Source organism: Haliotis asinina, chromosome 4 (genome assembly GCF_037392515.1).
Source record: "Haliotis asinina isolate JCU_RB_2024 chromosome 4, JCU_Hal_asi_v2, whole genome shotgun sequence".
Taxonomy (NCBI): domain Eukaryota; kingdom Metazoa; phylum Mollusca; class Gastropoda; order Lepetellida; family Haliotidae; genus Haliotis; species Haliotis asinina.
Window position 1 is genome coordinate 77,070,252 of NC_090283.1, and position 72,089 is coordinate 77,142,340.

A 72,089-nucleotide genomic window follows, 5' to 3' on the forward strand; every position below is an offset into this window, starting at 1 on the left:
CATCGCCCATGTTGACACTCGACGGCGGGTGGGGAGCAGGGCTGTCAAATAATATTCTAATACTATGGCTCAAAATGTGCAGTCTGGTTCATCAAAGACGTATAAGCGGAGACGTCTTTCATCGTCATCCGAGGAGGAGGTATCCCCTTTAGTGAATGATTCTTGGCCAAGTTTTTTGGTTATTGCAATTGATTATGGGAGTCCACTGAATATAAACCCTTTTGCAAGGGCATCCATGGTGTCTGCGGAGAGGTAATGAATGCCACTTCCTTCTTAGTAGAATGTATACGAAGACAACAACCTGTCAGTCTGCTGGACTTGCAGCATTTTGTTAGCAGGTTGTTGTCTCCGTTCACAAGACACTGAATACTTGTAGAGGCGTTGTTAGAGACAGGTCTCATTGTTTGTCAGACAAGACGGAAGAAGAAATTGTGGCCGAGTTGAAAGACTAAGGTGTTACTTCTGTGAAGCGTTTCATCAGGAAATAGGATTAATATGTGATCAAAACTAACACCTACCCCTTGATCTTTTGTATGACAGTACTCCCTAAATGTTTTGGTTAAGAATTTACCGTGACAAACAATGTATGAAGCCCCCCGTGAGGCAGCAAAACAGAACCAAGACAAGTCTGAAACATTCAAGTATTGTATTATTATGCAACGAGAGCAAGGTATACAAAGTCACAAGTCAATTTCACAATACAACTTTCAAATACAATACAAATGCGGCAAAATCTAAGGCAATGGGGCACAAAATATATACATTATATATGTATTATAGCAAACTCACCAAACTCTTAGTGTTGATGGATAAAGCGTTGGCAATGTAAATCCAGTGATTGAATGTGAATCTGTGTCCCTCACAACACGGCAACTAGCTTTTATATACATACTGTTAGTAGTTTCCCGAAAGTACGAGCGCTCACTTCCATCGCCAACACTGTAGAATGCCCTCCCGTAAGTAAACAAACAGGAAGCCAAGGGCAGATAATTCCACGACAAACCTGCAGCCAAAATTCTAAAAATTCGGAACATCTATTATACGAAATGTGACCCATTATAAGTATTATTCAAAACACTAAACATTGTGACCCAGTAATAATTATTACTGAATTAATAACAAAATATACAGAAAATACAAACTCGTAACACTATTAAAGCAGGATTCTGTAATATCGGAATGGCGGTTTATGTACTGAATCGACTCCGGTGTTATAAATGCCAAAAGTTTGACCATGGTGCAAGATCTTGCACAGGCCAGTCTGTATGCTCACGCTGTAGTGGACTTCATGAAAGTACTGATTGCACTGATAACATCAAGTGCACCAACTGCAGTGGTGAACATCTGGCTTCGTCTAAATCTTGCCCAAAGTTTGAATATGAAAGCTATGTTCTAAAAATCAAATACACAAATAACATGTCTTTATTTTGAGGCAAAGAAATTAGTCAATAATCCATCTAAATCTTCTACTGGTCAAACATATTCATCTACAGTTTTTTCGCCTGCTCCAACATCTGGTAAGAAATCAGTTTCAACATCCTGTCAAACTGTAATAACTTGGGTAAAAGCAACTCAGATAACCTTGGGTGACAATCCTCCAGTATCACAAGAGTGTCAACGCTCCTCATCGTCCCAGACAGAATCTCAGCCAGAAGCCATGAATTCAACACGGGCAACAAAAGGCGTTGATCATCTTTCTAGCAAAGAAAAGAAAATAAATGAGGAAAAAGACCAGAGCTCTTCAACATTTAGAGGCGTCTTCACCTTTGACACCATCAGTGACGGTTCAAAATCAGTTTGAATCGCCTGACATGGAGATCGGTCCTTCGCAAACAGCGTGCAGGAGCGGCGCTACCAAGCACGCGCGGCCTCCAGTTGAACCTCCTTAGTATGGCATTAAAACAATGAAATTGCAGAGGCCTTAGGAACAATTTTAACGACCTACTATTCTTATCACGAGATTATACACCATCGGCGTTTAGTTTATAAGAGACTTAACTAAAAAGTACTGATAAGTTTGAATTGCGCCTGTATAATTCAGTGATAAAGCTTCTATTCTTGTGAAGCACGGTGTAATAGATAGCTCAGTTCCCCTTAAAAGTAACCTTCAGGCTGTCGCGGTTCGGTTTACTTTGCAGATAACCTTTACGCTTTGTTCTTTGTACATCTCTCCTTCTTCGGCTCTTCAGCAGTCCGATTTTCAGGATCTGTTCGACCAGCTTCCTGAGCCACGCATGATCATGGGTGATCTTAACGGTCATAACTCTTGGTTTGAAAGTGCCGATACCAACAATAAAGGAAAAAGACTTCATTGAAAATAATAATTTGTGCATATTTAATGATGGATCTGTCACATATTTACACCCTGGTTTTGGAACCTATCCTGCACTCCATCTGTCGCTCACAGATCCAAACGTATACAGCGAATTCGAATTGTCAGTCCACGACGATCTTTGTGGAAGTGACCACTTTCCCACAATACTTGCAGCTATAAATCCGAATGATGACACCCCCCCACCACCACCACCCCTGCAACAAGGTGGAATTTTGATAAAGCTAAGTGACCATTATTCCAGACACTGTGTGTTGACAAGTTACAATCTGACTCTTTTCTAAATACTCCAGATCCGATTCAGCTGTTCTCCGAAAAACTGAAGAATATCGCCGATGAAACTAGGCTTCTGCTAAACCACATGTTTGTGAATCATGGTTTACTGACGACTGTAAACAAGCTAGGAAGTGTAGGAAGAAGGCATCCCACTGTTCACAATTTAAATAATTTCAAAATAAATAATGCTAAGGCTCCACGTACTTTCAAACAAAGTAAACGTCAATCTTGGAAGACCTTTGCATCAAAGATTAATTCACGTACCCCAATGACAAAGGTGTGGAACATGATACAGAGAATCAAGGATACAGGTAGAAATATTAGTGTTCATCATCTTAATGATGGACCAAATGTATTAACTGATAAAATTGAAATTGCAAACAAGCTGATTAAAACTTTAGTTGCACATTCGTCTTCATCCAATTATAATCCAACGTTTCAGAAATATAAAAATCACGAAGAAAAGCAAACAACTGAACTTTCATTCTGATAATGGCGAAGGCTATAATGAACTATTTTCACTACAAGACCTGAATACTGCGCAGGCTCATGATACCGCAACAGGCGCTGGTAATATCCACTACCAGCTCCTGAAACATTTACCCACTGTCTGTCTTGACACACTTTTGAACATTTTTGATCATATGTGGACAACAGAGCACTTTCCTCCTTCGTGGCATCATGCCATTGTTGTACCAGTACCTAAGCCTGGTCGCGATCATACAGATCCATCGAACTATTGACCTATTTCACTAGCTGCGTTTGCAAGACCATGGAATGCATGGCCAATAACAGATAAGTATGGTTTATTGAATCTAATAACCTTATTACTTACATCCAATGTGGTTTTCGCAAACATAGAAGCACTATTGATCATGTGGTACGACTAGAATCCCAGTTTTTAACAGACAGACAATTTCAAGTTTGTGTTGGATCGACCTTGTCTGACTTAAAATCAGGATCAGGGGGTTCCTCAAGGCAGTATTTTGTCTGTTACTTTATTCAGTACAAAAATAAATAGTCTCTCAAAAGTTTTAAATGACTCAATAGATGAGTCATTGTTTGTGGATGATTTTAATGTTTCATGTCGTGGTAAAAATATGCATACGATTGAGAGACAATTACAGATGTGTTTAAATAAAATTCATAAATGGTCACTTGAGAATGGCTTTAAATTTTCGCAGATAACTACCAACTGTATACATTTCTGTAGGAAATATAAGCCTCATACAGATCCCGAACTGTTCTTGGATGGCTTTCCAGTTAACGTTATAAAGTAAGCCAAGTTTCTGGGACTAATTTTTCACAAACACTTGACCTTTTTATCACAAGTGTCTGAAGACTAAATGCCTGAAGGCATTAGATCTATTAAAAGTTCAAAGTGGGGAGACTACCCTCCTTCATTCATACAGATCACTCATCCGGTCGAAACTTGATTATGGCTCCATCGTATATGGTGGAGCCTGTAAAAGCAACCTAAAGCTATTAGATTCTGTCCACCACCAAGGCCTGAGATTTTGTCTTAGGTCTTTCAGAACATATTACACTGACAGTTTCTATGTTGAGGCCGATGAGCCATCTTTAAAACTTCGCCGTATCAAATTGTCTTTACAATATATCCCAAAGTTATATTCAAATGAATCCAATCCTGCTCATAACTGCAACATGAAGGATCTTCTTAGCAACATAAATTCTCGTTTAATTCTTTTTTAACAGAATTAGATTTGATATCAGACTTGTAAATAGATAAATATTTTATGATTGGAGGTTTAATTTGAAAACTAAGATTGTTAGTGGCTGTATCCTCGAGGGGGGTTAAAGTACTGTAAAAAGTATTGTCCTCTTGAGAGGGTATGTAAGTCCACACACATTCAAAGTAAATACAAACTCTCCGCTGTTTTAGTCGTAGTATATGTGTCCTTTTAAATGTATGGCTAGATGTGCCTAAATTGCTAACGACTGAGGGGATGGTGTAAATTCAGCTAGGGTCCATGCTGGTAGCAAAAGTAATGTAAGTCCCCATGGTCCCTAGTATTGTGATCTACCTTCAGTTGTTGGCGATCTATAGCCCATTTTTATATTGTTTTGTCCTCTATAGTTAAACTGTTTTAGATGCAATTACTAGTCTTAAAAGGATATCTGTGATATTTACTAGTGGTTTTACGGTTCTTCGTCAACAGGGTTTCAGTTTCTTATATTCATTCATTTTACAGTGTCGTTATTACTTGTTCTCGTCACGATTTGGCTGCAATATTGCCGATGTGACGATAAATATTAACTCACTCACTCTAAATGACATTGTGTAAACATATTTTTTTGTAATAATCACTAGTTTCAAAACAATAACATTACATCTGTATGCGACCCGTGAAGGTCCCGGGGTAGAATAGGCCTTCAGCAACCCATGCTTGCCATAAAAGGCGACTCAGCTTGTCGTAAGAGGCGACTAACGGGATCGGGTGGTCAGGCTCGCTGACTTGGTTGACGCGTGTCATCGGTTCCCAATTGCGCAGATCGATGCTCATGTTGTTGATCACTGGATTGTCTGGTCCAGACTCGATTATTTACAGACCGCCGCCATATAGCTGGAATATTGCTGAGTGCGGCGTAAAACTAAACTCACTCACTCACTCACTACATCTGTATGCAACGTATCATTCTTAATCTTTAACACTGGGCATATATATATCTTTTAATCATTCATATATTCTTCAACGAATTTATTCACAATTCCACTAAGGGTGTCACAGCAAGGTTACACGAATGTTCATTATATTTTAAATTCATTGTTGAGTTTCTGCTTTGAGATTTATTGCAGCACGTTATTTTTCCAAAGTTTATTAAAATATTCCATAAAACATATCTCAGATATATGGAAATATACGGTGAACAGCTGGTAATAATTACGTTAGAATATGCCTTTTATTAATAAGTGTTATCTCCTTCTTTTAGTTCTATAAAGAAAGCTTAATTCTTTAAAACAAATAAACAAAAACAGCAATAAAATGTATGTGTACTTCGGTGATATTAAATTCCATTGGAATCGAATATAGTTATTGTTCCTGTTGTAAGTAGTTCTGATGTTCCTACGCCAATATGAAATCCTTCCATCTGGCCATATTTGGAAAGAAATGCAAGTGTATGCACAGAACATTATGAAAGGTGTCTTTAAGAAAATAAACATACCATGACACATTTCTGAATAAATGAGTCTTCAAAACAAAATTCATTTTTTACTCATGAATGATCTCCCTACAGAAGAAACGCATTGTTGACCTAAAGCAGAAAATAACTAGAGATGAAACACCAAGAGCTTAATTTGACATATCAGTTGACAGAGCCCCTGTCCCCAGTCTAGGACATCAACATCAAACCCGGGTCTTGGCATAACAAGCGTGCGTTTTAACGACTAGGTTGCACTCCACCGGCCCTTAGAGAGTGAAGTGTTCCAGCATGACAAGGCCACTTCATATCCAGCACGCGTCACGGTCCGCAACCTTGCCGTCTAACGTCATGGCCTTCCCGATCACCAGATCTAAACCAGCCACAACAACTATGGAATGAACTCTATCGACGTAAACGTCAACGTCATGACATGCCTCAGACACTTTCAAAACCTTTCCCTTCCATTGTAATGAAGTAAAAATTCCGCAAGAGCAACTTCTTCCACTTCTCCAACCTGTACCGACCAGTAATTGCTGCCAGTGGTGACTATAAAAGTATCGACATTTGTAACAAAGTAAGAGACAACACCGGATAGTAGTTCTATTTTCACAGCTGAAGCAAACGTCATATTAACGGCTCTTAAATATATTCAAAGATACCCTAAACGTAAACAATATATAATGCATTCAGACTCTCGTTCTTGTCTTTCGGTGATTAAACATCTTTCTTGCAAACATCCACTTTTAATTGAAATTATTGAAATGCATAATGATCTTGCTACTGGCCAATACATCGTTCTCTGTTGGTTACCTAGCCACTTTGGCATTTGTGGGAACACAATGGCCGATCTTGCTGCCAAGGCAGCACTCATCAAATCTGTGACACCACGTCTTATTCCATACACTGATTATAAAGCTACCATCAGATCTTATATCCGTGATCTGATGCAAAAGAAGTGGGACACCCAAGTGGGAATCAATAAATTACATGCAATAAAACCTTATATTGGTTATACTTACTTGGATTGTCAGTCCAGGTTTGAAGAGGTCATGCGACGTATTGGTCACATACGATATACACATGCAAACCTGTTAAAAGGTTAGGATCCTCCGTTTTGTATCCCTTGTGATGAGAAAGTCAAGGTCTGGCATATTCTGCTTGATTTGGTCAAACTGTCCAGCAAGCGCTGAGGGGATGTTGTATATCCAACTAGGGTCCATGCAGCTAACAAAGGTACTGCGTAATCTACCTTCAGTTGTTGGCTGTCTATAGCCCGTTTTTATGTTGCATCGTCCTCTATAGTTAAACTGTTTTAGATTTAATTGCTAGTTTTAAAAATGTCATCTGTGATTATCTAGTTGTTTTTACTGTCCTTCGTTTACAGATTTTTATCATTCACTATTATGTATAATATCAATGGTTCCCGTCACGATGTGGTTGAAATATTGCCGATGTGACGTTAAATATTAGTAAGTATTTGGTCTCTTAAACCGACCAAGTTCAACCTCTAAAGGGAGTGTGCCATGTCTAAATTTGGCTAAGTAACGTCTCTGAGCAGTGCCATTTATTGCAGTCACAAAATAAGAAATATTACAAGACATTTAGAAAATGCGGTAATTCCTTAACTTGTTATCATTCACATTCCCCCGGTCATCCAACAGTTGTTCATAAAAATTCATTTCATTAATATCTATAAGTTTACTTTTCAAGAAAACATAATCAGAAGTTAGAGTTGTAAACCTTCCAACATATTTCTTACTACACAACCTCAGGACATACGTACAGTTAAAGACCAGCAGCGGATAGAATATATACGCCTATGTTCGTTTGTAGAAGAAATTCATTTCCAAAAGCGAGCAATTTCGATTCGTTGTTTTATTAATTAGAAATCCAACCCATTCCAAATTTGGAGTTTTATAACTTATTTCTCATTCATCAGAAAAATCTACAGACTTAATTTTTGATATCAGTGGTGCAACTGTGCTCTTTTGTGTCCCGTATTGCAGACCCATACTATAAATTGGATGAACTAAATTATCATAATTGATGAACGAAAAGCAAGTTCTATGGATAGTCAGCTTCTTTATTGCAATGAGCGCGACGTTTCGGCGACGGAACAGCGTAGAACATCCATAGAAGTTGGTTTTCCTTCATCTTTACAAATGCCTGCCAAAGAACTTCATAATTCTTGCTTCCACCGACTTAAATTCGCTGATTATAACACCTAGTACCCTAAAGGTTAACTTAGCAATGACTTCGGCTGTACACCTTCACTCTAAATGTTCCTATGACCATCACCACAGTTAAAATTAAAAGATGACAGCACAGAGGAGATATTACGATAATGGACAATCTTTGTTCTACTGTTAATTCGCAGGCGCTATTTTTTAAAATCACTGACACAAACAAGCACATGTTGAAGAGATCACGAAACGGTAGTTGATGTTAAAATAGTCTATACGTTTCCCACTGTTGTTAATTTGACCTTTTATTGATATAAGGACCACCTTTGATTGTTCACTGACAATGTAGAAACCATACGTGTAATTGTGAGGTTTGTTCATGCTTTTACTACTGCACCACACAATAAAACCTGCATTGGCCTGAACAACAGGTTGCGCGAAAATGGGCTTGAAAAAAATATGACTTCCGAAATAACATTCATGCTCCGCAAAGTATTTCCAATTACAGATTCACATGAAATGATAAAGTACATCTAATAATATTTGCTTCCATACATTACAAATATGGCAAAATTACACTTCTCACGTCAGACCAGTTTGAATTACATATATACATTTATGCATTAAATGAAATTCCATAATTAATGAGAGACAGACTGACAAGCAAATTAATTCTGTAACGAGGCCCAGCTAATAATACATAACAAATTACAAACATATTATCCTCCATGCATTAAATTACACTTTTAGAGGATGATTTTATTGTGAATGTTTAGATAGATAGAGTCCAAGGTTATATAATACATCTGTGTCAGTAGATTCCATAAAGGGTATGGGGTTGGTAGTTGTTGGGTAGTCTGTAAAGCAAGCCGGTAGATACTTTATTCTCATATGAATGTTTCACACTTCAAACGTACATGGTATTCAGTTTCCACAGTCTTTATTTTTCTAAACTAAACAGTAATCACAGATTCTTTCTTTATGTGGTATTTGTTGTGTCTTCCAGCTTCAGCTCTTAGTCAAAAGGTTTTACGTATGATATAATTTGATACATTATATTGTAACTACTGTGGAATGTCATTTCTTATATATGATTCAACCTTCAGCAGAGACTTATATTGATGATAGAATTCACATTTAGAGGAAGATTCCAGTCTTGGAGGAGTGCCATTCTTGATAGAGGGTGCCTGACAGTCTTATTTTAAATTCTCAAAGAAATATATCTACATTACCAATATTTGCTTATCCACATTGTATCAAATCCTAAGCGAAAAGGGATGTTCTTAATTAAGGTGTTACGGTTAAAAAGTGCCGTGCAAAATGTGTAAAAAATCCCATCAGAACAAGCAAAATACAACACCGAGAAGTCTGAAATTTTCAATGATACTTTATATTGCGCAAAAAATATACACATTCACAAGAGAGGTTTCATATCCAATGCAACTGAGTCAATTCTAAAGTAATGGGTCATAAAAATATAATGTCAACTCACCGAAGTCTTGATGTGAGAGTGAGAAACAGTTATGCAGAATGTAACACAGCGAGCGGTCAGACAGCGGTTATGTGGGTCAAGTGTTGACGGAGAGTTATGTACTCCAGTTAATCTGTGCGTGTCCGTGTCGACAACACGGCAACTAACCTTTATATACACAGTCAATATTTCCTGCAACTTCGGGCACATACGATCATCGCCATCAACGTAGAACACTCTAGAAAGGTAGTAGTCTCCCGGGACTAAACAAATAATCAAGGGAGGCAACTCTAGAGCACTTCCTTAAAGCTGCTGCCAAAATGCGAAAAGTACTGAACATTTATGATACGGAAAGTGACCCATAATAATTATCATTCAAAACACTAAACGTTGTGACCCAATAATAATTATTACTTGATAAATAATACAATTTACAGAAAATACGAAGGTAGCCCATGAATATCTTTCAACATAATCAAGACTTTTGAACATTTTATACGCCTGATGACGTAGTCTGTTCTTTCCAAGGTGAATTAGTCTTGTCTAGTATTTTATTTCCCTTGTCATGTAGATATACTGAAGGGCAGTCTGCCACATTCACCCACATCCTTGTTATTTGGAGTGTTTTAGTGTGAGAAATCTTTTACAGAATGATGCTTGGCCACCTTCAATCAGCTTGTTACATGACGTTCCTCAGATCTCGGCTTCTTAACATAATATAGGAACAGTCATACTTTCGCACAATTTAAAATTTTCTTTATAGCTAAGTTTTTAAGTTTTTGTTGTTGTTTTTGTAATAGTAGTGATATTTAACATGGTTTTCTGGTCACCAGAATCCTATTAATTTCACGTTTAGTTTTTTTGTAGGTCCATTTCTCATAATTTCTAACCGTCACCCTCCCGTGAAAACCATACGGTTTGTTTTCTTTAGATTGACTACCGTGCCAGTAGAGCTACAGAATTTTTCTATCACAGCTATTTTCTTCTAAAGCTGTGCAACACAGTTAGCTATGGAAGACACGTTATCTGCATATAATAATGCAGAACTATTGGGAAAATCTGTTGTTATTAGAATTCCTTCCCATCCTCTCTGTTCAAGTTGATATAGGAGTTCATTAAGTAAATCATTCCTGTGAGAACACTTAATATTGATAACGAATGTATCAGTGATTAATTATCTACAGCTGTTTACAGCTTTCACCATTTTCAGATATTTTTATACGTTAAATTATATTAATGTATATTATTAGTCTTTTTCCTCATAATGATAACAAATGAATAGGCTAAAATGTATCTTTGTATTAGTAGAGCGAATGAATTAACATTTAACCTCACCTCGGCAGTATTTCAGCCATGTCGTGGTGATAACGATCTATAAATTAAACCCCCATATTGTGACTATAACGATCAATAAATTAAGACCAAGTAAATCTATACCATATAAACCTATATTAGTAGAATGTAAATGAGCTTTAATTATTATCTTTCAGCTCAATTTCATTTGAACCATTTGAATTTTAAGAAATGCATTTTGCCATGACTTATAGTTTTGCCCTCAACTGCTCGGAGTCGCTTGATTCTGAGTACATTAACAGTATATAGTTCTGGGTAACACTGTACTTTAGTAAGATACTTTATGAGACAAGGAAGCATGCCTTATGCAGTATGTCTCGTTGTCTAGTACCAACGATTTAGTATGCAATACCTTACTCAACGTTCCCGGATTTCTGCTGTTTGCTGAGGTGTCTGACAGTGATATGCTCCAATTACCTATACTACACACAATTGACTCTGCCATGATCGAACAAGAATGTAAAAAACAGTCTTCTTTGAAATTATAACTGTAATGTCTTGAGTAGGTACGGACAAACTATAAGGATGAATAACTTCTTTATTCGGATGATGCGACGTTTTGATACTGACTGCCGTCTTGTTGTCAAGCAGGTATGAGTCAGATAAAAAGCATAGTGATAATTATATTATATATATTACAATGACCTCTCGGGAGCAAGAAACAGGGAAAAATAACTTTCTTGGTCTTTCATTAGCTTTCAACACTATCAGCCATGGTATTCTGTTTCAAAGACTGAAGAATTTGGGTCGAGCATGGCGTCCCACAGGGATGTAATCTTGGCCCACTGCTATTCGGCATATACGAAGGGTTTGAATAACAACAGAATAACAAGTACATTTTTAGCATTTCTTCAAAAATGGAATTTTGTTTTCAACATTTTTAAATTATTATTTTTTGTTACCATTTTCTTATACATATTATTGGAATAACCCTAAAAGAACATTTTGGCATTATTGTGCAAAAATACAACCTTTTATTCAATAATATCAAGGAAAATACTCACTTTTAACAGTTTGTTATATGTAACAACAGGGTCAACTTCAATGGTAATTAACCTTATTTTTGTTCCAAGAGGCGCATCTCCACACATAGGTGAACAAATTTAGGAGATGTCTGTAAAACAGCAACTTCAAAAGCAGAAGGTTGTTAATTGTCACATTATCATCTAAACATATTATAAGGCAAATGTATAAATCGATGCGATAACCTTCTTTTGATGATATGGATGGATTTTGTACGCCATCGGGTTGAGTTTATTAGTCATAGAATCAGAAACACAAGCCGAGATACCCTCCACAAACAGGTTCAAACCTCTAACATGTCTCAGAAATCCTCTTTGACCATAACTTCTACAAAAATGGGTTGATAGATCTGGCCTTTGTGATTACGTCTTTATAATCATCTGGAATCACTGGGACTTCTCCACGTGGCCTTTTTCAATTAAAGCAAAGTCGCGATCATTGGACACAAAGGTGTGGCCCCTGACAAGAAAGAAATGATCGGTTGACTCATGATGTCCAGCTTCAATGAAAGAGCTCAGAAAAAACGATTACTGCTTTATTCTCACTTTGCCCCCCACAATAATCACTGAACAGCTGTTGTTTCTCTTTTTAAGATGGTCTTCCATAAACAGGAACATACCTCTGATGATCGTTTTCCTGTGGTCTCGTCCCACATGTGCAAGATTCCATCGCCATTTGTGAAGTCATGAATACCAAAGTTAAAAACCAAAAGCATTCTCGAGTAAAACATATCACTGCTTGTTATGCATAGGAGAGCAAGGTTCTGCTGAAGGTCTAAAGAAAAAGCATCAATATCTTCAAGAGAATGGGAGCATATTCTTAGTTTTTGACGTGCAGTTTCTGCTTTCCTGGGGTGCATTTCTTGTTCTTTCTTTGAACTACGTGCTCTTGATTCTTGTCCAGAGGCAATCGCGTCCTCAATACGGGACCCGAAGAGAATCACAGGTTGAACACGCGTCAGTACGTAAGGCTCCAAAACTCAGGTTGAACGCAGTAAAAAATATCTCCCGGAACAACCATAGTGTTACCTTTACGTTGAAGGGTTCCTTTCTCTTCATTCGCATGAATTCTTCTGGCTCATGTCGATGAAGGTATAACATCCACTCTCTTCTGATGTTTAAATTCTTATGAAGATATGACCTGTTAGGACTGACTAGTCTAATGCGAATGCCGTTCCGGAAATGTTATGTGATCTCTCACTAGTTGCGTAAGTTAAATATCGACTTTTAAAAATTTGGATTTAACCTCCTTTTTTATTCTAACCCCTTCATATATGGGCATGCCCTTAACATAAGCACGTCGTCATATTCATGCCATATGAAGAACTTGGACTCTGTCAGATGCCTTATGGTTTGTTTCTTGGCTAGACCCTTATCTGGTAAAGAACAAAAGCTGTCATAATATACTACACTATATAGTTCTATAATATAGCTTGTATAGTTCTATAATATAGCTTGTATAAATAATAGCAACCCAAAATGGATAAAAATCTGCGAAACCCATTTTTAACGGAACTGGCCAAGTCAGCAAGCTGTTTTTCCCAATGGAATTAAAACTTTTACCTCCTTATGGTTACATGATATAGCAACCCAAACATGACGAGCAGATTTCTAATTCTATGGGTACTATGTCTCGCGGATTCAAATATGATTTTGTCTTTGAAAAAATATCTCACAGACTCACTCATATTCCTTTCTCCATGACTATTTTTAATTTGTCTTGGTTAAACTATTGGTTGTTTACCTATAGAGGTATGTAGGTGGCATAGATTCATCCCAATGAAGAATGTGTAAACTCTGCGACACGTGTGATGTTGGCGATATTTACATTTTTCTCTGAACCTTCTTCAAACGTCATCGGAAAGTTTTAATAACAAAATATTATGTTAAATAAACCTGTTTTAAGATTTACCGAACAATTTAAATGTATACGAATTAGTAGGGTTTTATCTTGTTTTGGGCAAACTGTGTATATTTTTGTAGTAATATGATGTAAACTGTACAATCTTCCTTGTAAACTATCCCGCCATCTCAAATATCAAGAACTGTATATTTGTACCTCATATGAACGGTGTCCCTCTGGTATTTTGTTTATGAAACCCATTTTGGGCACTGCGAGTGGGAACTGATTGGTGTTGGGCAGCAAAAAGTAAACCCTCAGTTTCACATTGAAAACCTGCCAACTTCGTTCAGGCGAAGGAGTTAATTGGATTTCTATTCTGTTCCACATACTGCACGTACCCACGATGCAATGGCTTCTCTGACAGCTCGAACGATTGACTAATTAAACTCTGACCCCTACAACTGACTGGCATATTTAAACATTTACGAGATGAACGAAGGCGGTAGGCTATTATACGACAAGATCCCTCTGGTCAGGCGGCCAAGACTCTGGATACCTTGTTTTGTCCATTCAACTACTCTAAAGGCATAGGAAAGGACTGGCACAGGAAAAGTATTTATGGCTTTGACCTTGTTTTGAGCACCTAGCTCTGACCTCAAGACTTTCTCTAAGCCAGATCTGCAGTAGGTCCAATGTCTGTTTTGAATCTGGACACTCTGGAGCTTCCCTCGAACTTGCATTCCAAGATATGTGTACGCCTGACCATCCACAGGATGCTCAATAACTCCTCTCCCTTGTAATGGGTGACTAGGGTAATGGTTTATATCCTGCCAGGGCAGTTGGGAGCATAAGTTCTGTAAGTCTCTAATACAGATTCTAGTACTTTTTCGGTTTGTGTCCCATCCGGGATTTGAATCCACATTCAGAATAAGGCACCCACCACCAGCACAAAAAGTCAGTGATCTAACCCATTTAAACCAGGAACTGAACTCATCATCAAAGAATCCTGACATGCCCTTGGAACACAGCTCAAGGCAATGAATTATGGAGCCTGAGATGACTAAGTGTCCTTGAAATGAAATGTCATGTGTGGCTGCTAGTGTTTTCCCGAGGATACATAAAGGGCAGGGAGATAAAATTTCAAAAAAGTGGCAGCCCTATTCCAAAAGGGGCATACAATGACAGATTTCCAGGTATCAAGTAATCCACATATATGATTCTTAAAGGCTCTATAGCATTGTTATTTTCAACATAAACAAGCTTCAACATAAAAAAAACAACCAAGCGTTGATATCAGTTAGTGTATTCTTTCTACAAAATACATAAGAGAACACCTTGAAAGAACTCAGTCCCAAATACTCCTGTTCTTCCTGGACCGGAAGTTTGTTACAACTTTGTCAGAAGGGCAAGAAGCCTTAGAAAAAGGTCAAGGTGCAAAATAAGGGGTATCCTGGGGAAACACTACCCGCTGTGTAGATGTGTACACGTAGAATGTCTAAAATAGGCAGATGTGTATATGATCATGAAAACCATACCCAGAGGGTCACTGGATCTGAAAATTAAGGTGAAGTAAACATACACAACCATGTAAAATGACATGACTGAAGTCACAATGACTTTATTTGATTATCTCAGAATCTGTATTTGTAAATAAGTACACAACATGACCTTGTGACGATGTATCCTGATTATTGTCATCAAGAGGATTCAAATTGCACATTTCCCCAAACTTGGACACACACTGTACTACATTGTGAAGCAAATGAAATACCATTAACACTGGTCCATGTTATGACAGTGTGTGATCTTCATACACTGACTGAGATCACACCAAGACACTGAAAACGTCACCAATATGGTATCTACAATAACTTGTTCAACAATACAAATGTGAAATATTCTTGCTTCTGACTTAGTTCATCACACAAGCCCTCCAAAGACATCACATGGAGCAAAGTTTGTTTCACATATTCAGTGGTTTCTACACATTATGTTGTATATGCTGGTTTCCATACACAATGTACCTTCTACACTTCAATAGGGTTGAATATGTCCGACCTCAGTGCAGTGAAATCAGGTTTTTTAACTATTGTTCTTAACAGTGTAAATGTTTTATACGGTGATGTTATAAACTTACAACATACTCAGGAGTCTCAACACAATGTTCCAGGGACTTCAGATAATTTCAGGATTTTATCTATACAAGTTCTGGCAACACTGTAATTGGAATGTCTCTTGTAGGGACTGAAGTGTAATTTGCATTGCATTTCAGTGGACAGTACTTGTAAGGTTATTGGCTTTGTCTCTGGGGTAGCCACTGACAAACGACAACAATTTCCACAATGAATTTCATATATCCCAGCCAGAGATATGGGAAGTCTGTTTGCAACTTACCATTGTTAAATGACATTGTGATGTCATTCCCTTGTCTGCTCTCGCCATTTCTTTTCAGGAATGGAGAGGTGTGTACCAGTTTCAAATTTAAGACTTTGTTTTGTCATTTTGACGTTCAATTTTGATAAAAGAAATAATCCAAAACTGTGAATATAATTTAAGTCAGGCAATATGCTTGTAACTTTCCATTCCTTAAATATAATTTGCCCCAGCCTCCGGAACTGAGAATTACTTGGACATTACCTCTACTTAATGTACAGAGTTCAGTCTTGTTATGTTCTGTGACACAAAATGTGAGGATACAGCCCATGCACGTTGAAAGAGATGAATGAAGAGATCAGAGAGTCTAGTTTGCTTACTTAGTGGACACATGTCATCTGATCCACATTTTGCAGATTGAATTCATGGTGATATCACTGAATTGCTTGTACCAAACGAAAGTTTAAAGATTGTGTCCCAAGGTCAGAATATCACATAATTCAGCATCAAACAACACTGACTGACTGACTGAGTCTGGTTTTAAGCTGCTTTTCAAAAAAATCCAGCGACATCATGACGAGGGACACCAGAAATGGGCTTCAGACATTGTACCCATGTGGGGATTCAAATCTGGGTCTTTGCCATGGCGAGACAACGTTTTAACCACTGGGCTACCACCGACACCCCCATCAAACAACAAAGAAACTTGACAAAATAAGATTTCATTGTATATGATTGTATATCTTCATAAAGGACGGGTACCACCGTGTACCCAGACCAACAAAGTACTGGCAAAGACAGTTGGAGTATGGACTACCCAAGGACATATTGTTCTGGTTGACTGTTTTCCTGACATGGCCTACATTGAGGGACAAGGTCATCATGTTGCAGAGAGGGCTTTCATTCGCTTCTTGATCTCTTCTTTCCGATGCTTCAGTTGCTCCATCCTGATCTTGTTCATTTCCAGCCTGTTCTCCAGGCTCTGCAACAGCGGCCCTCCCATCACGTCCATGATATGGCACTCAGACTTGGTGTACACTAAAACATTGAAGTTGTACACTGAAAAACAGACTACAAACAGTACAACACTGAGCATGTACACTGAAACACTGAACTTAACACTAAAATACTGAAGCTGTACAGTGAAGCACTTATACAGATTCACACAGAAACAAAGGGACTGACACAGAAACTAGGGGATTTACATGGAAACAAGGGGTTTTGCACTGAAACAAGGGGATTTGCTCAGAAACAATGGGATTTACATGGAAACAAGGAGTTGGCACTGAATCAAGGGGTTTTATATGGAAACATTAAGATATGCACTGAAACAATGTATTTACACTGAAACAAGGAGATTTACACAGAAAGAAGGTGATTTATACTGAAAAAAAGGACTTATACTGCAACAAGGGGGTTCACGGAAAAAGAAGTGCTTTTACACAGAAGCAAGGGGATTTAAACAGAAAGAAGAGGATTTATATGGAAACAAGGAGCTTTATACAGAAACATACTTTACTGTTTATGGAATGGCCAAAGAGATAAACTAAACAAGAAACTGTAATGATGATTATGATGAAGGAATGCTCGGAATGATAGATATCAACCCACTTGTCACATCCTGTCACATCCTGTCACATCCTGTCACATCCTTAAAATTGTCGTATCTCCAAACATATATTAAAATAATAAACATATAGAAAACTTTGCTGTAGATAATATATTTAAACTTGGCACTAATATCAATACATTTGTTTCATTGGTAAACCCTTTTGGGCTAAAGATACTAGAATCTTGGAACGTTTACTACAGATTGGATAAATGTGAGGGAAACAAAGTAGATGGTATTTTACCACCAATTTACTCATTCAAATTTCATGTTTAAGTCATCGTATTCAAAAGGACTCGGAACAAATAGATATATATGTGATTCCAAAGATACAATGTTTTTCACACAATTAAAAAACAAATATGGCTTGAATGACACATTACTACACTAATATAACATGCTATAAAATATTCCACTCCAAAGGAAAAAAATTATTTCTAATGGAGATTTCATTGCAGAAAATATCAATATTTCACAACTCATAAGTAAAATGTTATAATATTCTAAAGCTTGCTGGTACTTTTGTGATACTTTGATAAAGGAAGACAGTCTACCACAGGTCTGTGCAAAATGGGAAACCCAATTCCCAGAAGAAATGAACTGGATATATATTCCCTAAATTTAGACAATGTTCTAATAATGTTGAATTGATCGATTTTCAATACAAATTCATTCACAAGAAAATTTACACTAAACATGAATTATTATATATGAAAATTGTTGATGATGATAAAGATACGTTCAGTATGCAAGAAAGAGAAACCAAAGAACATGTGCATTATTACGGCTAACATACCAAAAACTTCTGGTTTCACTTCGAAGTTTTTTTGAAAGACAAGATACAAAACTTTGTCCTAACTAAGGCCACACAATTATTTTTGACTGAGATTACACAGATTATCTAATAAATCAAGATACCAAACTTTGTTTTAACTAAGGCCACACAATTATTTTTGACTGAGATTACACAGATTATCAAATAAATCATATCATTCTTCAAGCCAAGAAATACACAAATAATATCAACATAAAATAATTATTCTTATATATTTTGGAAATTCAAGAAATCTCTCAAAGAGACAATGAAAATAGAAAGATATACTGCAACAGAGAACAATATAAAGATATATTTGAGCAAAAATGGAGACCACTGCTGGGTATGCTTGAATAGCTCCAGTCTCAGTGGATTTTCTGCATAAATACATGCGAAAATACATCTGCCATTTTGATATGTGACATTATAATGTATCTGCATTGAATCAAAACCTGAACTAAACATGCTTCAATGGTTCCAGTCTCAAATGCAAAAATGTATTTGACATTTAGATACTTGACATTAAAGATATGTAGATTGAGCCAATGCGAAACCAATAGCTCCAGTCTCAGTGGATTTTCTGCATAAATACATGCGAAAATACATCTGCCATTTTGATATGTGACATTATAATGTATCTGCATTGCTTCAATGGTTCCAGTCTCAAATGCAAAAATGTATTTGACATTTAGATACTTGACACTAAAGGTATGTAGATTGAGCCAATGCGAAACCAATAGCTCCAGTCTCAGTGGATTTTCTGCATAAATGCAATGTGGTGTATATAAAGATTATATTTGTATATGTATAGTTTTGAACCGAATATGATTTAATAGCTCCAGTCTCTGCATATCTTCTGATGTACCATGTGAAAATGTATTTGATATTTAGATATTTAATAACTACAAGTATCAAGATTGAATCAATGTGGTGTACATAAAGACTTTATTAATGTATGTATACTCCTGAACTGAATACAAATATTTGATTGAAAAATCAAAACAAAAAGCAACAAGATTTTACACTGAAGCCAAATGCAATCAGAATTGAAAGTCAACCTTTTCATCTTTTCCAATTTACAACAAACATATGTTACATACAAAGTTTGCTAGTATTACTTAGCCATCTGGGGAGTAAATCAATATATCCCACCAGCAACTGATTCAGCTCTGTACTGCCAGCTGCCTTCAGACTGTGAGCATCACGGTGAGTGCTCTCCTACACCTTACTGTCCTATATTCCTGTCCACCGGCCTCTACTTTTGCACATTTGAACAGCTTAATATTTCTTTCAGTTATACTTGACATGAAACTCTTTGATCTTTTGGAGAGGTACTAGAGCAAATGCTAAGTTTGAGGAAAGACGTTTAATCTTTGTAGTGGATGTGGATGAACATTGGAGAAACCTATGTTTTTCGTATTAGGGATTTCAGTACCTCTGACACAGGTAGATGAAATTCTTATGTCAGGGTGAACTGCATTGATTTGGTTCAATTCACTTCATGCTAAATATGCCGACTCGGAGAATTAAATGAAAGCTGATGTTTTTACTTGTGTGAAGAATCTAAATAAAAATGATCGAATCGCATGTCCAATTTCAAAATTCAAATCAAAGGCTGGATGAATCGTTCAGGGTTGGACTTGTGTACCCAGAGGACTAGTCTGTCTCACAGTTCCTAACACACATTTACCTCTAGTCTCAGGATATTCGGCAATGCAGTCCTCAAAGAATAAAGTCTAGATTTTCTCGAGTTGTGAATCTCACTGGGGCTCAGGCGGAGGGGTAGCTGAGTAGTTAAAGCATTTATTTGTCACGCTGAAGGCATGGGTTCACTTTCTAACATGAGCACAGTGCGCGAACAACACTGTAATCTTTAACAGTGAGTTGGCAAAAACTATGTTGATACACACATTGTAATTAAATTGATCTGATCATATGAACACTGAACAAAAGCTTTCTCAGGAACCATAAATACAAAAAAGGGTAAAATATGTTTTTCAGTTGTGTGTTGTGATCTCGAACCATCGGTTCACATGTCCACAAGTCATTGTCATTAATTTGACAGGATAATTTTCGAAAGATCAACTTAACTTTCCCTCATTCAATTTTACAGTTTCATAAAGAAGGCCTCCGAACCGTGAATAACTGTATAAGGTATGAATTTATGACAAACTTGGTTGTATATGTGTCGTAGTTTTGCACACTTCTGGTGCAGACACTATTTATAAACCTTGGGAATCTATGGTATCAGTGAAACCATGTCAAAATGGACGACGATTTCATTTCGGTATCACAAGAATTAAGGAATGAATTTACAATTGTAACTACCACTGACATAACATGATTTGCGTGCAGAACACACAGTTAGAAAATATTGTGCGTGAAATGTAGATTTAACGAGAATACAGGAATATCATTTTCCTTTTCCAACCCAAAAAGATTGGTCTTGAAAAATACATAAAACTATGCATATATTTATTTCATTTTTCACTACGGTTGGTCACACGATTGTAACTGCCTGACACTTGTTAATAATAATTTCACAACGTTTAATTTAACTTTATTTTGCTAACAGTCATGATCTTGAAAAACAGAAAATATAGTAGATTGGGATGTGTTTTCATTTGTATTTGTTATCAAGAATGCGTTCCGATTCCAGTCTTATGGCGGTGGTCTGTAAATAATGTAATCTGGCCCAGACAATCCAATGACACGTCAACAAACATGTTCTTTCATTATGCAGCATACTCATGATAATGTATTACTATAATTAAATCAATGGAAGTAGTCTTGGAGTTCACTTCTGGCAAACAAGGACAAGACCTAACAATTGCCCCGTATTCATATGTATCAGTGCTGGCTGCAGATGCATGCCACTGTAAACGAACGGGCCCCAGGTTGTCCGAATATTACCGACTGGCTACACTGACCACATGAGTGTGTTATGAGCAAGGTGTGTGCAGCTATGTGTGGAACCAATTTCATCATCATGCACTGCATGTGCACTAGTCTACATCAGCTCTATCTTTCACAAACCAAAGAGATTGCTCATTGCTGTGGACCACCTACTTCTTACAAACACATTCTCTGTGCTGAACAGCTTATCATTGTCTGTGAGTATATCAAGAGCCAGGCACCATGAAGCAGGATCAATATGAAACAAATACTACCACCCTATGATGCCATGATAACTGGGGTATTGTTACACATCCATAACCACAGTTGAGTCATCAGGGGAAGATATCTGCGCATTGTGTAGACTGTACCTAGGGTAGCATATCAGTGAATTGTGTAGACTGTACCTAGGGTAGCATATCAGTGAATTGTGTAGACTGTACCTAGGGTAGCATATCAGTGAATTGTGTAGACTAACTAGGGTAAGATATCAGCACATTCGTGTAGTCTACTTAGGGTAAGAAATCAGTGCATCACGTAGACTGTAACTAGGATAAGGTATCAGTGCATGTCTGTAACTTGGACCAGATAACAGCAATTCACGTAGACTAACCAGGGTAAGATATCAATGCATTGTGTAGACTGTAACTTGGAAAAGCTACCAGCACATCACAGACAGTAACTTGGAATAGCTACCAGCACATCACAGACAGTAACTTGGAAAAGCTACCAGCACATCACAGACAGTAACTTGGAATAGCTACCAGCACATCACAGACAGTAACTTGGAATAGCTACCAGCACATCACAGACAGTAACTTGGAAAAGCTACCAGCACATCACAGACAATAACTTGGAATAGCTATCAGCACATCACAGACAGTAACTTGGAATAGCTACCAGCACATCACAGACAGTAACTTGGAAAAGCTACCAGCACATCACAGACAGTAACTTGGAATAGCTATCAGCACATCACAGACAGTAACTTGGAATAGCTATCAGCACATCACAGACAGTAACTTGGAATAGCTATCAGCACATCACAGACAGTAACTTGGAATAGCTATCAGCACATCACAGACAGTAACTTGGCTGAGATATAAGTGCATCATATCGACTGTTAATAAGGTAAGATATCAGTGTATTGGGTTGACTGTAAATGGGGTAAGATATCAGCACATCGGGTTGACTGTAAATGGGGTAAGATATCAGCACATCGGGTTGACTGTAAATAGGGTATGATATCAGCACATCGGGTTGACTGTAAATAGGGTATGATATCAGTGCACAGTGTTGACTGTAAATAGGGTATGATATCAGCACATCGGGTTGACTGTAAATAGGGTATGATATCAGTGCACAGTGTTGACTGTAAATAGGGTAAGATATCAGCACATCAGGTTGACTGTAAATACGATAAGATATCAGTCCATTGGCTTGACTGTAAATCTGTAAATAGGGTAAGACATCAGTGCTCTGGGTTGACTCTAGTTTGAATTGTGTAAGACATATGACTGTGATAACATGCACTTATCAACAAGAATTCTAATTACCAGCTGCATTGTGTATTTTGGTGAGAAGGTCAAGGTCATGTTCTTCTGTGTTCTGGTAGGCTTCCTGTTCTTCAAGACTGAGGATCTTGGGCAAATTGACCAGGGATTCCAGACAAGCTCGACCAATGCCAGTACTTGGCACGACGTGAAGTGGGATCTCAATCCTGTCATAGCTGCAACAACAACAAAAAACAACACAATAGTATGACTAACATGGAAACTGTACTGCCATTGAGATCATATTACAAATATTCAGAGGAGCTATTAGTTACAATGTTAATTCATAAATAATGAAAGGTAGCTGTCATGTGATTAAACAATGTCACAAAATGAAACATGTTGCAATTTTATGGTTGAGTATGATCGAAAAAAAACTGATACAGCATAATTATTTCATGACGATGAGATATTTGAGGACAGAAACATATTGCTAGAAGGCACCATGTACATAATGCTATACACCGACACCTACAAAGTACTGAAAGACATTTAGTGACTGAGTTTAGTCTTCCACAGCACTGAGCAATATTCCTGAGTTATGACTGCGGTTTGTAAATAATTGAGCCTGAACCTGACGATCCAGTGATCAACAGCATGAGCATCGATGCAACTGGGAATCGATGATGAGTGTTAACTATGCCATCAAGACTGACCACCTGATCCCGTAAGTCGCCTCTCACGACAAGTATCGGTTAATGAAGATCAGTTCTGGCCCATATCTTCACAGGTGGAAAACATTTCGAAAATACTTGAAAATCTAAGATTGCTGTTAAACAGTTTCTGTTGTCACTCAAAAGTATTATTACATAATGGAATGGTATCACATGTACTGTGACATCAACAAAGTGATTCCATATATTGAACAGTCAGCCTTGATACTGTATATTGCAGCAAACACTGTTACTCCACTATCTATAGTTACAAATGGTTACTTTCTTGAGAACTACAACTGTTGCCATGGATACTTACTCAAGGGGACCATAGTCTCCACCTCGACTCACACTCTGGAAGCTGGTCACCTGAACTCGGTTTTGCTGGAAAACAATTTAGGTATGATACCCTGTTCAGACGTAACACCAGAAGGGAGATCAAGCTTGAAGAAATTATAATACTTTTCTTCGAATAGCTACTGCAGGTAGTTTGTGTGTTCACATTGGTGTGTTCTCATTCAATGAGCTTGGGGATGACTTTACCAACACAAAGTGACATCAATCATCATTCATCAATTAACTGCAGATATTCCACATCAGTAAAATGGCTGTGACCACTGCAATCAGTATTATTCCAATTTTACAGAAAAATAAGTGTTTATGATTGGCTGACAATACTAGTCTGGACTAAAGCCAGTCTAAGAAAACTTAGTCTCACTATTACTCGTTAAACTCCTCTACTGAGTCTAACAAATGTTAGTAGGAGGTCGCATTAGGTAACCTTTGAGGAGCCTTTGAGACTTCCGAACAGCTTTCACCAGCCAGACAATGGTTACTGTTTCGGGTTTGGCAGCACTTACAAAGTTTCTTCAATCACTGACATTGACCCCTCAACAAACAAAAATCTGCATAAAACACTGATATTTGACCTGCAGCACAGGAAGCGATCATCTGGATTCATTCAGGTACAAACCTGTTCAAGGCAAATATTCAAAATGCATGTGCAAATGTCCACTTTGGTAAGCTGTGTTGTGATTGGTCAGTCTCAAATGTAACCTGACACGAACTCCTACTGGGGTTTGTTGTGAGGGGGGTTTAACGAATAATACTGAGACTAAACTTACTTAGACTGGACTAAAGGAAGTGTAATTGTGCTAACCCATTCAGATACCATGTCCCAGTTTCCCGTAGAGACTCCATTCTCGACCTAACACATACCTTGAGTCAGTCAGGTCTCGTTTAATCTCACGTCAAGTTTTAACATGCCAGGTTTTAACGTGACGTACCAAATTGTGTTAAGCCAGTGTTTGCCCTGATGCAGAAAACCTACATATTTGATGCCCAAATTATCTCAAATACGCATTGAATTAAAACCTTGCATCATTGTTGACACAATGCTACAGGGCTTTAAGTTCTAATAATCTAACCTTGAAATTTGCTGTTGATTAAAACTGCTTATTGTTTGCCAGTTAACTGCTCAGTGCTGATTAAATTCCTGACATGCTTTACATTGTTTTTTTATCATTATTAAACAATCACAGCTGATCTCTTGATGACAGTTTCATACTGAAGTTGACTCCCCAAAAGCACGTCTATGACTCCCTCTCAATAGTCTCATGACTCCTAAATTTTCATGTCTCGGGCAAAAACTGTTAAGCACACACAAATATAGAGAATGGATGCAAAAAAACAAAATTACACAACAGGAGGTACATAAAAAAGACCTACATGATTAGTACAGAGTAGTAGCTGTGCTTGTTATTTCATCAATCAGTCATGACCACTGTAAACATGATCACTGATTCATTCAAGGCTCTGAAGTAATTATCTGAACACACACTACACAATATCAATACTTTTTATAGCTAAAATGGATAGAATTATCATTAAAACGGCCGAACGTTATCAGAAATGAACGGGCCACTGTAACTTACTAATGTCCGCAAAATGCTTGACGATTGGCCATTATCAAGCCCGTTGTTAGGTGACGTCATAAGTAGCTCAGCTGTTGAAGTTAAATCACCTACGGCTCGTTCGAACTTGGGTTCATTATTGACCATATATCTGGCTCACATTCTTCACGTGCCTGTGCCATTATGCATTTTCCTGCGTCCTCCGTTGTTTTGCTGTTGGCAGTAAATGCTTCTAAACCGATGCCGCTGTTTTCATTCTTATGTTTTTAAAAAAAATTCTATTCATTTTAGCTATAATAACGGTAACGCTATTTTTCAGGGCATTATCATTTGCAGAAGCCCTCGGTCTTTTCAACTGCCCTCCTTCGTTGGGCAGTTAATGAAAGACCTCAGTCTTCTGCAAATGATAATGCCCTGAAAAATAGCGTTACCCTTACAACAATGCCCTCATATTAACGGCAAGGGGCACATGAAACTTATCAATGGACCCCAACTTTTGTAAGTCTGGGTAAAACCCTGCAAGTGACACAGCATCATCGTGTAACATTTTGGGGGATGATGGAGATTGGGTTGATCTACCCAGTAACCTTCCGTTCTGGTCAACTCCCCATCTGCTTATCCAAGAAAATGCAAGAAAATATGTATGTGTTTGTTCCTAATTTTGGTTGTTTAATTATTTTAATCACAGCCATCAACTTCAGGCCTTTGAAACACTCGTGATGATTTCAGTTCCATGAAAATCACACTGATCGTGAAAAATGTATCTGGACCCATTAGCAGCAGATCCTGCCAATACAAGGGCAGCAATACTTATCAGGAAATTGCCGCTTACTGGACACAACCCAGTCACATAATGTATGAACTGGCACTATGAGACGTGAGGTTGTTTACCTTGGTATTTTTGTCTTCATTAAACACAGAGAAGATGAGGCCGATGAATGCTGGGTCCATCAGCTGGTATGATGCTTGTGTCCTCACATCTGATTGTGACACAATGGAACAGAGTTAGCTGAAGAAGTATGCCCACAATGAGCCAGAAACGTAAATGTTCCAGGATAGTGTGACTTGGGCCATCTTAGTAAAAATATCAAAAAAAAAAAATTATTTTAAGAAATGTGGCAATAAAATACAGAAATGACATTTATTCTTGAGGAGAAGAATTCCAAATGAAATGCCCTTGGTAGGAAATATGGAAAAAAGTATAATCGTTGAAAATTTCTGTGATACTGTTGCTGTTATTTCTGTCAATTCTGAAAAATTGGAATCTTTTACACTCAAGTAATAGCCCCTCTCAGTTAAGATACTTCACAGAAATGTTTCTGTTAACCATCATTTTCTCAGGTGTCCATGGCAACTGGTCACATGACCATCCAATCAGAAGCTGCTATTTTATTCAACCAATAGTCATGATATTCATCTAACATGTAATGTGAAACATTTTGTTTGAACAAAAGCTCTGGCTCTGTAACCATGGTAACAGGTTGTTTCTTACCAACATGAGAAGGCCACACTGTAATGTGTGGGTGAGAGTGATACCACCCCAACACTCGCATCGGCCGCTGCAGCTCTTTGGCCAAGTCCTGTGTATAAAAGAATTATTTGTTGTATGCTTGTTTGAAGATCAATGTATATGACAGCAGTCTGTACTTAACGTCTTCATCTGCCAATCCAGTGATTGACACCATGGCAACAGGTGCTACCAAATCTGAATCAGAATACTTCTTACACTACTGACACAACCTGATCATCCTTTCACATGTCACCAATTAACCTAAACATGTTAAAGGAAGTTATTAAGTCACTATGGTTACCATTACTGTGTTTGGTGCTAACTCGGGTAAATGTAATTCTCTGAATAAATTTGATATTTTATACTTATCCTGACTCATGCTTAATTGCTTATCTCCTCTTCCTGGCAAAGGTAGTGGAACACCTGAAATCCCTTGAAGTTCCCTTCTAAAAGAAGCGGACGTAAAAAATACACTCACCCACGAGTAGCCACCCCTCCTGCACACATGGTCAGCTGATCAGCCATGATAACCACTCTCTCCTTAATAATCGCCTGGGAAGGGAATATAGGAATTCAGCATGTCTGTGAGGTGCAGCTGGGAGGACTTTTGTCATGAGTCAGGATAAGTATAAAATATCAATTTTATTCATATTTTTCCTTATCCTGACTCATGCTTATTGCTTACAGAATCCAACGGAAACAGTGGTGGGTCAGACCACATTGGATTCTGTTGGCTGTCTGCTAATATTACATCCAAATTTTCCCCCCTTTGGGAGTTTGTAACGGTGATAATTCGGTCCTGTTCTTCTAATATTCATTGTAGATACTGGGGGGTCACATCCAGTCGAACTTGTCTTCTGTAAAAGGCTTCGTTGACTGGCACATGATGACATCAAAAGTAACTAGTGTCCTGCTAGTTTCTGATGCAACTAAATGTCATTATACTCCGCAGAGCGTCTGGCTTTACACAAGTCACATGATGAATTGGGTGACTGAACTCAGTGCCTTCAGGGAACTGTTAGTTGCTGAGCAATGACGAGAGGCCCAAACTGATGAATGCCACTGACTTCCTTCATTTCTATGTCTCGTAGGTAATAGTTGGCAAACATCGTGTTTCACTTCCAAAAGGAGCCCTCCATTATAGTTGATTCCCATGTAGCGCTAGAGTAGAGGCTATGGCTCTGCCATCATTTGGGTTGGAGGGTCGCGGAGGTTTCAGTCCTGCTGCTTTATATGCTCTAAGTATAACAGCTCTGATCCATACTGAGATAGTGTTGTGGGATACTTCCATAAGTGTCTCAATAGATATAGGGACAAATAGGCACTTGAAATGTTGTCTTCTAGACTTGGTCTGTCCAATGTATATCTTCAATGCTCTGACTGGACACAATGATAAGTCTTGCATATCATGAGGTCCCAGGATTGAAGACAAGGCCAGTATGCGGACCTGTCTGTCCAGTTGACCCGGCAGTTGATTCTTTGCAATAAAATCCCATCGTAGACCCAGGTGAGCCGTTTCTTGGTGACTTGCATTAAACTTTGTTCGATAAAAGTCTAGAATTTCTGACATTCGTGCAGCTGTAGCCAAGGCAAGTAAAAATAGTGTCTTTTGAGTCAGCAGTTCATTTGAGGTCCGATCGAGCGACTCCAATGCATCACTTGTGAGATGTTGGAGTACGACATTCAGATCCCAAGCTGGAGCTCTAAATCTGCGTTGTTGATCTTCCAACTTGAAGGAGCATAGTAAGGCAAGTCAGCTTGGTCCCCGTTCCCTTGGTGACAACTGAGCTGAGAGCTGCCAAGTATGTAGATAATGTAGAGCCTTTCAGACCTCTGGAATGATGTAGATGGCATACATAATCTGCTATCTGAGGATGAGTTGCCTTAATTGCCGAAAGTCCCTTCTTCCTGGCATATGGCTCAAATCATTGCCACTTGTCATCATATAGTGTGAGAGTGGATATCCGCAGGGCTAAGGTGACTGCTTTCACTGCTCTTGCTGAATATGCTCCGTGTTTTAAACAGGTCTTAATACGGCCCATACATGAAGTCGGAACGCAGATGGTTTGCTGTGCACCTGCTTTTGGCGCGGGTGGATGAGAAGATTCTTCCACTTAGGTAGTTGTAGTACTGGTTGTGCTAAGTCTTCTTTAAGTGTTGGGAGCCAATCTCTCATTGGCCAGTAAGGCCCGACCAAAATCAGTTGTAGCCCTTCGTTTGGCCGACTTTCTCGATGACTTTTGGTAGCTGGAGGGGGAAACGCATACGCATTTAGTCCTTCCCATGGGATGCTGACAGCATCTGCTGCCCAGGCTAAGGGATCTGGTACCGGTGAAACAAACGTTGTTGTCTGTTCGTTGAACCTTGTTGCAAATAGATCTATTTGTGGTGATCAGAATCAGTTTCAACTGATTAGTTGAAACGCTTCCCGATGCAGCATCCATTCTGTTGGAAAAGGACATGTCTGCCATGATGTTGCAGGCTCCTGGTATGTGACATGCTTTTACTTGGAGGTTCAAACTGTCAACTAAGACAAAAAGTTGAAACGTCAGGTGTAGTAGAGATGGTGATCTCGCTGACCCTTGTTTGTTTATGTAGAAAGCCTCTGTTGAGTTGTCCGTGTGGATCGTCAGTAGCTTGTCTCTCAGTGATACTGACCAGTGGTGGATGGCATGAATGACCGCTTTTATTTCCAACTGGTTGATGTGAAGAGCCTGTTCCTCTTTGTTACAGATTGCTACCTCGTTCTCTGCATGAGCTCCCCATCCTTGCAGAGATGCGTCTACACAGAGACGGTTGTTGAACACTGGCTCTAACATATAAGTACCTGTGTAGACATTAGATCAGCGAGTCCACCAAAGCAGAAAGGGCTTTACACTGTCTGGGAGCGGAATCTGATCTCTGTTGTTGAGGTGAAGATTCAAGAAACGTTGTAATGGACACAGCTGCAGTCTTCCTCTTCTGGTCATATTTTGCGCTGATGTTAGGGGACCTAGTAGACACTGCCACTGTCAAAGTGTTAACGGAGAGAGCACAACTTGCTTTATCATTTCTTGAATCTTGACCCACCGTTCCCCCGGGACTACAATCTGATTCAATGTAGGGATGAAACGAATCCCGAGGAATTTGAGATCTTGTTGAGGTTCCAATTCCACCTTTAGGTGACTTACTAACCATCCCAGTTGTGTTAGTAGCCTGAATGAGAAGTCTAACTGTAGTCTGAGTTGACTTTTCATTTGATGCGCTTGTATGGCGTTGTCCAGATAAAAAGCACTGCGCAGCCCCCTGAGGTGTATATAGTTGATGATGGGATTGGTTACCGGAGTAAATAGCCACGGGGCCGAAGATATTCCAAACAGTAGGACCGTCCACTGATAGTGCTGACCATTGAAAAGGAAGCACAGATATTTCCTGGATTCTCTATGAATCGGGATATGTAGGTACACATGCTGGCTAGATAGTCTGCCAGTCGGAAGAGGAATCTTAGTTGAGGCAGATGTATCGTCTTGAAGGGTTCTGGTTTCAATAGAAACTTTTTGTTGAATTCCTTCATCTGGTAAATGAGTCGGAATTTCTGTCTGGAATTCTTCTTTGATACTAAGAAGATTGGGGAGTAAAAGCTGGGCGTCAGACTCTGTGGCTGTATTATTTCTACTGCTCCCTTGTGCAACAGTGTTGATATAGGATTGGTCAACTTGTCTAACTGATTGTCTGCATAGATGATGAGAGTTGGTAGTCTTGTGAGCTGTGTATATTCCAACGGAATCTTGTAGCTGTGTCGCAGAAAATTCATGACGTATTCGTCGTTGAGGATTCCCCAATTCTTCTAGCAGAGTTGAAGACTCCCACTTGAGAAGTCCACCCACTTGAGACAGTTGCACGGGAACGGCTGGGGGTTGAAGATTCCAGTTGTTCCAAACCTGATCTTCAGCATTTACTTCCTCCTCTGTCCCTAGATGAATGGCCTGACATCTGAGGGTCGTCAAAGATGTGTCATTCTTGTAGGGGGACAATCTCTTCCCCATACGATTTCTTCATCGAAGAATGTTGATTCTGCGATGATCTGGAAGACAAGGACTTCCACTTAGACGACTTCGATTTCTTTGACTGTGATGGCCCTGCCTCTGTAGATGGTCTCTTCTGAGTTTTATGAGACGACTTGCCCGACCCTGGACATAACCTCAGAGATACGGCTGACATATCACTGGAATGAATCTAGCAGCAATAAACAAACAGTTACCCGAATTTACCTCACCAGATTTAGACATGGCTAATGTGAGCCAACGTTGCCTGTCTCACGCACATCTGTGAACAGACCGTATGTATAAAGTAAATTCTGATTCAGATAAATTTATACAAAATTTACGAGTATCAGAAGAACATAGGGGCTTACAACCGACAGCTGTAATCTACACTGTAGACACAATTTCATCAACTGAGATTAAGTCTCAGAGGATGAAATACATGTTAAATAAAGACACAATAATCACAAAATTGTTAATAATGATGCATATACAAAAACCATATACCGCATACAACACAAATTTAGTTAAAGGACCAAAAGAATGAAAAACTTATTGCTGTATTCAGGACCCAAGGTGCCTCCAGCCGCCCTCTTCAGGCGATAGGGAGAGAGTGATTATCATGGCCGATCAGCTGACCATGTGCACAGGAGGGGAGGCTACTCGTGGGTGAGTGAATTTTTTACATCCGTTCCTTTTAGAAGGGAACTTCAAGAGATTTAAGGGTTTCCACTAACTTCGCCAGGAAGAAGAGATAAGCAATTAAGCATGAGTCAGGAAAAGGAAACATTTACAGACTATTTCAACACAAATATAATTTGAGAATTTTTTGTGGTACTGTGAAACAATTTCGGAGATAACGTATATGCATTCAACAGTATCTTCCTTAAGATCATCTGCAGGCTAACTTCCTCAAGCCAGGCATACCAATACAACCATATGTTTGAGCTGCACTTTCTCAGCGTGTGCAGAGTTTGTACCAAGTGGCGACACATCACGACTGTTGCTATTTCTCAGACCTACTACATCAATGTACCTCTGCTTTGGTTGAAGCGTCAGACAGCTGTTCTGGCGATATTTCCACTCTGTCAGCCTGCTTGTCCGATCTCCTTAACATGATGACTGCAGAGACATGGGACACTTTCCTCTCATCGACCTAGAACAGACATTTTGACTAGTCAAATCTTCACCCTGACTTCACTCCCAAACCAGCTGAATCAAGGAACTGTACATTCTGTTACTTCAGCACACAACTTGCAGAAGTTAAATTACATGTATTTGAACATTCAAAAGTTTAAGCTCAATCTATTCACAATTGTGGTGTGACATTACTACTAAACATGACATACAGGTGTCTTTCAACAACAAAAGTGCGGTTGAAGCCTGCTCTTTGGGGTGTCTGACATTCCCTTTTTGAAATGACGAAAAAGCCAGGCTACTGCAAGGACCAAAAGGGATACTAGGAATTTTTTTTAGGTGGGCCCCTTTTACATTTGGGTGTTTGAAGTTTTTAACTAAATATGTTTATTTAATTTGTATGTTCATAAACTATTTTAATAATGTCGCAGTTTTTGCTGAGGCATGATCAGTTGAAAACCAAAAGTTACCAAATGAAAGATTCTCAGAAACATGCTTTCATTGGCTGAACTCATTACAACAGCCATTCGGGGATATTATTGCATGTGGATTAAAACTGGTTCACTCAATGGTCTTTTGTGCAACTGTGACGCATATTCAAACCAGCGATGTACCTCTTCTACTTCTTTTTATGGTAATAAAGGATGTGTGAAACAAGAAGATGTTGTGTGGTGATGTGAGAAGGTGATACACTACAATCACATCCAGGGTTTTCAGGCAAGTAGTGAAACACAGAAAGTGTTGTTTGCCATTTGGGGGATAAGATAGACATGATAGAGATGGTGGTAAACACTAGCCCTGAAACAAGTAACCCTAAGGATAAAAAAAATAAAATTGAGAGATCTGTTAAGTGAGAACCAGAGCTGGTAAATAGCGCCAGTCAGCTCTACAGAGACTAAACTGCACTGATGTGTGTTATTGAAATGCCATTTTGGCTGTCATTGTTGACCACAATAAAATCTGTAGGATCATTCACCAGGCAAATAGTTTCTGTAGGGACTCCTGAATGTGACATTGTCTCCCTGGCAGAGGCAAAAATCAGTATATAAATTCTAATCACCATTACGAGAGTAAAGAGTAGGGGGTGCTGTGGGGCTCAATTTAAAACCATGATATACTCAACAGAAACTCTCAGTTACTTTGATTTAAATTTGGGGACAAGATTTCCTCAAATCATTCATTGTCCCTTCAAGCACAGGTGTAGTAATCTAAACACAGACAAATAGAGTCAACATTTATAGTTAAACATCTAAATGTTCATACGGTCATCATACCAAACACGTTATTCACTACCTATATACATGTAAGAACTTTCAAAATTTAAGAAAAACTGTGCATTTGCTGCTTCCAAGAAACAAAACCATTCACTACAATAACTTTTACTTCACTCAGTGTACATCATATATCATGTATATCATGTATTGTGTAACTCAGAATATGTGCATACTTGAACTCTTCCACAACAATGACCTTTGTAATTAGCTGAATAAATATTGTATGAACCTGGCACAGCTACAAGTGTTGGTGGAACTGTCTACCTGATTGAGGGAAGAGACCTAGTAATAAAAAAACACTTAACAGGAACAAGTTCTGTATTGGAAGGGTAGTAAAACAGATAGTAGTCATAATGGGAATGAACCAACACAAGCTACACTGGATCACTGGCTTAGTTAATTGGTAATTGAGCACCACAGTTAATAAATGTTTGTTTAATGGGTAATTAGCACCGCAGTATGGTGTAAGTGCAAGAAATAAAAAAAACCCCAACATATCATTGCACACTTCTTCCTTTTCCATTGCATGTGGCTCACTATGTCATGCCCTTAACAATCATTTTCACACAGTTTCCAAAGGTCAGGTCCAACTATTAACTCTAAGGATCAAAGGGTTGTTTGAATCTCAAGATGTGTCAGGATGTGTGTGTATGTGGCCTATCAGCATGGTCAGTGATACAGCAAGAGAATGGTTGTGCTATGATGTGATAATTCTCCGATTCAGGCAGGCACTACTGGCAACCTGGTTCAGTACATCCCCTGAAGGCATACTAAAGCCCGTTTGGGAACTAAAACCACGATTGGGAAAAGAAAACCGACCACAAAACGCATATAAGAAAATGTTTTTTAACCATTCAAGGTCAGTTCACATCAGCGTATTATGGTGAATGGTTCCAAATGTCAACGAAACTCAGTACTAGGTTATGGTTACATCCAAGTTTCCAAATAATACCGCATTTAGGGGACTACCCCCTAGGGCCCGGTGGATGTACGACTGTGACGGGTACACAGCATTCTATCACCCGTATCTTCTTCGACGTTTCATGTAAATCAGACACAGATTAAACACACATCTTCAAGTGAAACTTTACACCAGACACAATGTTGTCTTTCAAACGGGTGCAGGCTAAAACGTCACCACAGCAAAACGGCACCTGGCGAAAACGTCACCGTTTGGACAGAACAGAGCCTTCCCTTGGCGAAAACGGCTACAAGTGTTATGGCGAAAACGTCACCATATGCAATTTTAAAAAGGACGAACATTGATATGAAGACTTTATTGTATTGTGAACTTTGGATAAACATTTAGTGTTTTGTAACTAGACTTTGTGAAATAAAAACATATATATTAGGTAAGTAGACGTTATTGGTTTGTGAACTTTGGATGAACATTGATATGATCACTTTAGTGTTTCGTAAATAGACTTTGTGAAAACATATATATTACCTAAATATAAGTATTATATTAAACAATAAAGTCAACATAATAAAAACGTCAATATAACAATGATATATGGTGACGTTTTAGCCCTTTAATCAGTAGCCGTTTTCGCCAATTTGGTGCCGTTTTCACCAAACGATTTTGGTGCCGTTCTGCTGTGGTGCCGTTTTAGCTATAACCCCTTCAAACATGTATACTATGTCTTCCAAGTGACATAACTCACCTCTCCAATAAGCAGGCCCATGACTTCTTCCCTCTCGGTTGACAGGGCATGCGTCAGGCACACAAGATACGCGTCAGCCTCAAGATGTACACACGACACCGCCATCGCTGTACTGTTTGGTCAAATGTTAACGATCCAACACCAAAAGTGGACTAATGTAACGCTAAACATTACACTAACAACACTTATAACATTGATAATGGTTTGTTCAGCCACTACCGGAAATAGAAATATACGGAAATCACAGCAGTTGGTGCGAACAAAAAGCTGTATCGATATCCGAAATACTGCTTCATATATCTTATCACGTACCCACTATTTTAGAATTTGACAGCGGTGCCTTTACATGAATTACATATCTCTTTATGAAAATAAGTTGATAAACTCCATCGTTACATTCATAAAGTAACTATATGGAAAGTTTTCGTATTTGTGTGCCATTGCGAATTTTATAGTCACGAGTATGTTATCGACCTCCAAACAGAAAAGAGTTGTCAAACGTGTGTCTACTCACAAGAAATGGGTAGGTAAACAATGTACTGTGGGTACTGTGTAATTTATTTGTAGATGCCGTATGTGTTGCACCCATTGAATGTGTATGCATTTGGCGTATCGCTCGAACCGATATGTGTATGGATTTTTTTGTGTGTGGCAGATCGAAAAGCAGGATTCTTGCTACCGATCGGTGATTTATTGATTGATTTTTCCCATTCACCATGTTCACCAGTTCACGTGTCATGGTTCAAACTGCTGCTCTGTCACGACATATAGAAATATATGTCATCTTATGTCACCCCTTTGGAGATTTTTACTGAATAAACACAAGCATATGCTCGTAATTCATTAATTAAATCCATTTGATTTGATCAGAAAAAGTCAGTATTAATTGCTTTTGCTGCGTAACTTTTCATGAAAATAGTTGTAAAGGTACAAGAATTGTGTCTGAAATGGGCTTCCACTATTATTTTTCCTGGACAACACCCCAACTTCTGGGGTCATGAACTTTTAACATTATCATTAACCAAATCAGACAGTGATGTCATGAATGAAAACCATTTTTTAGGGTTTTTTTTTTCGTCTTGATGTTCTTCATTTAGTGCAGAAGCATAAGAATACGTTTGCTTCAAAACTTTGGATAAAAAACTCTACTTTCAAGTTTGTGACTTCCAAATCGTGACAGCACGAAAATGGAGACGACTTCTTGTTTACAAACATTAAATCTTACGTCACAGATTAATCTGTAGGGACCATGTAAATCCAGAAGTGATAGGTGCGCGAAAATAGATGTCCACGAATTTACTTTACGCTGGGATATTTGTATTGAGTCCAGTGCATATCTCTAAATTAGTGTAGTTTATCACAACTAAAGACCTTTCCACCTCTCCTTATGCATGTGTGAATTTCTGTTAATTTAAAGGGGCACTGATCCAGAGTGATTTGTGTTTCACGCCAACAATCTAATTGTCAGGTGGTCAGTCCCTGTTCCCTTGAGCGCTCATCTGTCCACTTTTGCAGAATTTCCTCAACCTGAACAATGGGGAGATAGGAACAGTGGATGCCCAGCACTGATGCTGTCACTTGAAAATATTCCCTGTAGTTCTTGTCTCATTGAAAAAATTATCCTAGCAGTGTACTGTGTAGGCTTTTTAAGATTTTCTGATGTGTGAATGGTATGATGACTGATCCAAGTTGATTGTATTTCTTTGTATTTTACTATGACATTTAATCAATTTATTTACTCGAATGTGTATCCTAAATGAACCCCACTTTGCCATTGCTTGAAAGATGTGAAAATTTAATAGATACATAATGGATACAGCTTTTGACTTAATGCGTATATGTATTTCTTATGCAACAATTAAGTTCCATTCATGTCATGTAGTCACCATAACTGACCATAGCCGATGACAGAAGAACATAGATTGACATGACTGCATATATGTTTATCCCAAAGGGTAACTTTTGGGTCCCCCAAGGGATGTCTCTATGGTTGGTAACGCCTGTTTTCAGTGGTAACAAGGCTCACATAGTTATCTCCCTTATACTGTTGTAGGCAAAGTCTTAAGTGTCAATACACTACACCTGCCTTCCTCAAAACAGTGTTGCCCTCCATTTGGCTAGTGACTGAAGATTTACTGGTCTGACTGGATTTTTATTAGCCACTGGCTAGGAAGTCAGGAGCTATTTTGCGCACAGTATTGAATTCTGGAATATCACGTGGGAAGTTGACAACCAGTCCTGGGGTGTGCTCTGGATCAAAGTAATTTATCTTGGATTCTGACTGAGATGCCCTTATAAGACAGCTAAAAACTCAAGACAAGGGCATGAATATTATAAGTTGTTCACTGGTCATGAGAGGATGGGTGGATTGGGAGGTATGGGTTGATGTACATGGTCCTTCAAGGACCTCACAGCATATTTGTCTTACCAAACTTCTCAATGTTAAGTTTGAACTGTTTAGAGCATTGGTATTGGATTGTATACCTCAGCCAACCTGTGTGAATCAAACTATTTGAATCTTTCATCTTGCTGTTTTGCCCGCAGATATTGTTGTGTAAAATCACCACAGAGTAATTCCCCTTGTAAGATTCACCGGGACTATTTGAACGTATTGTCAAAATATATTTTTTGGAATACGAGGCAAATCTTTTTGTAGCTATCACTAAATTTTGCGGATGACACCCAAAAAAAACAAATTTAGAGTTATCTCCTCTCCATTGATTTGCATTCGCAAGTCGTCATTAATTTCTGTGTATCATGAGTAATTCAGTGTTATTTGAGATAAAGAAGTACTACCATAAAGCCATAAAGTACCGAATGAGTTGCCATTGGCAGCAGGGGTTCATAGCAATGTACCTTGCTTGTAAGTGGGGTACTTTGAAAATAACAGAAGAGCATTTAGCCAATCAGAAAACGATATTTATGTGTGAGGTAAGATAATGATCTCTGCTTAAGTTCAAAAGTACACTGTGTGTTTTGTTACGACACTGTCTGAAAATGAATGCAAGTAATTCCTTATTTATTCAATTTCCAGACATATTTCCATTGGAATACCTGGAAAATTCCAAGATAACCAAACCAGGCGTCAGATACAGGATTAGGACAATGGACAGTGGACGGTCATTATAGTCAAACAAGTCACTTCTATGTTCCCCTTTCTAGGAAATGTTCAGACAATGGTGTTTGCTCTGAACCGATGGAGGAGAACTGCAAGGGGGAAGAAGATTCTGCTGATTCTTGCAGCAGGTCTGATCATTGTTATCGTCAACATCATATGTGGCGTCAACTTCATGGACGCTCGCTACCCTGCTGACTACAATACAGATGACAAGTCCTCTCCATTTCGCATGCCAGACACAAACAGTGAGGTCTACATCAGAGAACAACGCCGACGTGAAAGACTTCTGATTTTTCAAAAGATTTTCGAAAAACAGAGTCGTAGAAAATCTCAAATCAGTAACCAGACTTGTCAGCACCCCCATCTGGATTTGAAACATGATAGCAACAAGGATGCATTCCATTCCATGCCGCCATTGAACTGTACTGGGAAGAGATTGTTTTACCTACACAATCGAGTTGCACGGCTCAACAGCACTGTGCTGCAGGGTAAAGAGCTTGGCAAATGCTTATATTTTGGGATAGAGCGAATGACTGATGACTTTTTTACCTACACAGAGAGCTTAGAAAAGACAGCACCTCCATATGATCTCATACTAAATCATGACTTTCTGAGAATACAGTGTAACTATAAGAGCTCGGACGATGAAGAAAACAATGACGTTTATCCTGGATTCCGAAGACTTATGTCAATAGAATATAAGCGCCAAAAGGAGTATTTTCCCAAAAGACAAAATGGTTCCTTTCATGAAATTAATTACAAACATAACCATGATGTATTTGGCCAAAACAATTTCAAAGATGTGATCCATTTTTCTCAACAGTCACATTTAGACAAAAATTCAAATTCTTCTTTTGGTGATTTGAAAACATGGAATGCATCAGCTTTTTCACAGAATGGTCAAGCACGGAAACTAAATCAGCTGAACTTTGAGGAAGGTAAGGCTGGTGATGAGTTAAAAGAACCAATGAATGGTGCTGGCGATATCATGGCACCATTTCCAGGTGGAAATTCTGACGAGATTAATCCCGCAGTTGGGCAGAGCTTAGATGATAGCGAGGGATTTGACTACCAACACTTCATGGGAGCTGAATGGATGGATAAAGACTTTGATCAGTTTCTTGTTCAAGTTGTTCCGAAGCAAGAAGTCTTTGAAAGAATTGCCAAAGCTAAATCCAAAATGACAAAACCATCATCCAATATGAACATCCTGATCATCGCCATGGATTCAATGTCACAGTTGTCCTACCAGAGGAAACTACCGCTGACTTATCGATATTTGAAAGAAGAGCTAGGGGCAGTAGTGCTGGATGGCTACAACATTGTAGGAGATGCTACCACTGCTGCCCTGATCCCCATCTTAACAGGTAAGACTAACATGTAATGGATGGAAACATTACAACTAGTTTGTCAGTAAAATGTGGTAAAATTTAGTTTCTTGTTGTTTTTTCAGTTTTGATGAAACTTAAATCTAAAAATGGAAAAAAATCTTGTTTCTTTTCTTGAACATATCAAATCCTTTTTCTAGGATTGATTGTATAATTGAATGTTCCCAACCTCTAGCATGGTCACAATAAACAGGAAAGTTATAATTCATGTTAATTTTAAGCATGCATATATTTTTTGGCATTTTTGTCTTATAGGATATACTCTTTACCTGTGTCATTAGTAATAGTAATTGTCTGATTATATGGCACTTATATCCAGGCACATTGCCTACTCATGGAGCTATGTACATTACTATTCCTGGTCATAGGACACTGTTGTACTTCCCGTCACTTTTTCAACTCCCTGGGGAACATACAACCATTCTGCCTGTTAGGCGCAATGAACTAAAAGCCAGCTATAGACAGTCTCAGTTATATCAGTATTGAGGAATGTTGCTGTGGTGTCCAGGTAAGACGGAGGTGGAGCTGCCGGAGGTGCGGAAGGAGGAGGAGGATGCAAACTTTGTCGACGTCTACCCCATGGTGTGGAACCGCTTCAAGGATGCCGGTTACGCCACCCTGTTTGCAGAAGATGAGCCATCCATTGGTACCTTCAACTTGCGCTTTAATGGATTCCAGGTAAGCACACAGGGATAGGGTCAAGTGTACCATCCCATGTTGACAACAGGGCTGTAACAAATCACTGTGAGGTGACTGTGAACATTTAATCTTGAATACATTATGTGTGATATGAAGGAATAAAAAATAACAAACGCAGGTATCACAAAATCAGGTAGTTGCTTAGGGTGAAACATTTCAATAATTTCTGTAGAGCAGTAGAGCAACACATAATGCCATTTACAGCCTAATGACTCAAATTCGACTCTTGTATGGTTCCATTTTGCATATCACTCTAAAATAAACAGCATACCAATTCCAAGTAAGACATTTTCATGAAAGTCGTCATAAATAGTTGATTCTAGAAAAACAGATTAATGAGTTATGTTGTGAAGTGATACAGTTTGGTTTGAGTGAGTGAGTGAGCGAGTTTTACGCCACTTTTAGTAATATTCCAGCAAAATCATCAGAAATGGCTTCACACATTGTAACCATGTGGGGAATTGAACCAAGGGCTTGACGTAACAAATGAACGCTTTAACCACTAAGCTACCCCGAGAATCAAAGAAAAGACAAGTGAATCATAGCAGGACTAATTCAAAAGCTACAAATTATTAATTTCTTGTCAGTTTGTCACATTAATCTATGCCAGTGTGCTAGCCAGTCTTGTTACCTTATGTTGGAGCAGTCAGGTACCCATCCTAAACATAAACAAGCCCTGCAAACATTACATTGCTCCAGCTAAAACACCCTGAATGTTGGAACATCGAGGAGAGGAGACGCACATCCTGATACAGTGGATGCAGTAAGATTTGTGTCTTGAATCAGTACCTTCATTCTTTATGTTGATATTATTTCATTTTGTAGTAAATATTCATTTTTAAATTTCCAAGACCAAACAAGATGGATATTGTGTAGCAGAAAGATAGTGTCATTGTTATGCTATATTTAGCAAAGAAGAAACTCAACAATTCTGCTGACATGGGATACCTTCAAGATCAGACTAAATGACTTGAGTCTTATACCAACAATGAAATTGTGCCAAGGATCTGTGAATTTGAACAAAGTAAACTGGCAAATTGGTGAAAACAGACATTATTTTCCTGTAGTGTACTAACATTAAGCATATCCAGTTCAGTAAAGTACTAGTCCATGTTAATGTCCTTGCCCTGTTGTGACTTACATGCAGCTCATCCATAGCTGAAACACTGCTTAATATGTCAGTTACAGATTGGTCAAATTTTGACAAGCAGTGAGTAGAGATAGGAATAAATAAGTGGTTGTAGTTTAAAATGTCAAGTTAAAATCACATTAGAACATCAGTTGATACTCTCACTGACTGGCTGACAGACTGACTCCTCTCTAAGTGTCTCTCCATGGCACTCTTTCTCTCTCCTCTCTTTCTCAGACACGCATGCGCTCGCTCGCTCACTCACTCACTCACTCACTCACTCACTCACTCACTCACTCGAGAATTGGTAGAGAGCGACACCTAATGAGATTGTGTAGTCAGACTCGCTGACTTGGTTGACAGTATTGACACATGTCATCGTATCCCAATGTATTGACTGTCACCATATAGCAGGAAAATATATGTAAGAGCAGCGTTGAACATAAAAGCATTGAAGCAGTCTCACTCACTCACCCACTCACTTCATAATGTTTCAGGAAGCTCCTGCTGACCACTATATGCGGCCATTCTGGCAGGCCATCTGGGAGTCCGGACTTCGGTCTCAGAGTCCAAGGTACACCACTGGCGCCACCAAACACCACATCTACATGTTAGACTACCTTAAGGACTTCTTTGTCAGCTACAACAATGTTTCGAAGTTTGCATTTGGCTTCAGTGTGGAACTCACTCACTGGGACAACAACCCAGGGGAGTACATGGATAGAGATCTTGTAGACTTTCTGCAACATTTTCAGAAGGATGGTTACCTTGACAACACAATGCTGGTTGTCATGGGTGACCATGGTGCCAGATACAGCAAGGTGCGGAATACGGTTCAGGGCAAGCTTGAAGAGAGACTCCCAATGATGTCACTTGTGTTGCCGCCATGGTTTCGTCATGAACATCCAAAAGCTAATGCAGCTTTAAAACGGAATAGTAAACGTCTAACAACACCGTTCGACATTCATGAAACATTTTTAGATTTGCTGAATCTTGAACGATTGACAATCCCCATTAATCCAGAACAGAGGGGGATGAGTGTATTAAGAGACATTCCAGATACCCGAACCTGTGCTTCGGCCAGGATTGACATCCACTGGTGTGCTTGTCTTCATCAAGTGAAGGTGGACATCGAGGATAAGTTTGTTGTGACAGCGTCAGAGAAGGTTGTGAAGTACATTAATGGACTCACAAAGAAGTTTCGTGGCAACTGCTCGGAATTAAGTCTGAAGAGAATATACACTGCTTACATGGTTCTGCCCAATGAGAAGGTAAGGTTCAACAGATATCATTCACATCGAACTTTTGCGCCTCTGTCATTTTTCAGCTTAGGGATTCAGTCTTATCTTTAAATATCTGTGGAGAATCGGTTTCTTGATATCACTTGGATCCCCACAATGGTTCAATGTTTGAAGTCCATTTCTGATGTCTCCAGTCATGGTATTGCTTGAATATTGCCAAAAGCATCATAAGACTGTGCTCACTAAAATAACTGTGACAGGATTGTCTCCCTTTACAAGTTTCCTAGCTGATTCCCACATTGGTCCCAACAACTGTGGCTTAATTCATGAGGAGCACAAGTGGTCAGGTTCAGTGACCTGGCTGTCATGGTATCATTACATCAATCACTGGATTGTGTCTTTGAATATTGCTGAGTCACTATGGCATGAAACAACTTACCAATTATATAATTCTAATCGATATGAATATGAACTGTTAATGTCATTTATGGTTTTTTCCCCAGGTGCTGAAGTTCCAAAAGTCGAGTGACCCAGATTCAAGGAATGCTAATTTCAGTAGCTCAGTTGACCTTGACAAAGCTCACTACCAAATTACCCTGGAGACACATCCCAGTGATGCCATCTATGAAGTTACAGTTCAGGTAGACTTTCGTAATGAGACATACCAATATCATGTGACTCCAGAGATCAGTCGCCTTAATCTGTACGGAGACCAGCCCAAGTGTATTCAGAAACATCATCCTGACCTCATGAAGTATTGTTTTTGCCGGGAGTTTGTAAGGCCAGTCTCTGAGGTCAAGAAGGGAGTGTCTTAGAGCCAGAATGTGTTCAGAAAGACTATCCCGACCTCAAAAACTATTGTTTTGTCTGAGGTCAGGAAGGGAGTGGCTAAAAGCCTAAGAGAATTCAAAAACACCATCTTGATTTATGAAAGTATTGTTTTGTTGTCAGTTTGTTAATACAGTCTCTGAGGTCAGGAAGGGAGTGGCTTAGAGCCCAAGTGTATACAGAAACACCATCCTGACTTCTGAAAGTATTGTTTTATCGTGAGTTTGTGAATCCAGTTCTGAGATCGGGAATTGAGCAGCTTAGAGCCCAACTGTATTCAGAAACACCATCCTGACCTCAGAAAGCACATGTATTGTTTTATTGGGAGTTTGTAAAGCCAGTCTCTGAGGTTGGGGAGTGGCTTAGAGTCCAAGTGTATTCAGAAACACCATCCTGACTTCTGAAAGTACTGTTTTCTTGTGAGTTTGTGAATCCAGTTCTGAGGTCAAGAAGGGAGCGGCTTAGAGCCCAACTGTATTCAGAAACACCATCCTGACCTCAAAAACTATTGTTTTTGTCTGAGGTCAGGAAGGGAGTGGGTAAGAGCCTAAGAGTATTCAAAAACACCATCCTGACTTCTGAAAGTATTGTTTTATCGTGGGTTTGTGAATCCAGTTCTGAGGTCGAGAAGGGAGTGGCTTAGAGCCCAACTGTATTCAGAAACTCCATCCTGACCTATTGTTTTTTTTCCGAGTTTGTGAAGCCAGTCTCTGAGGTTGGGAATGGAGTGGTTTAGAACCCAACTATGGACAACAATTCCATCCTGACCTCAGAAATTACATGTATTATTTTTGTCATGAGTTTGTAAAGCCAGTCTCTGAGGTCAGGAACAGCGTGGCTTAGAGCCCAACTGTATTCAGAAACACCATCCTGACCTCAGAAAGTAAAATGGTTTAGGTAATCATTTTAATATGTTATGTTATCAGAAAGATTCCAAATGGCAAAGAACCCTTCTGTTTATGGCCAGTTACAGAATGAAACTTTCAATTTTACATTCAGTTTGACTCTGTATACATCCTTATACATATACATAGCTCAACTGATATTTATGATTATAAGCCAGTTTGAAATATGAAAGTGTTTCTCACATCATGCTATAAAATCCCAGATTCAACTAAGCAGTAAATGGCCAGATCATAGAATAAGACCTTGATTACCCAGACAGTGAAATGTTTGCACGGGTAGTACATCCTTTAGTTCATTTCAAACATTATGAGTGTTTGGATAAATGGCATCAAGACTACCAAAGCCAGAAAATTATGAGTACTTTACTAAATATGAACTGTTATCACTATAAATAATGATGCTGCAGCACTTCACCCCTAAAGAAATTTAAATGTTCTTTGATCCTTGATATGAGTAAAACTCCAATTACAGTTCCAAGGTAAAATGGCCAGTCTTCAGAATCACACAATATTTGTTACTTCAGTATACTGTTATCATATACTTAAGTCCCACGTTTCATTGTGATATTTTTGGGGATGACATTGACAGATGTTTTTTTAAATATGCAAAGAACTATACCCTGTCTATTATTTTTTTAAAAAATATTGTCTTCAATAATTTATCAGCTGTGGAAACAGATGTATGTGTTTGCTCACGTTTGAAAATCTTGAACCAGCTTAGAAATTGGAGACATAATGATTGTTTCTAGAAAGAGTCTGAGGTGGCTTGACTGGTTCTGTGTTTCTCATGTGTGTACAAAATGAACCCATTTGATAACCAGAGAAGTATTGATTAATTGACTGAAAGATGTAAGTCACTGTGCTGGTGTTGGTGTAATATACTGTGATATATGTGCAAATATTTATAGTTTTTATTAGAATTGGTCAGTAGGTTGTCAAACTTTAAACCACACCTATGTGTTTTAGATAGTTGTCTTTCATGTTGGAAGTCAAGGTCATCCCTAGGGTTGTAACCTACCAGAAATTACTCCAGAATATTGCTGAGAATCTAATTTTGTTGGTCAGTAAACTTTGGTACATATTTTAGATGAGATAAGAATGTTTTTCAGAAAGTATGGGTGCAAATATTTATGTTATGTTTTTGTCATTTGTTTTGAAATGAGTTCTTGAATTGCCAGAGAAGACAATCTTATCATCTACACCTTTGAGTCACTTTCTGCGGTCATTGTGTATCATCGCCTTTCATCATGTTCATATCAATAGGCAGTTGATCACTGGATTGTCTGGTCCAGACTCAAATATTTACATACCGTTACCATAAAGTGGAATATTTCGCTGTGTGGCATAAAACTAAATTCACTCACTCATATCAATGGTTAGTTGTATCTGTGGCCAGACATGACTCAGAGCTTGTAAGCAACATTAATGCAGGTTATTGAATCTGTTTTTGGTAGATCGGTGCTCATGATGTCAATCACCTGATTGTCTGTCTCAGACTTGTTTAGTTTATTTACATGAGTATGACTGAGTATGACATAAAAAAACAAACATAAAAACATACAATATGACAGCCAGTATCTAGAGATGATTGACAATCATTTAATTTTGGCACGAAAAGTAAAATGACCAATAATGACAAGTGAAACATTTCTTGAAAGAGAAAACTTTGTCCTCTGTTTCTTTTTGTTTTAAGTATACAGCTCAAGTACAACTGAAGAACACCCACATTTGGATGGAATGTCCACAAGCTGTGACAAATTTACTGAGGTCCTCAGAAGGCACCAGGTGTCCATGAGATTCCTGTTAGTGGTATTGTTTATATTAGCCAGCGTTTTTACAGGGCAGTTCATCATTTTATATTTAAACAGTTTGTTTCATTTGTTTATTTGTACTTTTTTGATCCATAAATTAAAGAGTACCAGGTATTCTGTTAATTTATTTTATTGTGTATTTTGCTTGTGGGTCAAAATCATGGAACCAAGGAGTGAAACTCTCTCAACAATAATGACTTGGTGAGAGCAGTCATGTTTCTGTGGAATAAGACAAAATACCAGGTTTTCCATGAAATACACGAGAATAATCTTAGAAAGCATGAGTCAGGTGTCAGTCATTCCATTTGTATGTATATATAGGTATATATAGTCATCCCTCATTATATAGTATCTGCCATTGGTCATTTATCATTGTTAGGGTGGTCGGGCAGACTAATGGTTAAAGCGTCCTCTTGTCACACTAAAGAGCTGGGTGTGATTCTCTACATTGGTACAGTGTGTGAGGCCATTTCTGGTGTCACCTGCCATGATATAGTTTGGATGTACTCACTGTAATAAATGAGGTGATCTGTGCAGGCTACGTAAACTTATCTTCAGTACTTTACGTTACACTCCACCACTGAGTCTAACAAAACCTTATGGGAGGTCACGTCAGGTAGCCTTTGAGATTGACCAGTCAGAACACAGCTTACCAAATCGCGAAAGTGGACATTCTGACATACCTTTTAAACTTTTTATCTCAAATAGGTTCGTACCCGAACGATTCCGAATGCTATTTAGCGTACGCTCACTTCTGCACATGGTGTACGTACAACCATGACAACGGTGAGTAAACAGTCGCTGAAAATGGTGTTTGGGGCTGTATTCAAGGATGTCATCTTGTAGAAATTAGCTAATGGTAACCATGTCAACAGAAACCCCAAAGCCTGTATAAGCAGGTCAAATAATTGTGTTATATGCAGATTTTTGTTTGTGGAGAGATCTGTGTCGGTGACCCGAATATTTTGAAAGTGCATCCAATCCCTAAATAGTAGCCGTTGTCTGATTGGTTCAATCTGTTTAACTGTCTCGCGTTTGATTGGACGGTCATTGGTCTTTGAAAGTTTACCTGACGCGACCTTTTACTAGGTTTTGTTATGCTCAGTGGTGGAGTGTAACAAAATACACTGAGTCTAAGTTAACTAAGACTGTTGATCTGTGTTACCTAAATATCTGCAGATAAACATCATGCAAAGCATCTGTTTTTTGCCACCAGCTAGAAGAAGTTTTTCAGGGGTATGAGGAGTGGTTGTTGAGAGATGGGTTTTAAAGATGAGTTTAAGGTTATTTTACCGTGATGCATGAGTGTGTGTTTGCTTGTACCTGGTTCTGCTTCTACTAATTTGGACCTTGTTGCTTTCATTGTGCTAGTCACCTAACATATTACAGTTCAACATGGATGCCTCCAGCTAGTGTTGAGAATCCACTGAAGATTATCAGAGGACTTGTGGTGAACGATTATCGCTTATCATTGTAATGTATACTTTATATTGTAATCACTAATTTTGGGTTTTTTTACACACTTGTATATTGGTAATTAATGCTAATGTATTTCTCTTGTTTATTTAGACAACAGCTATTTATCAGTATTTCTCATTATGTTCACAATATATGTAAAATCTTTCATAGACAGGTAACAGTAATATTTACCTTAGTGATGAATACAAAACTATTAATACAAAGCACAAAGCTATAGGCTGTTACGTGCTTGTTTGTTCGTGAATGTTCGCCAAATTTAGTGGTTAGTTCATTCCATTCAAGAATGTTAAACTGAAACAACAAAATTCTGATTAATCGAAAATAGTTTTTTTAACAAGCAATAATGGGATTTCTGATTATTTTGCGATCACTGGATCACCACTACCACCAGCTATAATCCATGTTTCATCACTAAATGATAAGTGCTAGGGGTACATGCACCATCTTTTGTTAGAATTTGGTTGGGGATCAAACCCCTAACTCTTGCTCTCTGTCTGTGGAACATTGTTTGAAGGATGAATGAATGAATGGGTGTGTTTTTTCAGACAAACACTTTATCATGATGCTGGGTGGGATTTGTTGGATATCATTTTATCATACACAATGTCGATAGAGTGTTGAAGAAAGTCATATATTGTCATACACCATGTAGATAGAGTGTTGAAGACTATTCGATGTTTATGCTTTTTGTGTTATATTTATAAGGGATGATATATAGTATTCACTGAATGATTGCCTTACTAAGTTTATTGAAATATGGCTGTGCTCATGAAGTATTGAAGAAACCTTCAATGTTTTTCACATGCACGGTGCTCACATAGTTATATTTATAGATTACATCTTAGGGGAACATCTTCTACAATGTTCCTCTGTGTGTTTAATGTGTGAAGTTGTTCTTTGAAGGGCAGTTTTTTAAAAATCATATCTTTATCCCTGGTTCAGTACCTTGTGAAGATGGGAATATATCTCCACTGGGTGTAGAGAGTTAACATAGAGGGAACTTTTTCTCCCAATTGGATACACTCCCATGTAACGCTAACTTAGCATGCTATCTTTGCCAGACTAATTTGCATATCACGTGACTGTACTTTCTCTTGTGTGTAAACAAACACACTTGATAATCATACTGGCCAAGGGTCAGCATTCTAATGCAGTTTTCATGTTGTGTAGCTTAATTATAAAGGAATTTTTCTTCAACTGCCACGTTTAATTAGACTTGGTTGAAAAACATTACACTGACTGTGTAAGACATGACGAATCATAATGAAAGTGCCAATTTTAATGAAGATTTGTGCAGCTCTTAAGCCAATAAGATGACAGCTTTCTGGGGAGCTTTTGCTTCATTTCTTTACAATCTTCAGAAATCTTTACTTTACTTTGGCAAAGGAAAACAAGAACCATAAAAAACACAATGTGTGAAACATTGCAAATCTTTTCCAAGTTTTCTGTCCATTAATAACTACCAAACAATATTATTTTCAAAACACTTTAATTATTTGTGCTGTATTTTTGTAATTTTTAGTATCACTAAGATCTATCACACTGTGTTTCATATTTAGTTACAGGAATTTTATGTTCTCGTCTGAATGTTTCACGATACTTCACACTGAATTTTGATGTCTCTTTAATAACTGACAGCTAGTTATAGATTAGAAAATGTGATATCTTTGGATGTTCATGGTGGAACTACATGGCTTCAACTACAATATGTATTACTAAGATTGTTTGCTTTGCAGGTATCCATGATCTTTAGCAGCATAGTAGTTTCATATTATGACTGATATTCAAGACTCCCCAGGGATTGATAAAGAGAAATATGTTTTATATTCTGGTTCCATTCCAAAAATATCTCCGAATATTTCGAGCCAATGTTTGTAAAGCCAGTTCGGCTTATCATGTATTCAACATGGCTAATCCACCCCATAGTATGTATACTGTGTTCCAAAATTAGAGTTACCTCCCTTCCTTAAATGGCTTGCTTTTTATGATGTAAATATATGTTGATGAATTTTTTTATGTTTTTCAACAACAAACCATTTCTTAAGTTTGTTTTCATTAAAGTTTACATATTTTTGTTTTGAGTTATCTTAAAACCTGCAGCCACTTGTCCTTTGCAGAATGAAGAATAGCTGTCTGTGTTTACTGTTTATGGAAATGTTCTTATCTTTCTCATAGTTAAGTCGTGTTTATTAGAGAGCATGTTTTTTATTTGTCTCATGTCAACATCTTGAGAATTGTCTTTTGTATTATGACGAAGGTGAGAAATACAACAGATTAAGACCAGACATATTTTCAAAAGTATTTTTGTTTTGTTCTAACAGTGACATATTTGATAAGTTGAACGAATATTGGTTTGTGGGGAATGTGTTAGTCGTTTGATATGGTGTAGTGGTTCATAAACTTTCTTGTTTGCATCCTAAATATCATAGATATGACATTTAAATGTAATGACTATATTTTGAGTGAATCTTTTGTGTCACATTACAAGCCCATCAATTTTTTTCAACATCTTCATGATCTTGTCATTTTGATTATTGTTGTTTTGTTCTGAATTTCATATTTTTCCAGATGCAGATGCTTAAGAAAGAAATATATGATTTTTAACATCATCATCAACGAGTGAATATTTCCAATGAGAACAATGTCATGATTTTCTGATTCACGTTTAAGTGAAATGTTTCATTCAGTGTCTTTACAGTCATGTCCTATGTCCTATTTAATTTTACAGCTGTGGGTTCATGTACAACATATATAGCTGAGAAGCTGTATAATAGTTACTGCTTTTTGAAGGTCGTGTTGCCATGGTTACCAGTATAATTTTTGTAATATTTTGTTTGCATTTTGAGAGAAAAGCATTTCAACTTCATTGAATGTGGGATGTTGATTTCAGTGCAATACTGTGTTGTAAACATTTTATCAGGAGCTTTCTTAGTTGGGTTGCAAGCCTTCTCAGTAGTTTTGTGATATATTTGTTTGTGTTGTGTGTTCTTGTTCTGACAAATACCGTTGAAAGTCAGACTGAGTGTTTGTTTCATTTACAGATTCTCTAATGATATACTATTCAAAGAAGTTTGAGAGCACCTAGATTCAGATCACCCAGCCTTCATAGTACATGTATTAAGACATTGGTAAGCTTTGTGAAAGCGGGTGATGGGGTAGCGTAATGGCTAAAGTACCTGCTCGTCACACTGAAGACCTGGGTTCGATTCCCCACATGAGTACAATGTGTGAATATTGCTAAAGCGGTATGAAACATCACTCACACTACTTAGCACGTTCTTTAACTTGTTTTGAGTAGTATATTTTGGTCATTGTCAACATCAGTTTTAGTCCCAGCGCAAAACCAACAATGGTAAAAAGCATTATTTTCCCACTCACACCTTTATTATTCATTAATTTATACAGTATTAACAAAAAAATTATTGTGTTGCTGAAACCTGATCATGCATTGTCATTCCATCAACAACTTTTCTTCAGACGGAGTCATAGAGATTTTTATCTCTGCTGCACCTCAAAGTTTGGTCTCACAATACAAACAGTGCATATCATATAAGTCTGAATCCCAATACATGAAATGTATGTATCATTCACTGAGCTTCAGTCTTGTATACAGCACTGGGTTTATAGCTTGTATACTGCACTGTGACCATATCTTGTACGCTGCATTGGGATTGTATTTGTGACAGTCCTGTATATTCCTTTGATTTCAAGTTAATAATCACTTCATGTTGGAGGTATTAAGCTGGCCTAGTTAACTTTTTGCAAATTGTAGTTTGTCTTTATTTATTTTGGAAATATTTCCAGTTTTTGAACAGGTTACTACAGTCAGAGTCCACTTTAAGTACATTTACAGGGCTGGACATCTTGCATACTGTAAGATCTTGAAATTCATCCACTTACAGCTGTAGTTTCTTATAATTCAGAAAGGTATACTTCATGTAAATGATATTTTTCCAGCATGTATAGTAATCTCGGTGATTCACTGATGTGTTGGTCAAGAAGCTTTTGCTATTTTTGTATGGGGTATTTTTTGTCAAAGTTACCATTTCCGTCCTCATGATAAAACCACCATAAGCTGTCCATGGCTTGCTTCTATTGTACTTGTGTTTGTTTTGTGGTGTCCAGGATGTGTTTTCGATGGAAGATGATGGCAGAATATTGGGCGTAAAATTGGAATAAACACTGAAAGATTAATGTTTTGTTATTATTATGGAACAAGACATGTATATGTGCATGTTGGGAATTATATGAGGAAGATATACATGTATGTATTATACACTCTACAGCGGGTCCTAGTGAAAATGACCACAATAAAGTCAAAATGGTCAAGACGTGATCGCCACAGGTCAGGTCGACCCTGTGTGACGCCTGCTCAGTACAGGTTTATTCGGCTTGGACATTTGTGGAACAGGTTTCCGATCAGACTGTGAGGAACCGCTTACGTGAGGCTGGTAATCTTTCCAGAAGACCTTTGTGATTACCTCTCCTTACACGTCAACATCGGCAACAACGCAGACAGTGGTGTCGCCAGCATCTCCCATGGCCATTGCAAAGGTGGAGAACTGTTATCTTCAGTGATGAGTCACATTACATGCTGTGACGTCCAGGCAGAAGAGTACGTGTACATCGAAGTTGCTATGAATGCTACGCTGCAAATTGTGTACAGGAAGTGGACAGATGTGATGGTGGAAGTGTCATGGTTTGGCGATTGCAAGGCAACTGAATGTGTCACAGAGCACCACAGCAAAACTTTGGAATTGCTACCAGCAGCAAGGGTGAAGACGTTATCGTCATGGTACCAACTCATTCCCAGGCACTTCATCCGGAATCTGGTCCAGTCTGCGGGACGCCGATGCCAAGCAACCATTGGTGCTACAAGATACTGACCGCTCTGCAACCTTGTCATTTGTGACCAACCGTTTCATGCAGCATTTTTTGATAAATGTATTGCATGCATAGCATGTAAAGTAATAGTATTAACAGTTAGAAGTTATTGTTCATCCATGGGTGCCCTTGTCGGCAGTATCAACCCTAACCAGACGCGCCAAGGCTATCTGCGACCCAGCACACTTCCAAGGTGAAATCGACCACCTCAAAACAACTTGTCCTTCCTCTACATACCTCACTTGGAAGTCCAATAAAATTCTAAATATACCACGCATATATAAATACTTCACAGTTTCGAATTCTGCGGAAAATTCCCAGTTTCTCCATACCATCCACTATCATCTCAGACCAAGCTAAAGTGCTGAAAATCGCCTTTCAAAATAGGCTTCTTCGTAAATGTCGCCATTTTCCAAACTGTACAAAATCGAGATTCACAGCGTTATTTGCAGTATGTTTTGAAATGTGAAAATCGGATAATTACTGGGAGTAATGAATTTCAAAATTAGCATATTAATGATCACTGATATCAAGTTTTCATGTAACCAGGAATGATAATTCTGTAAAGTCACCGATGTACCCAGAATCGGTTGGGATGTTTTCGAAAATACACATACACGAACGCCGAAGTGCGCTTTCCGCCATATTGGATAGTGTTTACAAAATCACGTTTCGAGAAGGCCGGTATTGAGAAGCCCATTACATCATGTAGACTTCATAGTTAGCTGCGACAAATGCATCATTGAATTCCCCATATATCTTAGAATCAAATTACAAATGGTCTTTGTCACCAATACCAACTGTCTAGACAAAACGAAACGAAATATATTTTGTATGAAAACGAACGCTGTGCTCGAAAGACAGCGCTTGACTGAAATGTAAACAAAGAAAAAATCCAATTTTACACTGCGTAGAATTTTCGGAAATTTCCCAACATCCAGCCCTCTAATCATTGCTTACAATGGCTCAATACGCTTAGTATATTCAGGGGAAGAGTATCGTGGCAAAAATTGCAAATTGAAAATAGATACAATGAAATAATTTGGTAATTCATAAGAAACTGTCAAACTTTGAGTGTAGCGTGACGCCATGACTGACGCAAAATCACGCAGAACGACAACGGTACTTATCGGCATTTCTGGCTTCTTCCGTCATTTACAATGTAAACGATAAGAACATATTACAATACACAGATAGTCAGAATAATTCTGATTACTTACATCTCACATTTATATACAAAAGATCCCTGAATCAAGCAAAAAGTCATCGCAAAATCCTGTGTACCCTTCTCAGCGAAGCCGCCATTTTGAAAGAAATCGGTCATCGGTAGTGATGTCATACGTCAACATTGTTGCACATATTAGGCAATTTCTTTGAGGTGAAGGTCGGTTGAACAAGAGTAAACACAATGCCCATACCATTCTGATTGCACTTTTAGTATTGTGACGTATATTTTGCGCATCGTTCAGATATTTTTTCATGAAACTGATTTCAGTATCTACATATATCCATGTTCAACACCATATCATGTGTGGATATAAGGTATCCGTTTTTATTCTTTGAAAGCTTTTGATTGTTTGAATAATATTTACATGGGAAATTGAGTCAGTAAGTGTATTATACCACATTTTAAGCCTCTGCACAAGTGTTGGAATATTACACGTAGCCATTACTGCAACATGTGCTTTAGTTCACGTGATGTGCAATATTCAATACGTTGGGACAAATATTGCAGTTACATATGAACTGGTTAATAAACAGCGATTTAATTCCAACTTATAAGTAAAACGGATAGTATTGATGAAAATGATTTGTACATTTTATCAAATGTAGGGGCACACATACTACTATTTAAAGGAATTGTCTTGTTCATTGTATTGGTTTGTGTCGTTTTTATAGACAAAACTATTATGAATATTAATTGACCAGGTGCGACTTTGTCAAAACGTTTCATGATTCATTATCATTGTTTTTCGATAATAAAGTCAATTCAAATGCGATTAAAATATATCTGATGGCAGAATGTCTAACTCAAACAATATTTATACGGAAATTGTTAAAAATATATACATCAGGTCAAGTCTTAATTTGGACAAGCATTACGTCCATTTTCTAATACTTCTTTACTGAAAAAGCGATCTCTTTGTACCTTTCATTGTATACTTATGAAGGGAATTGATTTCATAATCATGAGAAGAAAAGTCTTTTTCCTAAATGAATACTCAATGAATATTCAGGTGTTGTGAAATTTTCATTTAAGCTAAATTGATGCTAGGCAGGTGCGCGTGTTGCTCACAATAAGATATGTAGTAAAACCGTGTAATTGTTGATATATTCATGACACTATTTCAGTGATAAAACCATTCATTGTATGTTTTGGCTAAAAAGTGTTGAATTCTGACGCAGAAGCCGATATCTTTTACACATTGAGTGGAAATTAGGTTAGATATATACTAATCAGCAACCAGACTCGTCTTTTTCCGACGTCACAAAATGCACAAAACATGCTGTGACGTCAACTAAAACGTCGCATTATTTTCAGTTATTTCATTACGTTTGAAAATGTGGCTGTTACTCCGTTAATAATGATGGAAAATTAATAAAAATACATATACACAAACAGGAGAATATGGGAATCTAAGAACTAAAATATGTATCGGATAGGGACATCCAAATCGCTATAGCCTGATTTTTGATGTAGTACACTTGCATCTTTTCTTACAAATTGTGAAACTACCAAAAGGTATCCTCTCACATTGGGGACATTTGTATTGGAATAGTTTGGTTCACTGTGAACAAAACATCACGAAAATATACTGTCCATATCCACAGCAAATTCTTTCCATGTGATAGGAGTTACATTGACCTAATGTAAACCATAGCTGAGTTATGCCCCCTTATCTTTATACGTGCATGACCTCTCTGTCGACGTTTGGCGTCATAGAAGAAAATCGATTTTTGACATTTATTGCGGGTCATTTTTGATTTTGTGAGTATGACGTTATGCATTAGCACATACATCCATTTCATATACACTTATGTCGTTCAGATATCAAGCTGTATTTTCTTCACTCACACTTTCCGTAAAGATGCCCAATTAAAAAAATCGTAGCAGAGTGCTTCTATTGGTGCACGATAAAAAACTGAGAAATTTACTGTTTTTGAACACACACAAAAGTTTTGGACAACTTTTAGCAGTGTCTATTTCTCAAACCCCTGAGGTAGCCGCAATTATATTTATACCAACGGATAGGAAATCAAATATTCTACATGTCTGTGCAATTTCATAGCCGTACGCAGATCCAGGACCACGCGAGAGCAAATCTCGCACAACGTTCACTTTTCAAACTTTATGAAAATGTGCGCCTGAAAAAAAACTCGGCATCCAGGGGGTTAACTGTAACCATTCACTAATATGTTGTCACAGCATTCCTGTTACCTACTGGTATCATGTTGTCATAGCAATGTGATGTCAAAAGCATCGTGAGTTCATGGGCAGAGTTAGCAGTTAGCCTTACTGTTCAGTTCAGCTCAACCTGATGAGGGGGCTAGGATAAGCCCCGAAACGTGAAAATAAACTCAAGAAGTTGCTATCCATAAAATTTGTCCCGTAATTCTATTATGTTAACATTATTCCTGTTAGCTACTGGTATCATGTTGTCATAGCATTGTGACGTCATAAGCATTGTGAGGTCATGGGCAGAGTTACGCCTCACTGTTCAGTTCAGCTCAACCTGATGAGGGGGCTAGGATAAGCCCCGAAATGTCATAAAATAAACTCGTTGCTATCGATAAAATTTGTCCTGTATTACCACGCCAGCTTCTAAATGCCTTTGAAGAATCACAACTTCGAAATACACTGGTAGTGTCACGCATATCAAGGTACACACATTCCCCCGACAATCTTTCTCGTAAAATATATGGAACTGACACATGTACATTGTGGTGTACCAGCCCGTTCAGCCCGCGATTAGAATGAATGAATATTGCTTTACGCCGAACCAGCAAGGTTTCAGCTATTATATTTAAATTTATAGCGGTATATTGTACATGTAATTTCAAAAATCCTTACAATCTACTCTTAAAAAGAATGTTTTCACAAGTTGTCATCTGACATACACTCAAACAGCGCTCATAAGCTACACAGTAAATTGTAATTTCGAACTGAATAGGGCATGTTTTGGCTTAAAAAGTCGTTTTGCTGAATCTTACTATATAACAACAGGGATAATCTACATCTCTATGTAGGCTCCCTGATAATACATACCAGTCATAGCGATTTGAAACTATGATCGTTAGTTAAACAAATCTAATTCAAAGCTGAAAAAGATTCTGAAATTTAAATGTTCAATTAGCAAGGTAAAATTATGAGGATTCATTATGTTAATTTCACTTTATTCTGTTTACGTTGTTGTTTAAAGTGAAATTCGAAGGCCGGCCTGCACGTTTTCACTGCAAACACGCTACAGCACACTAATTTATCGTGGACGTCCATCTTCGGGGTGACAGACAAAGGATGAACAACAATAGGCACTCCTTCCAAACCCGTGAACCCTACCACATGAGACCAGAAGAAAAAAGTATGCACACGTTTTGCGAACTGCAGAGCCGCACGCTGCCGAATGAAACCGGAATAACCCGAGGATATCTGAATGTTATGTATACGTTTGCGACATTACAGCTCACTTACGGCAGCTACTGTCAACGTGGACGAAGTTGGGCTGACTGACATTGGGTGTTTTTGGTAAGTTGTCGATACCACGATCGTTAACTGATGTTCCATATTAAACATAGGCAGGTCTAAGCAGAGGCAAGGTATCATGTGAACACTTTCTCGATAAAATCAATACAATTAGTCAGTATGACCCCTGTATTTAGACGAGCTGATGAACAGCTGTTGTCAATATTGAACTTGAAGCAAGAGCGACCATTCGTTACTTGATAGTGAAATAGCCCCGCTTGTCTATAGCGAGACTTATCATAAAACTTGGCTAATTATTGATGAGTTTATCACTGTTTTAATTCAATAATCCTGAAATTTATGTGCAAGTAAGCAAAAGTGTACGGCCATTTGCTATGAATCACTCATCGCGTACGTACATCTGTGTTGGTAACTGCAGAAAAGTGTATTATATTCAGGGTGGGATTTTAGGTATGTTTGTCATATAATATACCATTTGACATCGTGTCTTTCATTTCCTTCCGTTCCCCCTCTTCTTTCTTCCGTTCCCCCTCTTCTTTCTTCCGCAGGTTATCAGAGATAAATCAACATGGTTCGACCCTATGTATTGTAATTAATTTGGCGATGTTAGTTATTTTTAGTGAGTTCGGTAGTAATTGTTAATAATTTTAGTATACCGATATATTACTGTACAGATATTATTTGGGATGAGAGAACGGGATGATCTCTTACACGCACTGTTTTGGTTAATACAAAAATGGGAATTCTAAAATATCAGAATGTCAAATTAGGATAAGTTTTCATGAAATACAGAATTTAGGTAGCTTACAGTAAAGGAATTCCTCAGGTTGATCACATACATGCTCAAAAATGAATTAATTAACTTTAGTATTCAAATGTTTATTGCTTTATATCATTGCTTAGTGGTTTATGATGAAACTATTTTACTCCCTAGAAAATACTAACCATGACAACTAGGGTTCATGTTTGTTTTTGCCTGTTTTGTAGAATAAACAACCAATCATCAACTGATACCAAGATGAGGCAGCTGAAGGGCAAGGTCAAGGAGTCACGCAAGGAGAAGCGAGAACGCAAAATGGACAACCTGAAAAACAAGGAGACCTTAATGACGGTGGTGCTTCCAGTTCTCGGGGTGATCGCCTTGCTGATTGGACTGTTCGTGTATGTAAACACCCGCCCAATGCCCAATGAATAGTGATCTGACCAGCAATACTGGACATAAACTGGATATTTATTGTTATATTTCTATATTTCAGGGTTATGGGTGTTACTGAGAACTGTACAAATGCTGAGTGAAAGTTTGGTGTTTTACCTGTTATTCAAGATTATGCCATGATGCATTTGTAATTTTAATATTCATACATCATGTCATGGAATTTTAGCTTCTGAGAGTATGAGGTGGTGTGTATTTATATCTCTGCAGTATTATGCAATTGAATATACATGGTCCATCCAGTCTTGGGGTCTGGGTCACATCTGTGAACAAAATGAATTCTGTGCAGAACTTTGGAAATGTTTGCTATTGTTTGACTTATTTTGTTTGTCTGGGCTTCTGGGTTATGCTGTGCGAACGAACTATCCTCTGATCAATCATGGCCCAGTGTTTATGACACATGGCACGTTTGTCTGAATCCACACAGTCTATGTGCATTTGAACTGGGAATTCACAGCTTAAGCTGCCTGTTGCTAGATTACATCTGATCCTTCTGGGCAATGCAGGCGTGTTCCTGCTAGAGCAAACCCAACAATTTGTGTCCGTGATTTCATCCCGGCCGTGTTAGTATCATTTGAACATTGGCCCTAGTCATGTATAAGCCCACTAGTCACTTTAGCCATGGCTGTGCACAAGCATTGTATCATACACAAGGGTATCAAGATACATCTGACTCTCATACCAGTCAACTCACACTGGAGTCACATGGTACATATTATGATATTCATTTTGAACCATCAAATACTTCATTTCTTTGTGGCCTGTCTACAAAGAGTTAGTGCTTTGTAGCATTATGTGTCATTAATACTCATTATGTAACTCAAGACTTGTTGTCATAGTGTAATCCTAGTTTAAGTGTTTTTCTGACAAATCTGATTTTATGCTAATCTCTGGGTAGAAATCAGGTAAAATTATTGCAAAATGGTGCAAGGGAATGGCCAGTTTATTTTCAGGGTAGGAGAACTTGCTAGATATGTAATCAAGGATTTTGTTCTGAAATAAATACCTTGGAGAAAAAAGTAAAGTGACCATTTTTGTCAGACACTGTTACAGACACTGTAGGTTAATACATATCTTTTATGTATAATATGTTTGCAAGATTTCCCCCTCTGGAATGGTCGGTCCCTTAAGAAAGAAAATTGGATCAGAATAAATGCGTCTGAATGTAACTTGTGTTGGCAAGTGTAAATGTGAGACGTATATAAACATAAGGAATGAATCCTGACACCCCTACAAACTAGAGAATCTCATCATCAGTATCACGACAGATTGATGAAGTATCATGGAGAACGAAACCAGAACAGAATGTCAGCTGAGGAAAGAAACAATGCAAGTAATGTGTGAAGTCTAGTCATTATTTATTTATTGAAAGTGCCACAATTGCTGTGTTTGTCTTGTAAGTAATTGTTGTTTATGAGTTCACTGAGTTTGATTTCTCACATGTGATGTTGCATGGTTTGTTGGTGCCATGATGGTTCGCACGTTTATTAAGAAATGATAAATGATGATCTGAAGATTAGAACCATCATCGCTTCAGACGCTCCTTTCATCAAACAGATGTAACTTGTTCAGCGCAGTTATGCTAAGCTCTATGATGATAACAATAACAAAACAAGAAGAAGAAAAGGAACAGCAACAATAAAAGTAATGTTTATTTGTAATGTGCTGAATCCTCACCTGAATGCTAAACACTACATAACAATCCAGGCGAATGGATTAGCACTTTCAACATCAGCTTGATTTTCATTCTCAGCTCCTTGAGGAGTATACAGTAACTCAGCGATACCAATAGGCTATTACCGTGTTGTCATGTATCTTTTTGGTGTTGGTAGTAGATTTCCACATATTTATAAAAGTGTTTAACAAAACTAGTACTAGTTATCATATCGTATCTTATCATGTTTTACAAAAAGCTGTTTTTGTTTAAAACAAAATTTTGTGTTGCATAAAAAGATATATTTTGCATAATAAAATAATTGTTTTCTTATAGGAATTGACACTTTGTGTACTATTATATTTAGGTTGTTTTCATTGCTTTTTATTGAAAACTACCTAATTTCCACTTTTTCTCACACTCTGTTTGTGGGTTCTTTATTGAAACTACTTATATGGTAAGATGTAATATGTGAAAGATAGGTCAGATTTAGGGCCTATCACCAAAGAAATATTCTGTTGTCATTCATGTTTGAGATGATATTTGTTGTTATTTTGTTAGCATATATACACCCACTTTGTTCCCAGATCTTGCAGCTGCTAGTCACCAAGAAACAACTACCAAAAACATTTATTTTTATGAGATATGTGTGAATGAATCAATGTATTTCTTCTTTGTAAGGCTTTTTATTTATTTGATTATGCAGATCATGTTAGCATGGTGACAAAAACATGTGAAATGAAAGGAGCATCATGATAATTGTGTCATCAGGTTTTATGTAAAACATTCTATTGTTAAAATTGCTTTGTTTGTTCTGAAGTCATTTCAATTCCCTGCCGGTACACTGTAAACTGCCCATGAGTACAGTGGAAGCTGTCAAAACCGGCATCTTTCTAATCCAGCAACTTGTTGACACTGGCATAAAATCAAGTCCCTTCAGTGGCTTGAACATTTATCATCAGCTCTACAATCCAGCACACTGTCTAAAGCGGATGATATCTTCAGTCCCAGTGAGTGCCAGAGTAGACAGCTTCCACTGTATATGGCTTTTCAAGGGAGGAATGTTTTATATCTTCTGGCAGAGGAACAAGACCACTATTAACTGAAGGTAAAATCCATGACTTCCAACTAATGTCAAGGAAGCTTGTTTTCATTGAAGCCTAACTGCATAATGCTATATTGTATTTGTGAAGGGTTATGGGGAAGATCTGTTGTTATGAATTATTATGTCTTATGAGATTATTAAAAGTGATATTATCAAATGCTATGTTTTTCATTATGATTGTCATGATCATTACAAACCGATATGGTGTCCAGTAAACCTTGTTTGTCTAATCCCAGGGTGGTCAGGTGGTTGGTGACCATGGTCCTACCAATGGGGTCGGTGGTCAGGTGGTTGGTGACCATGGTCCTACCAATGGGGTCGGTGGTCAGGTGGTTGGTGACCATGGTCCAACCAATGGGGTCGGTGGTCAGGTGGTTGGTGACCATGGTCCTACCAATGGGGTCGGTGGTCAGGTGGTCGGTGACCATGGTCCTACCAATGGGGTCGGTGGTCAGGTGGTTGGTGACCATGGTCCTACCAATGGGGTCGGTGGTCAGGTGGTTGGTGACCATGGTCCAACCAATGGGGTCGGTGGTCAGGTTCCCAACCTGGTTCACAGATGTCATCTTTACCAATTGCGTGGTGGATAGATGTTATTGTTTATCACTGGATTGTCTGGTGAGGCTGCAATATAGCTTGAATACTGACGAATGTGGTGTTAAACTAGACTCACTCATTCACTCACTCAGTCCAGCTTTATGACTGTAGTCAGGAAATAAGCATGTCTAGACCAGACAATCTGATGACTGACTTCATGGAAGGGTCCTACATAACTGAGATATGACAAACTAAGGTTTAGTCTCTAAATATGTGAACTTATATATACAGAACTTAATAATTACTTTTATGTTGAGGAGGAACCCCAGTGGGGAGGGATTCCTGAACCTGTAGAAAATCTACGCTTGCTCGGGCATAACAAAATGGGAAAAAAATGGATTTCGCAGTTTTGGGAATATAATTTAGTACGATGCACAAGAACAAGCAAACACGCCCATTATGACGAAAACGTTGATTGTCCAGTTCGAGTATATTTTTTTTTCTAAATCACGACCGGTTTTACTTATAAATACATAAATACTGCATTACATATATAAGCGTTTTACGAGCAAGCGGTTGACTATTGAGTACTCAGCACCACCATGTCAACATTATCTGTCGATTGATGAACACAATTTAATGTCGCGACGAGCAACAGCTGACGAGCACCTGTTGCACAGGAAAACGTGAGAACGTGAGGTGTAAAGAGAGATGAATTTATCAAATTCCATATTTACGATCTGATAGCAATCAGTGTAGAGTGTTCTGGCAAGACTTTCAGCGGGATGTCAGTCAATGCCATTTCTGGCGATGCAGTGTTCTTAAAGTTGTAATCATACGTGCGTTTATTTGTGGGTTGAACAAACAGGGGACACGGGGAGCTAATTTTATAACAAACAGTTATGGTTGTCATGGTTGTTTAAACCGACGTCATGTTAGCTGTGTGAAGTAAAACAACTATCAAGACATCGACATGTGTGGGTTTCGTTGTAATGGTAAATGGCGGTACTCCGGATTACTCGACTCGTTCCGTCATCTGCATAAAACCAGGGATAATCTACAATCATCATCTCTGTTTAGGCTCCCTGATAAAACCAGGGATAATCTACAATCATCATCTCTGTATAGGCTCCCTGATAAAACCAGAGATAATCTAAAATCATCATCTCCGTATAGGCTCCCTGATAAAACCAGAGATAATCTAAAATCATCATCTCTGTATAGGCTCCCTGATAAAACCAGGGATAATCTACAATCATCATCTCTGTATAGGCTCCCTGATAAAACCAGGGATAATCTACAATTATCATCTCTGTACAGGCTCCCTGATAAAACATATCAATGGGTCGGATATTTGATTGGTGGTGAGGTAGCCAAGAGATTAACTCCTGAATGCCGAGTGTTTTGACGGTATCGTTGTGCGAGAATTGCGCAAGTGTGATCCTGAATCTGTGCACGGCTGTAAAATTACACAGAAACGTAGAATATTAAATTTCCTTTTGCGTTTTTTTATAGGTTGAATTGGCATTTTTGATGATTTGTTTCGGTAAGTGCATACTGAAAGGTATCAGAATCTGTAAAGTTGTGTTATACTTTGCATGTGACCTTTAACGCTTAAGAAAGTTCTGAGAAGCTTTATGAATACCGCCCCAGGTCCCTGTGTGCCATATCAGTTCGTTCTGGTTGCACTTGCCTTATTCCAAGCCTGTACTGAATGCTACGCCAATAGAGGTATATTAATTCCATCTTTAAAGAGGCAAGTCTATATCAGCGGGCATGTAAAGGACAAGGACGCTAGTTTGTTAATGGGACGATGTCTTCGTTTTATTATTTTCTTTCAGAAAATATTATTTAAACTATTATTTATTACCAAAGAGACTTGTTGGAGTCCGCTGCTGCACCGATGACCCGAGCAACAGTTGATTTTCATCCGGTGTTTGTTCTGAGGTCGACCATCGTGATTACTGTCGCACCTCGTTTGAAATATTCTATCATGCATACCAGCTGGACACATCTCGTCTTTCTTCCTGGGTTGTGTAGTGGTCTTTTTTTGAAACTTTAATTTGAATTATGATCTGTGGGTTTCCAGTCGATGTCGTTGCTGTAGATGTTGATGGCCCATCAGATGTCGACGCTACAGACGTTTGGTCTGTCAAACGTGAATGTTTTGCGTTCTTATAGATGTACTTCCTGTGTCTGTATTGGAGTCAGACATAATTATCATAACGTATTTCTTACTGTATGTTCTGTTCAGAAACTGCAGAAAATGATTGTTCAAAGGGAAAACAAAGGGTCAATAAATTCGAATGCATAGCGCTAATCCGTACTTTCAAAACAGCGTAGTTCCCATTGAAGGAAGCGGTCGTAAAAGGATTTTCCATGCGCATGCCGATTGCTCCAAGCATCGCGGCAGTCTGTTTGTCATTAATTTTTACGGTGTCTGTTTAACATCGTAGTGTTTGAGTGGGTGAGTGAGAGGATGAGGTTTAACGCCCACATAATTTAGCTATATCATGTCGATGGACACCAAAAATTGGCTTCCGAACATACATGGCACCATGTTTTGGGGGAATCAGTTTTCGGTGTGACGAATTGACTCTGTCATAACAAGACTACCCTACCGTCCCGACCTGATAAGCACCGTCTGTCCACTGTTTCAGTGGTATATATAAAGTACTCCATACTCCTGGGGTTTATTGGATCACAACTACTGAGTATGATATAAGCAATAGTATTGTCTCATAAACCTCTGAACGATTTGAGGGGCGGTTGGGTAGTCTATTGGTTGAAGCGCTCGCTCTTCACGTCGAAAACCAGAGTTCGGGTACAATTCCTCACAGGGGTACAATGTGTGAAGCTCATTTCTGGTGTCCTACGCCTTGACATTGCTGAAATATTGGTAAAGGCGGGGAAGACCTAAACTCACCCACCAACCAGGGCGATGTGTTCAAAAATATGTAAACAGAAGCAAATATGGGACTCACATTTGGTTTCTTTCTTTATTATTAACGCAGCGTTAGGTAATATTCAAGCCAATATCACGGTGGCCTGTCAGTAAGTGAATCTGACCAGACAATGCAATGGTTGTAACATGATGAACGCTCAACGGGTCACAATGGCACACTGAATATGAGTCAATAATCAACTATACAAAGGCAGTCTGTAACTATATACTTCAGCTTGCACAAGTCAGACAAACCAATGGTTCAGTGGCTGACGTTTCACAAGTTACTCTGAAAGTGACGTTTCACAGGTTACACAGCAACTGACCTTTCACAGGTTAAACTGTAACTCACATTTCACAGGTTACACTGTAACTGACGCTTCACTGGTTACACTGGAACTGACCCTTCACAGGTTAAACTGTAACTGACATTTCACGGGTTACACTGAAACTGACGTTTCAGTAACGTCATGGGTTACACTGTAATTTACGTTTCACTGTAATTTACGTTTCACAGATTAAACTGTAACTGACGTTTCACTGCAACTAACGTTTCACAGGTTACCGTGTAACTGACGTTGCACAGATTACACTGTAACTGACGTTTCACAGATTACACTGCAACTGACGTTTCACAGGTTAAACTTTAACTGATCTTTCACAGGTTAAACTGCAACTAACATTTCACAGGTTACACCGTAACTCACGTTTCACAGGTTACACTGGAACTGAGGTTTCACAGGTTACACTGCAACTGACTTATCAAGAACTTTCCTGGTTACACTTACGTGTCACAGGTTAAACTATCACTGACGTTTCACAGGTTACAGTGCACCTGACGTGGATTTTCCACTGGGGTTACACATATATAGTAATATAACTTAAGGTACACATGAAGTCGTTCCTTTGTAGGCTCACAAGGAACGTTTTATAAAAAATGTTTTCGTTTACATTTGGCACAGAATTCAAAGTTTCATTTTCCCGTTTATGATTAGATTTCATTTCGCAATGTATTCAGCCCTCAGGAACCTGATGTAACTTTAACCAGGTGCGTGAAAGCAGTTGCATCAAATAAAAACAGTGTTCCACCTTGATACCATAAATTATTTAAAGAGAAACTTAGACTGGCCTGCTTCCATTTCATATAAATTAATGACGCATTGCAGCTTAATTGGAACATATGCATGCAATCTTGAAGGAACACGTGGCTGCGGTTACTAGCGATGTTGTAATGTAAATACAGTATAGATGTCTTGATTATATTCAAAGATCGATTTTGTGTACACAATAATTTGGCTTAGTTCGTGTATTTAGACACGAATATCAAATAGCATTTGTCAAACATAGTTTCCACGCGTGACGGATGTATTTAGCTAAAACAACCCCACCTTCTAATTGATATAGAAACATATTCATGTGTAACTGTTGTTATGTAAAGAATAAAAATATATCACTTGAAAATCTAAATTGGCCAATATGTGCATAAAGTTCAAGTTCCCAAGCAATGAAATACGGTATAGATGATACTTGATAAGAACAAAATATGCTTCCTTTTGATACCACTATCTTCATAAGCCTACATGAGTTCTGCCTGTAAATAAGGGTGATGTACTCTGCATCGTGAATACACTACAGCGAACCCCGTTAATCCGAACTGAGCTGTATCCAGATACATAGAGTAATAACTAGGCGATTAAATCGAAAGTAGTGAGTGGGTATGGTTTTACGCCGCTTTAACAATATTCCAGCAATATCACGACGGGAGACAAAAAGGTTTCACACGTTGTACCCATGATGGAATTCGAACCTGGATCTTCATCGTGACGAGCGAACGCCTTAACCACTAGGCTACCCCACTGCTCCAAATGGAAAGTAGACACTAGCTAAATAATTGCAAGAGACATTTTCATGTTAACATAAGAAACAGGACATCCCGGCTGAGCTGAACGTCTTTGTGATGTCCACTATCAACATCATACATGGTGGTCTGTGATGTTAATATCAACGTATGATAATGCAAATACGTACAATCCCTAAAAATACCATTTCAAATAAGTGTCCCCAGTCTTATACCAGGATCAGAAAACATTCGTGGGTGTACACAGTACCCATGTTAGAAGCATATTAGTAAGAAAACCACAGCTACGTATTTACAGGTAAGTACACTGATTCACATATATATTTCACTGTGAATCAGTTTGGACGCAAACAAAACTGCATTCTGCTTCCCATATAAAGTCCGAGGTTTCTTAGTAAGTTAGTTGTCCAAATTATTTTTCATCCATCTTATTTTACACAGTGTGCCGGTCGACTACGATTGCCCATTTTCATCGGCAATGAGCACAAGTTCAATCGCCATCTTGTTGCTGTGTCACACGATCTTCCGGTGGACGGTGGATCATCTGTGGTGACAATGCTGGCACCCACAACGGAGGATGTATCTGTATGTGGCGTACACCAGCTCTCCCCCCTCACACTGCAGTGCCACTGCCTTCATGATAGACAGCCGGTCCGTGCAGCACGTGCAGTGGTGTTTGAATGGACGGAAGAGGACGGGTGAGAACGAGATTCTCGGTTGTGTGCGAGACTTATTGCAATACCCTTCACACTTCGTAAGCAGGATTTCCTGAAATTGAAATGGGAAAGTGAAGTATGTTTCGAAACCATTGTCAGGAATAATTTCCATGTTCTCTTAACGATGCTATAGCTGAATGAGCGAACGATTTAAAAATGAGTTTTCTGTTCGATTTCGTAAAAATACTGGAGGAAGGTTGATTTGAGTCAAAGACCATATGGTTCTTGAGTGAGGTGAGGTGAAAATATCGGAACAGACAATACAGTGATCAACAGTATGAGCATCGATCTACGCAATTGTGATACGATGACATGTGTCAACCAAGTCAGCAAGCCTGACCACCTGCTCCCGTTAGTCGCCTTGTACGGCAAGCTGTAGACAAATTCTAACCCAGACCTTCTGCTCTCCGGGCAGATATCTGTTTGCCTAATCTTTTTGAAACCAAGGATCGAAAGTATGAACATATATCCGCAGTATGGCGGATAGTCTGCAAGAGCACACATTGTAACCACGACAATGTAAGTCAAGTATGTTATTAAAGATGACTTGCCTTTGCACGAGTTTTGACGGGTGTGGATCAGGATCAGCTTTTCCACAGGTACCATCACAAATTGATATTGATTAAACAGATGGTTATGATATAATCGGAATTGCAGTTGCAGTTTCTCATAGTTTAACCTCGTTTCTTTAAATGAGAATACCTGGTACTAGACAATTTAAAGAAATGTTGGGAGAAAGATAAAGTCATCAGAAACGTGTACAGAATTTTAAAACAAATATGACTTTTTATGTCTTAATCAAGAAAATTGAGACCTGACGGGTCAGATGTCCGTCATTGTAGTGGACATGGAAGACATGTTTTTACCCAAAGCGAACTGGGCTGGTGGTATGCATAGCCGGACGAGTCCATATATATTCCAATCAGACTCGCGTTACGAAACTGACATCCTGTCCATAGGATTGGCAAGGCATGTGTCTCGTTAAAATGGCATCCCATAGCTTTTTACAAATCTTTTCATATTCCTTGTCGACACGCACCAGTGATTTCACGCACGTGTGCGAGATAGGACCCGTTTACTTACAGTTTTCATCTTGATTATGGTGGAGATCGTCTTAGTGATAGTATACGTAGAATCTGATTGGCCAACAGGAGGGACTTGATTCAAAATGGCCACCGGTTATGTTCCGATCAAACCACGACTTTCCGGTGAAGGTCAGGAAGGTTGGAAACTGGATTTCTCGGTACGATAGCTGATGAAGTGCCGATCAAGTGAATTCCTTTCTACTAAACATTTAACCATGAAATAACTCCTCCCCTCACACACCCCGAATCCCTTCTTACGAGATATTTAACCCAGAAATCTCCCCGACCAGGCCGGTTTTACTCCTAATTTCTATTCCTGATTTTATTGATATATATACTTTTCTACTGAATATAATTATTATAGTGCTAAATAAAAAAGATGAAATGCTTCTCGGGCACTTTGTGCGAGTGGCAGTTTTTTTATTGCCATTAAAATAAAAATGATTTTGACTTGTCCCGATCATCAGTTTGTCCACTTTAAGAATGAGAGTCTGTAAGAACGAGTGTGACTGAATCTACAACTCATTAATATAAACTTCCCAAGATGTATTTCTGAGAGAAATTTTTGTGGGGGTTGCAACCCTACTTTTTTCCAGGGTCACCCCCCACCCCCCACCCCTGAAGATAAATGTGACAAAAGTGCAACCCCCCCTTTTTCAAAAGGCTGGATTCGCCCGTGGTCCTGGTTTACTGCACACTGTTGTACGCGCCACTCGCGTGTGCATGTGTTCATGTGGCCACCATCTGCTCATTTACCAACGGATTCTTGGGTTCGCCCACTATGCCCCATATTTAACCCTGAAATCGTCCCTAAGGTTGTGTTGTGCTACGGGCGTATCCTTTTCTTATGGTGATCTTAACTTTAAGGTTGATCTTAGCTAAGGTTGTTTTGAACAACGGGACACCAGCCGAATCCCTTTCTACGGAATATTACACCCTGGAATCCCCCCGACCAGAATCCCATTCTATTGAATATTTAACCCTGGAATCCCCCCCGACCAGAATCCCATTCTATTGAATATGTAACCCTGGAATCCCCCCGACCAGAATCCCTTTCTATTGAATATTTAACCCTGGAATCCCCTCGACCAGGCCGAGGTATGCACGGGCCAGACGGGCGTGTGCCGTGTTCAGTCCCACGGGACGTTCCTCGGTCTGCTGTATTGTAAAATTCCATACAGGATATTGTCGGGAACAACACACTCTGCTACACAAACCACGTGTCCCCAGAGAGGACAGGCCAGATGAGGTGGGTAGGATTGCCATGAATAACAGTAAATACCACCCTCCACCAACCAATCCTGTATCACGTGTCTGCCTGTACCCTCCCGCCCCCAGGTCCAACTTGGGGTGAGTGAGTGATATGTAACGCCGCTTTGAACATTCCGGTTAACCGCGGATTATAAGATTAACATAAGAGGACGGCCCGAATTAATCTGGTTTAACCCACCCATGAGCGCAAATATGGGGCTGGCAAAACATATCACAAACTCTGGAGGGTAGTGGACTCGAATAACAGATTCAAATGTTGCTTACGTAGCCAAGGGACGCAACTCTTCAAAGGGTCCGCGTTCGATTCACCACGTGGGTACTTTGTGAAACCCGAGTCTGATAGCACCACACGAGCTATTTTAACTCACTCACGGCCGAATTTGTTACTGTTGAATCCCATCGGTATACATTACCGATTCATCACTAACATCGAGTGAGTGAGGGAGTTTAGTTTTACGCCGCAATCAGCAATATTCAAGCTATATGGCAGCGGCCTGTAAATACTCGAGTCTGGACCAAACAATCCAGTGATCAAACAACATGAGCATCGATCTGCGTAATTGGGAACCGATGACATGTGTCAACCAAGTCAGCGAATCTGACCACCCGATCCCGTTAGTCGCCTCTTACGACAAGCACAGTAAGGCAAGCATTGGTTGCCGAAAGCCTATTCTACCCCTGACCTTCACGGGTCCGCAGCGGTCTGAGAATAATCGAGTCTGGACAAGGCAATCCAGTGATCAACCGCATGAGATGCTATCTATGCAACTGGGATAAGATGACATGTTGACAACGTGAGAAAGTCTGACCACCCGATCACGCTGACATCGACACACAAATAACCGCCATATATGATTACACGATGCTATTTAGAAAGTGGTCAAATGCAACATATGTCATATTTGGGATTTCACTTTGTTAGTGGGAGCCGTGCCAAGTTACATTTATCAGAGGGGTACACAAAGTACGCAGTCTAGACTACCAGTTGTCCCACTTTCATTTTGTGGCAGTCGCGGTGGCTGAGCGGGCTAGGCGGCTGACTTTGTGTGCTGGCAATTAGGTGCCTGACTCTGAAGGTGTGGGTTCGAATCCCGGATGGGACTCGACCAAATCAGTACTAGAATTTGTACTTTACTATGAAAATGAAATCCCAAACATGACATATGTTGCAACCGCGATATATCTGTGTATGGTCACCTTATTTCGGCAGTGCTTGAAGGGGTGCTTGATCGTCTCTACCATGTAGTGCTTCATACACCGGTTCTCCTTTCTCACTGCAAGCACCGACACACAGGCAAAGCACAGCAGACTGCACAGCAAGGCGGTCACGTGAGTCCAGGGGCAGATCGCCATCTGGTGACTGGAAAGAGAAACACACAATTGAAAGTGCATCGTGAATGAGCAAACTGACTTACACATGTTAGACTCGATTCAAGGATTTTGAGTTTAAGATGTCATAAGTGGGTGAGTTTTAGTTTTAATAATCCAGCAATCTCCCGGCGGGGGACACCAGGAATAGGCATTACATATTGGATGTGGGTCTTCGGCGTGACACCTTGACACCCAGTCAGTGTCATACTGAACACCTAGCATTTCAGATATGGGCAAAACTAGAGCGGACACCCTACTTTCCAGAAACCAAATTGGTAAATGCTATAGTCAGTTAACAACGTTACTAACGACACCTAACATTCCGGACACCGACTTAACGCTAAAGTGGGCACGTTACATTATCAGCACTGATTTGGTACATAATATTGCCTTTTATCAAAGCTATGTTATATTGGACACCCTACATTCCAGAATGTCCTGCTGGAAAATCACGACCATCAGACAATGCTATGGTGGACATCGAAAGGTCTACCTCTCCTGACATCGACAGTGCCTATGCCATACCCATTGAAACCGTTACAGTGGACACCGTATAATCCAAACATTCCCATTTTAGACACCCTGAAGCATTATTTGTGTAATCTATGTAACAAAGGAGCCAGTGTTTATTGCTCTTGTGGGTCTTCGTCTTTACATTCGGTTTTTATCACCTAAAAGAAACATGTTGTTGATGTAGTTTCCAGAGATCTGTCGACGTAGTTTGCCGTGGTCTTAATCCCGCGGTGATGTTTGATGTCTCAGATACCACACAGAATGCATCGCCTTTTTTTCTCACACAACATCAAAATCAAGCCCATTGTCTTAAAGAGTTGCTGCAATAGGTAAACAATTCGGTAATGGCGCCGAAGCAGTAACGTCTATCGTATTATGTAACACCTGAAAATAGCTTCGAAACCTTTTGTCTGCGTAAGAATGTGGCCGAGATATTTCTTTATCAAAACCGTCTTCAGTAACAACTCCTGACAACATTAAAAGTGTTTGTGAGGCTGGCGCTCGCTCGTTTGTCAGGTATAAATGAAGGTGTTCCGGTCGTGCTGGTATATTTATTGAATGGCAGCCATTATATC

General features: G+C 38.7%; 2 protein-coding genes and 1 long non-coding RNA gene across 3 annotated transcripts; 2 read left to right on the forward strand and 1 right to left on the reverse strand.

Annotated features, from left to right (window-relative positions):
* Positions 1-14,935: 14,935 nt before the first annotated feature.
* Positions 14,936-35,335, reverse strand: LOC137281914 (lys-63-specific deubiquitinase BRCC36-like). Its single transcript, XM_067813634.1, has 7 exons — positions 35,063-35,335; positions 32,024-32,143; positions 26,948-27,035; positions 26,347-26,435; positions 23,862-23,926; positions 22,893-23,065; positions 14,936-17,056 (listed from the first exon to the last, which is right to left on the reverse strand). The coding sequence occupies exons 1-7, from the start codon at positions 35,165-35,167 to the stop codon at positions 16,899-16,901; spliced, it is 798 nt and encodes a 265-aa protein (XP_067669735.1). The 5' UTR covers positions 35,168-35,335; the 3' UTR covers positions 14,936-16,898.
* Positions 35,336-38,185: 2,850 nt separating this feature from the next.
* On the forward strand, positions 38,186-43,521 carry LOC137282746 (uncharacterized). Its single transcript, XM_067814533.1, has 4 exons — positions 38,186-39,547; positions 40,077-40,246; positions 41,894-42,667; positions 43,141-43,521. The coding sequence occupies exons 1-4, from the start codon at positions 38,209-38,211 to the stop codon at positions 43,450-43,452; spliced, it is 2,595 nt and encodes an 864-aa protein (XP_067670634.1). The 5' UTR covers positions 38,186-38,208; the 3' UTR covers positions 43,453-43,521.
* Positions 43,522-57,195: 13,674 nt separating this feature from the next.
* Positions 57,196-61,375, forward strand: LOC137281916 (uncharacterized). The gene is made up of 2 exons (XR_010956772.1): positions 57,196-57,288; positions 58,234-61,375. It is a non-coding gene; the product is annotated as an uncharacterized lncRNA (long non-coding RNA).
* The last annotated feature ends 10,714 nt before the right edge of the window (positions 61,376-72,089 follow it).

What these genes read in the sequence shown, in the direction of transcription:
- LOC137282746 (XM_067814533.1), top strand. Translation starts at nt 38,209, where the DNA reads ATGTTCCCCTTTCTAGGAAATGTTCAGACAATGGTGTTTGCTCTGAAC. An exon ending in CCTGATCCCCATCTTAACAG is followed by an intron (nt 39,548 to 40,076) that starts GTAAGACTAACA and finishes TGTGGTGTCCAG; the next exon opens with GTAAGACGGAGGTGGAGCTG. An exon ending in TGGTTCTGCCCAATGAGAAG is followed by an intron (nt 42,668 to 43,140) that starts GTAAGGTTCAAC and finishes TTTTTTCCCCAG; the next exon opens with GTGCTGAAGTTCCAAAAGTC.
- LOC137281914 (XM_067813634.1), bottom strand. Translation starts at nt 35,167, where the DNA reads ATGGCGGTGTCGTGTGTACATCTTGAGGCTGACGCGTATCTTGTGTGC. An exon ending in ACGCTTCAACCAAAGCAGAG is followed by an intron (nt 27,036 to 32,023) that starts GTACATTGATGT and finishes TTTTATACACAG; the next exon opens with GACTTGGCCAAAGAGCTGCA. An exon ending in ATGAAGACAAAAATACCAAG is followed by an intron (nt 23,927 to 26,346) that starts GTAAACAACCTC and finishes ATTGTTTTCCAG; the next exon opens with CAAAACCGAGTTCAGGTGAC.